We start from the raw sequence: 72,089 nt of genomic DNA, 5'->3' as shown, positions 1-72,089 counted from the left end.
CTCCACATGGTGCGTCACAGCACGCTTGCTCAGTTGCGGATACATGCGCTGGAGATGCCCCACTCTCAAACAGCTTTTACAAATATACTGTTTAAACTGACACTGATGATGCCGATGATTTCCCCCACAACACCAACACGGTGATATCGGATTAATCGCCGTTGGCAGACTGTGAGTAGCCACAGGTTTTGCGTATGCAGTCGGGTAGGCCCTGCCATACGCAGCTCTGCCAAACGATGATACAATCTTGCTAACAATACTTGCCGAGTTCCGACTTTTCAATTATATCTGCTTTAAGCTTTTATCCGTCGTCATGCATGATTGGGCAATCGTGATGGCCTTGCTCAAATCCAGTGTCTCCACCACTAGTAGCTTACGCAGGATCACCTCATGGTTGATGCTGATTACAAAGAGTTGGCATGTCTGCCAACGCAGTTTCGAACTTACACAGTCCAGCTGGACGTCTTAGGTCGGCAACGAATTCCGATACATCCTGGCCCTCAGAACGAATGTGCGTATAGAATCGATATCTTGAGATGATGATGCCTTCATCTGGTTTGAGATAGTCACGTACCAGAGCACACAATGTTTCATAGTCCTTGTCCATTGGACTTAAGGGCGAAAGGAGATTCTTTATGAGTCCATAGATTTTCATCCGCAAACTGTGAGGAGGACCGGCGCCGAACTGCGTCTGCCTCTTCCTCCATTTTGTTGGCCACGAAGTACTGGTTCAACTGGGCTATGAAGTCTGCCCAATCTTCTCCCTCCATGAATCACTCCAGAATTCCAATTGTGCTCATTTTTGCATGTGAAGGTTCTTGTTACCTTGTCGCCAAATATTGTGTATGCAATAACTCAATAGACTGAATACTGTAAATTCCGAACAGGTACAAACCTGGCTCTACTTTATTAGGGCCCAAAGTGAATACATTACATGATGGTTGGCCTTTTATACCTGGGCCACACACACGTGCACACAGCCCAATGACCTCCAACAGTGGCGCCACCTGGTGGCTAGTAAACCCAAGCATACATACAAAGGAGAACCAGTTGATGTGGTATATTTGGACTTTCAGAAGGCTTTCGACAAGGTCCCACACAAGAGATTAATGTGCAAAGTTAAAGCACATGGGATTGGGGGTAGTGTGCTGACGTGGATTGAGAACTGGTTGTCAGACAGGAAGCAAAGAGTAGGAGTAAACGGGTACTTTTCAGAATGGCAGGCAGTGACTAGTGGAGTGCCGCAAGGTTCTGTGCTGGGGCCCCAGCTGTTTACATTGTACATTAATGATTTAGACGAGGGGATTAAATGCAGTATCTCCAAATTTGCGGATGATACTAAGTTGGGTGGCAGTGTGAGCTGTGAGGAGGATGCTATTAGGCTGCAGAGTGACTTGGATAGGTTAGGTGAGTGGGCAAATGCATGGCAGATGAAGTATAATGTGGATAAATGTGAGGTTATCCACTTTGGTGGTAAAAACAGAGAGACAGACTATTATCTGAATGGTGACAGATTAGGAAAAGGGAAGGTGCAACGAGACCTGGGTGTCATGGTACATCAGTCATTGAAGGTTGGCATGCAGGTACAGCAGGCGGTTAAGAAAGCAAATGGCATGTTGGCCTTCATAGCGAGGGGATTTGAATACAGGGGCAGGGAGGTGTTGCTACAGTTGTACAGGGCCTTGGTGAGGCCACACCTGGAGTATTGTGTACAGTTTTGGTCTCCTAACTTGAGGAAGGACATTCTTGCTATTGAGGGAGTGCAGCGAAGGTTCACCAGACTGATTCCCGGGATGGCGGGACTGACCTATCAAGAAAGATTGGATCAACTGGGCTTGTATTCACTGGAGTTCAGAAGAATGAGAGGGGACCTCATAGAAACGTTTAAAATTCTGACGGGTTTAGACAGGTTAGATGCAGAAAGAATGTTCCCAATGTTGGGGAAGTCCAGAACCAGGGGTCACAGTCTGAGGATAAGGGGTAAGCCATTTAGGACCGAGATGAGGAGAAACTTCTTCACCCAGAGAGTGGTGAACCTGTGGAATTCTCTACCACAGAAAGTAGTTGAGGCCAATTCACTAAATATATTCAAAAGGGAGTTAGATGAAGTCCTTACTACTCGGGGGATCAAGGGTTATGGCGAGAAAGCAGGAAGGGGGTACTGAAGTTTCATGTTCAGCCATGAACTCATTGAATGGCGGTGCAGGCTAGAAGGGCTGAATGGCCTGCTCCTGCACCTATTTTCTATGTTTCTATGTTTCTATGTGACACAGTCTAGCCACATAACTGAAGTACCTCATCCCTGGAATCATTCTCGTAAATCTTTTCTGCACCCTCCCTAAGGCCTTCACATCCTTCCTTAAATCCATTGCCCAAAATTAGACTCTACACTTCAGTTGAGGACGAACCAATGTTTTATACAGGTTCATCATAATTTCCACCTCTATTCATGAAGCCCAGGATCCCATAAGCTTTTTAAACCACTTTCTCAACCTGCCCTGCCACCTTCAACGATATGTGCACATATACCCCCAGGTCTCTCTGTTCATGCACCCCCTTGAGAATTATACCCTTTAGTTTATATTGCCTCTCTTCATTCCTTCTACCAAAATGTATCACTTTGCACTTTTCTGCATTAAATTTAATCTGCCATGTGTCCGTCCATTCCACCAGCCTGTCTACATCTTCCTGACGTTTATTACTCTCCCCCTCCTGTTCACTATACTTCCAAGTTTTGTGTCATCTGTAAATTTTGAAATTGTGCCCTGTACAGTCAGATCCAGGTCATTAATATATATGCGGGAAAAGCAGTGGTCCTAGTATCGACCCCTGGGGACCACCACTGTATACCTTCCTCCAGTCCAAAAAACAACCGTTCACCACTACTCTCTGTTTCCTGTCACTGAGCTAATCCCGTATCCATGCTGCACTGTCCCTTTTATTCCATGGGCTTCAATTTTGCTACAAAAGCCTATTATGTGGCACTTTATCAAACGCCTTTTGGAAACCGCATTGCCCTCATCAACACTCTCTGTTACCTCATCAAAAAACTCGATCAAGTTGGTTAAACATGATTTGCCTTTACCAAATCCGTGCTAGCTTTCCATAATTAATCCACACTTGTCCAAGTGACTGTTTATTTTGTCCCAGATTATCATTTCTAAAAGCTTCTCCACTACTGAGATTAAACTGGCTGGCCTATTGTTGCTCGGTTTATCCTTACACACTTTTTGAACAGGGTTGTAACATTTGCAGTTCTCCAGTCCTCTGGCACCAACCCTGTATCTAAGGAGGATTGGAAGGTTATGGCCAGTACCTCCACGATTTCTTCCTTCATTTCCCTCAGCATCCAGGACGCACCCCATCGGAACCTGGTGACTTATCAACTTTAATTGCAGCCGTTCTAGTACCTCGTCTTTATCAATTCTCATCCTATCCAATATCTTCTCTACCTCCTCCTTTACCATGTTTTTGGCAGCATCTTCTTCCTTGGTGAAGACAGATGCAATGTATTTGTTCCTGAATTGGCCCCATCCATCCTCTTACTATCTGTTTAATATCTATCCATACTACTGTGGTCGTTTCTTCTTTGAACTTTCCTCTCTTGTCCTTTCATAAATACACAATCCGACACACTACTCCTCCTCTCAAATCCTCACTGAGTTAAATCAAGATTTGTTTCACTGCATTTCTTTTTCAGCTCATTCATTCCTAGTATTTCACTTCTGTGGTGCTCCTTCTCTCCCTCAGTCTCCTGCCACCCCTACAATCTACAAGCTTTAAAATATAAGCTTGGCAAAATATAACCACTATTTCCTTATTTGCTTCATCTTCTCTCCTATTCTTTACAGTCTTGTTGGTGTCCCGCACCGTGACGCTGTGATGTCCCGCACCGTGTCTGTGATGGCCCGCACCGTGTCTGTGATGGCCCGCACTGTGTCGGTGATGTCCCGCACCGTGTCTGTGATGTCCCGCACCGTGTCTGTGATGTCCCGCACCGTGTCTGTGATGTCCCGCACCGTGTCACTGTGATGTCCCGCACCGTGTCTGTGATGTCCCGCACCGTGTCTGTGATGTCCCGCACCGTGTCTGCGATTTCCCGCACCGTGTCCCTGTGATGTCCCGCACCGTGTCTGTGATGTCCCGCACCATGTCTGTGATGACCCGCACCGTGTCTGTGATGTCCCGCACCGTGTCCCTGTGATGTCCCGCACCGTGTCTGTGATGTCCCGCACCGTGTCTGTGATGTCCCGCACCGTGTCACTGTGATGTCCCACACCGTGTCTGTCATGTCCCGCACCGTGTCTGTGATGTCCCGCACCGTGTCCCTGTGATGTCCCGCACCGTGTCTGTGATGTCCCGCACCGTGTCCCTGTGATGTCCCGCACCGTGTCTGTGATGTCCCGCACCGTGTCTGTGATCTCCCGCACCGTGTCTGTGATGTCCCGCACCGTGTCCCTGTGATGTCCCGCACCGTGTCTGTGATGTCCCGCACCGTGTCTGTGAAGTCCCACACCGTGTCGCTGTGATGTCCCGCACCGTGTCTGTGATTTCCCACACCGTGTCCCTGTGATGTCCCGCACCGTGTCTGTGATGTCCTGCACCGTGTCTGTGATGTCCCGCACCATGTCCCTGTGATGTCCCGCACCGTGTCTGTGATGTCCCGCACCGTGTCTGTGATCTCCCGCACCGTGTCTGTGATGTCCCGCACCGTGTCCCTGTGATGTCCCGCACCGTGTCTGTGATGTCCCGCACCGTGTCTGTGATGTCCCGCACCGTGTCCCTGTGATGTCCCACACCGTGTCTGTGATGTCCCGCACCGTGTCTGTGATGTCCCACACCGTGTCCCTGTGATGTCCTGCACCGTGTCTGTGATTTCCCACACCGTGTCCCTGTGATGTCCCGCACCGTGTCTGTGATGTCCCGCACCGTGTCTGTGATGTCCCGCACCATGTCTGTGAGGTCCCGCACCGTATCCCTGTGATGTCCCGCACCATGTCTGTCATGTCCCGCACCATGTCCCTGTGATTTCCCGCACCGTGTCCCTGTAATGTCCCGCACCATGTCCCTGTAATATCCCACACCGTGTCCCTGTAATGTCCCGCAACATGTCCCTGTGATGTCCCGCACCGTGTCCCTGTGAATTCCCGCACTGTGTCTGTGATGTCCCGCATTGTGTCTGTGATGTCCCGCACAATGTCCCTGTGATGGCCCGCACCGTGTCTGTGATGTCCCGCACCGTGTCTGTGATGTCCCGCACCGTGACCCTGTGATGGCCCGCACCGTGTCTGTGATGGCCCGCACCGTGTCTGTGATGGCCCGCACTGTGTCTGTGATGTCCCGCACCGTGTCTGTGATGTCCCGCACCATGTCCCTGTGAAGTTCCGCACCGTGTCTGTGATGTCCCGCACTGTGACCCTGTGATGTCCCGCACCGTGTCTGTGATGTCCCGCACCGTGTCTGTGATGTCCCGCACCGTGACCCTGTGATGTCCCGCACCGTGTCCCTGTGATGTCCCGCACCATGTCTGTCATGTCCCGTACCATGTCCCTGTGATTTCCCGCACCGTGTCCCTGTAATGTCCCGCACCATGTCCCTGTAATATCCCACACCGTGTCCCTGTAATGTCCCGCAACATGTCCCTGTGATGTCCCGCACCGTGTCCCTGTGAATTCCCGCACTGTGTCTGTGATGTCCCGCATTGTGTCTGTGATGTCCCGCACAATGTCCCTGTGATGGCCCGCACCGTGTCTGTGATGTCCCGCACCGTGTCTGTGATGTCCCGCACCGTGACCCTGTGATGGCCCGCACCGTGTCTGTGATGGCCCGCACCGTGTCTGTGATGTCCCGCACCGTGTCTGTGATGTCCCGCACCATGTCCCTGTGAAGTTCCGCACCGTGTCTGTGATGTCCCGCACTGTGACCCTGTGATGTCCCGCACCGTGTCTGTGATGTCCCGCACCGTGTCTGTGATGTCCCGCACCGTGACCCTGTGATGTCCCGCACCGTGACCCTGTGATGTCCCGCACCGTGTCCCTGTGATGTCCCGCACCGTGACCCTGTGATGTCCCGCACCGTGTCTGTGCTGTCCCGCACCGTGTCTGTGATGGCCCGCACCGTGTATGTGATGTCCCGCACCGTGTCTGTGATGTCCCGCACCGTGTCTGTGATGTCCCGCACCCTGTCTGTGATGTCCCGCACCGTGTCACTGTGATGTCCCGCACCGTGTCTGTCATGTCCCGCACCGTGTCGGTGATGTCCCGCACCGTGTCCCTGTGATGTCCCGCACCGTGTCTGTGATGTCCCGCACCGTGTCTGTGATGTCCCGCACCGTGTCCCTGTGATGTCCCACACCGTGTCTGTGATGTCCCGCACCGTGTCTGTGATGTCCCGCACCGTGTCTGTGATGTCCCGCACCGTGTATGTGATGTCCCGCACCGTGTCTGTGATGTCCCGCACCGTGTCTGTGATGTCCCACACCGTGTCCCTGTGATGTCCTGCACCGTGTCTGTGATTTCCCACACCGTGTCCCTGTGATGTCCCGCACCGTGTCTGTGATGTCCCGCACCGTGTCTGTGATGTCCCGCACCGTGTCTGTGATGTCCCGCACCATGTCCCTGTGATGTCCCGCACCGTGTCTGTGCTGTCCCGCACCGTGTCTGTGATGTCCCACACCGTGTCCCTGTGATGTCCCGCACCGTGTCTGTGATGTCCCGCACCATGTCTGTCATGTCCCGCACCATGTCCCTGTGATTTCCCGCACCGTGTCCCGTAATGTCCCGCACCATGTCCCTGTAATATCCCACACCGTGTCCCTGTAATGTCCCGCAACATGTCCCTGTGATGTCCCGCACCGTGTCCCTGTGAATTCCCGCACTGTGTCTGTGATGTCCCGCATTGTGTCTGTGATGTCCCGCACAATGTCCCTGTGATGGCCCGCACCGTGTCTGTGATGACCCGCACCGTGTCTGTGATGTCCCGCACCGTGACCCTGTGATGGCCCGCACCGTGTCTGTGATGGCCCGCACCGTGTCTGTGATGGCCCGCACCGTGTCTGTGATGTCCCGCACCGTGTCTGTGATGTCCCGCACCGTGTCCCTGTGATGTCCCACACCGTGTCTGTGATGTCCCGCACCGTGTCTGTGATGTCCCGCACCGTGTCTGTGATGTCCCGCACCGTGTCCCTGTGATGTCCCGCACCGTGTCCCTGTGATGTCCCGCACCGTGTCTGTGATGTCCCGCACCGTGTCTGTGATGTCCCGCACCGTGTCCCTGTGATGTCCCGCACCGTGTCTGTGATGTCCCGCACCGTGTCTGTGATGTCCCGCACCGTGTCTGTGATGTCCCGCACCATGTCTGTGATGTCCCGCAATATGTCTGTGATGTCCCGCACCGTGTCACTGTGATGTCCCGCACCGTGTCTGTCATGTCCCGCACCGTGTCGGTGATGTCCCGCACCGTGTCCCTGTGATGTCCCGCACCGTGTCTGTGATGTCCCGCACCGTGTCTGTGATGTCCCGCACCGTGTCTGTGATGTCCCGCACCGTGTCCCTGTGATGTCCTGCACCGTGTCTGTGATGTCCCGCACCGTGTCTGTGATGTCCCGCACCGTGTCTGTGATGTCCCGCACCGTGTATGTGATGTCCCGCACCGTGTCTGTGATGTCCCGCACCGTGTCTGTGATGTCCCACACCGTGTCTGTGATTTCCCACACCGTGTCCCTGTGATGTCCCGCACCGTGTCTGTGATGTCCCGCACCGTGTCTGTGATGTCCCGCACCGTGTCTGTGATGTCCCGCATCGTGTCCCTGTGATGTCCCGCACCGTGTCTGTGCTGTCCCGCACCGTGTCTGTGATGTCCCACACCGTGTCCCTGTGATGTCCCGCACCGTATCTGTGATGTCCCGCACCATGTCTGTCATGTCCCGCACCATGTCCCTGTGATTTCCCGCACCGTGTCCCTGTAATGTCCCGCACCATGTCCCTGTAATATCCCACACCGTGTCCCTGTAATGTCCCGCAACATGTCCCTGTGATGTCCCGCACCGTGTCCCTGTGAATTCCCGCACTGTGTCTGTGATGTCCCGCATTGTGTCTGTGATGTCCCGCACAATGTCCCTGTGATGGCCCGCACCGTGTCTGTGATGTCCCGCAACGTGTCTGTGAGGTCCCGCACCGTGACCCTGTGATGGCCCGCACCGTGTCTGTGATGGCCCGCACCGTGTCTGTGATGGCCCGCACCGTGTCTGTGATGTCCCGCACCGTGTCTGTGATGTCCCGCACCGTGTCTGTGATGTCCCGCACCATGTCCCTGTGATGTTCCGCACCGTGTCTGTGATGTCCCGCACTGTGACCCTGTGATGTCCCGCACCGTGTCTGTGATGTCCCGCACCGTGTCTGTGATGTCCCGCACCGTGACCCTGTGATGTCCCGCACCGTGTCCCTGTGATGTCCCGCACCATGTCTGTCATGTCCCGTACCATGTCCCTGTGATTTCCCGCACCGTGTCCCTGTAATGTCCCGCACCATGTCCCTGTAATATCCCACACCGTGTCCCTGTAATGTCCCGCAACATGTCCCTGTGATGTCCCGCACCGTGTCCCTGTGAATTCCCGCACTGTGTCTGTGATGTCCCGCATTGTGTCTGTGATGTCCCGCACAATGTCCCTGTGATGGCCCGCACCGTGTCTGTGATGTCCCGCACCGTGTCTGTGATGTCCCGCACCGTGACCCTGTGATGGCCCGCACCGTGTCTGTGATGGCCCGCACCGTGTCTGTGATGGCCCGCACCGTGTCTGTGATGTCCCGCACCGTGTCTGTGATGTCCCGCACCATGTCCCTGTGAAGTTCCGCACCGTGTCTGTGATGTCCCGCACTGTGACCCTGTGATGTCCCGCACCGTGTCTGTGATGTCCCGCACCGTGTCTGTGATGTCCCGCACCGTGACCCTGTGATGTCCCGCACCGTGACCCTGTGATGTCCCGCACCGTGTCCCTGTGATGTCCCGCACCGTGACCCTGTGATGTCCCGCACCGTGTCTGTGCTGTCCCGCACCGTGTCTGTGATGGCCCGCACCGTGTTTGTGATGTCCCGCACCGTGTCTGTGATGTCCCGCACCGTGTCTGTGATGTCCCGCACCGTGTCTGTGATGTCCCGCACCGTGTCTGTGATGTCCCGCACCGTGTATGTGATGTCCCGCACCGTGTCTGTGATGTCCCGCACCGTGTCTGTGATGTCCCGCACCATGTCTGTGATGTCCCGCACCGTGTCACTGTGATGTCCCGCACCGTGTCTGTCATGTCCCGCACCGTGTCGGTGATGTCCCGCACCGTGTCCCTGTGATGTCCCGCACCGTGTCTGTGATGTCCCGCACCGTGTCTGTGATGTCCCGCACCGTGTCCCTGTGATGTCCCACACCGTGTCTGTGATGTCCCGCACCGTGTCTGTGATGTCCCGCACCGTGTCTGTGATGTCCCGCACCGTGTATGTGATGTCCCGCACCGTGTCTGTGATGTCCCGCACCGTGTCTGTGATGTCCCACACCGTGTCCCTGTGATGTCCTGCACCGTGTCTGTGATTTCCCACACCGTGTCCCTGTGATGTCCCGCACCGTGTCTGTGATGTCCCGCACCGTGTCTGTGATGTCCCGCACCGTGTCTGTGATGTCCCGCACCGTGTCCCTGTGATGTCCCGCACCGTGTCTGTGCTGTCCCGCACCGTGTCTGTGATGTCCCACACCGTGTCCCTGTGATGTCCCGCACCGTGTCTGTGATGTCCCGCACCATGTCTGTCATGTCCCGCACCATGTCCCTGTGATTTCCCGCACCGTGTCCCGTAATGTCCCGCACCATGTCCCTGTAATATCCCACACCGTGTCCCTGTAATGTCCCGCAACATGTCCCTGTGATGTCCCGCACCGTGTCCCTGTGAATTCCCGCACTGTGTCTGTGATGTCCCGCATTGTGTCTGTGATGTCCCGCACAATGTCCCTGTGATGGCCCGCACCGTGTCTGTGATGACCCGCACCGTGTCTGTGATGTCCCGCACCGTGACCCTGTGATGGCCCGCACCGTGTCTGTGATGGCCCGCACCGTGTCTGTGATGGCCCGCACCGTGTCTGTGATGTCCCGCACCGTGTCTGTGATGTCCCGCACCGTGTCTGTGATGTCCCGCACCATGTCCCTGTGATGTTCCGCACCGTGTCTGTGATGTCCCGCACTGTGACCCTGTGATGTCCCGCACCGTGTCTGTGATGTCCCGCACCGTGTCTGTGATGTCCCGCACCGTGACCCTGTGATGTCCCGCACCGTGACCCTGTGATGTCCCGCACCGTGTCCCTGTGATGTCCCGCACCGTGACCCTGTGATGTCCCGCACCGTGTCTGTGATGTCCCGCACCGTGTCTGTGATGGCCCGCAACGTGTCTGTGATGTCCCGCACCGTGACCCTGTGATGTCCCGCACCGTGTCTGTGATGTCCCGCACCGTGTGTGTGATGTCCCGCACCGTGTCCCTGTGATGTCTCGCACCGTATCTGTGATGGCCCGCACCGTGTTTGTGATGTCCCGCACCGTGTCTGTGATGTCCCGCACCGTGTCTGTGATGGCCCGCACCGTGTTTGTGATGTCCCGCACCGTGTCTGTGATGTCCCGCACCGTGTCTGTGATGTCCCGCACCGTGTCCCAGTGATGTCCCGCACCGTGTCTGTGATGTCCCGCACCGTGTCTGTGATGTCCCGCACCGTGTCTGTGATGGCCCGCACCGTGTCTGTGATGGCCCGCACCGTGTCTGTGATGTCCCGCACCGTTTCCCTGTGATGTCCCGCACCGTGTCCCTGTGATGTCCCGCACCGTGTCCCTGTGTTGTCCCGCACCGTGTCCCTGTAATGTCCCACACCATGTCCCTGTGATGTCCCACACCGTGTCCCTGTGATGTCCCGCACCGTGTCTGTGATGTCCCGCACCGTGTCTGTGATGTCCCGCACCGTGTCCCTGTGATGTCCCGCACCGTGTCTGTGATGTCCCGCACCGTGTCTGTGATGTCCCGCACCGTGTCTGTGATGTCCCGCACCATGTCTGTGATGTCCCGCAATATGTCTGTGATGTCCCGCACCGTGTCACTGTGATGTCCCGCACCGTGTCTGTCATGTCCCGCACCGTGTCGGTGATGTCCCGCACCGTGTCCCTGTGATGTCCCGCACCGTGTCTGTGATGTCCCGCACCGTGTCCCTGTGATGTCCCGCACCGTGTCTGTGATGTCCCGCACCGTGTCTGTGATGTCCCGCACCGTGTCTGTGATGTCCCGCACCGTGTCCCTGTGATGTCCTGCACCGTGTCTGTGATGTCCCGCACCGTGTCTGTGATGTCCCGCACCGTGTCTGTGATGTCCCGCACCGTGTATGTGATGTCCCGCACCGTGTCTGTGATGTCCCGCACCGTGTCTGTGATGTCCCACACCGTGTCTGTGATTTCCCACACCGTGTCCCTGTGATGTCCCGCACCGTGTCTGTGATGTCCCGCACCGTGTCTGTGATGTCCCGCACCGTGTCTGTGATGTCCCGCATCGTGTCCCTGTGATGTCCCGCACCGTGTCTGTGCTGTCCCGCACCGTGTCTGTGATGTCCCACACCGTGTCCCTGTGATGTCCCGCACCGTATCTGTGATGTCCCGCACCATGTCTGTCATGTCCCGCACCATGTCCCTGTGATTTCCCGCACCGTGTCCCTGTAATGTCCCGCACCATGTCCCTGTAATATCCCACACCGTGTCCCTGTAATGTCCCGCAACATGTCCCTGTGATGTCCCGCACCGTGTCCCTGTGAATTCCCGCACTGTGTCTGTGATGTCCCGCATTGTGTCTGTGATGTCCCGCACAATGTCCCTGTGATGGCCCGCACCGTGTCTGTGATGTCCCGCACCGTGTCTGTGATGTCCCGCACCGTGACCCTGTGATGGCCCGCACCGTGTCTGTGATGGCCCGCACCGTGTCTGTGATGGCCCGCACCGTGTCTGTGATGTCCCGCACCGTGTCTGTGATGTCCCGCACCGTGTCTGTGATGTCCCGCACCATGTCCCTGTGATGTTCCGCACCGTGTCTGTGATGTCCCGCACTGTGACCCTGTGATGTCCCGCACTGTGTCGGTGATGTCCCGCACCGTGTCTGTGATGTCCCGCACCGTGACCCTGTGATGTCCCGCACCGTGACCCTGTGATGTCCCGCACCGTGTCCCTGTGATGTCCCGCACCGTGACCCTGTGATGTCCCGCACCGTGTCTGTGATGTCCCGCACCGTGTCTGTGATGGCCCGCAACGTGTCTGTGATGTCCCGCACCGTGTCTGTGATGGCCCGCACCGTGTTTGTGATGGCCCGCAACGTGTCTGTGATGTCCCGCACCGTTTCCCTGTGATGTCCCGCACCGTGTCCCTGTGATGTCCCGCACCGTGTCCCTGTGATGTCCCGCACCGTGTCCCTGTAATGTCCCACACCATGTCCCTGTGATGTCCCACACCGTGTCCCTGTGATGTCCCACACCGTGTCTGTGATGTCCCGCACCGTGTCTGTGATGTCCCGCACCGTGTCTGTGATGTCCCGCACCGTGTCCCTGTGATGTCCCGCACCGTGTCTGTGATGTCCCACACCGTGTCTGTGATGTCCCGCACCGTGTCCCTGTGATGTCCCGCACCATGTCTGTCATGTCCCGTACCATGTCCCTGTGATTTCCCGCACCGTGTCCCTGTAATGTCCCGCACCATGTCCCTGTAATATCCCACACCGTGTCCCTGTAATGTCCCGCAACATGTCCCTGTGATGTCCCGCACCGTGTCCCTGTGAATTCCCGCACTGTGTCTGTGATGTCCCGCATTGTGTCTGTGATGTCCCGCACAATGTCCCTGTGATGGCCCGCACCGTGTCTGTGATGTCCCGCACCGTGTCTGTGATGTCCCGCACCGTGACCCTGTGATGGCCCGCACCGTGTCTGTGATGGCCCGCACCGTGTCTGTGATGGCCCGCACCGTGTCTGTGATGTCCCGCACCGTGTCTGTGATGTCCCGCACCATGTCCCTGTGAAGTTCCGCACCGTGTCTGTGATGTCTCGCACTGTGACCCTGTGATGTCCCGCACCGTGTCTGTGATGTCCCGCACCGTGTCTGTGATGTCCCGCACCGTGACCCTGTGATGTCCCGCACCGTGTCCCTGTGATGTCCCGCACCGTGACCCTGTGATGTCCCGCACCGTGTCTGTGATGTCCCGCACCGTGTCTGTGATGGCCCGCACCGTGTTTGTGATGTCCCGCACCGTGTCTGTGATGTCCCGCACCGTGTCTGTGATGTCCCGCACCGTGTCTGTGATGTCCCGCACCGTGTCCCTGTGATGTCCCGCACCGTGTCCCTGTGATGTCCCGCACCGTGTATGTGATGTCCCGCACCGTGTCCCTGTGATGTCCCGCACCGTGTCCCTGTGATGTCCCGCACCGTGTATGTGATGTCCCGCACCGTGTCTGTGATGTCCCGCACCATGTCTGTGATGTCCCGCACCATGTCTGTGATGTCCCGCACCGTGTCACTGTGATGTCCCGCACCGTGTCTGTCATGTCCCGCACCGTGTCGGTGATGTCCCGCACCGTGTCCCTGTGATGTCCCGCACCGTGTCTGTGATGTCCCGCACCGTGTCTGTGATGTCCCGCACCGTGTCCCTGTGATGTCCCACACCGTGTCTGTGATGTCCCGCACCGTGTCTGTGATGTCCCGCACCGTGTCTGTGATGTCCCGCACCATGTATGTGATGTCCCGCACCGTGTCTGTGATGTCCCGCACCGTGTCTGTGATGTCCCACACCGTGTCCCTGTGATGTCCTGCACCGTGTCTGTGATTTCCCACACCGTGTCCCTGTGATGTCCCGCACCGTGTCTGTGATGTCCCGCACCGTGTCTGTGATGTCCCGCACCGTGTCTGTGATGTCCCGCACCGTATCCCTGTGATGTCCCGCACCTTGTCTGTGATGTCCCGCACCGTGTCTGTGATGTCCCACACCGTGTCCCTGTGATGTCCCGCACCGTGTCTGTGATGTCCCGCACCATGTCTGTCATGTCCCGCACCATGTCCCTGTGATTTCCCGCACCGTGTCCCTGTAATGTCCCGCACCATGTCCCTGTAATATCCCACACCGTGTCCCTGTAATGTCCCGCAACATGTCCCTGTGATGTCCCGCACCGTGTCCCTGTGAATTCCCGCACTGTGTCTGTGATGTCCCGCATTGTGTCTGTGATGTCCCGCACAATGTCCCTGTGATGGCCCGCACCGTGTCTGTGATGTCCCGCACCGTGTCTGTGATGTCCCGCACCGTGACCCTGTGATGGCCCACACCGTGTCTGTGATGGCCCGCACCGTGTCTGTGATGGCCCGCACCGTGTCTGTGATGTCCCGCACCGTGTCTGTGATGTCCCGCACCATGTCCCTGTGATGTTCCGCACCGTGTCTGTGATGTCCCGCACTGTGACCCTGTGATGTCCCGCACCGTGTCTGTGATGTCCCACACCGTGTCTGTGATGTCCCGCACCGTGACCCTGTGATGTCCCGCACCGTGACCCTGTGATGTCCCGCACCGTGTCCCTGTGATGTCCCGCACCGTGACCCTGTGATGTCCCGCACCGTGTCTGTGATGTCCCGCACCGTGTCTGTGATGGCCCGCACCGTGTTTGTGATGTCCCGCACCGTGTCTGTGATGTCCCGCACCGTGTCTGTGATGTCCCGCACCGTGTCTGTGATGTCCCGCACCGTGACCCTGTGATGTCCCGCACCGTGTCTGTGATGTTCCGCACCGTGTGTGTGATGTCCCGCACCGTGTCCCTGTGATGTCCCGCACCGTGTCTGTGATGGCCCGCACCGTGTTTGTGATGTCCCGCACCGTGTCTGTGATGTCCCGCACCGTGTCTGTGATGGCCCGCACGGTGTTTGTGATGTCCCGCACCGTGTCTGTGATGTCCCGCACCGTGTCTGTGATGTCCCGCACCGTGTCCCAGTGATGTCCCGCACCGTGTCTGTGATGTCCCGCACCGTGTCTGTGATGTCCCGCACCGTGTCTGTGATGGCCCGCACCGTGTCTGTGATGGCCCGCACCGTGTCTGTGATGTCCCGCACCGTGTCTGTGATGTCCCGCACCGTTTCCCTGTGATGTCCCGCACCGTGTCCCTGTGATGTCCCGCACCGTGTCCCTGTGATGTCCCGCACCGTGTCCCTGTAATGTCCCACACCGTGTCCCTGTGATGTCCCACACCGTGTCCCTGTGATGTCCCACACCGTGTCCCTGTGATGTCCCACACCGTGTCTGTGATGTCCCGCACCGTGTCTGTGATGTCCCGCACCGTGTCTGTGATGTCCCGCACCGTGTCCCTGTGATGTCCCGCACCGTGTCTGTGATGTCCCGCACTGTGTCTGTGATGTCCCGCACCGTGTTTGTGATGTCCCACACCGTGTCCCTGTGATGTCCCGCACCGTGTCTGTGATGTCCCACACCGTGTCCCTGTGATGTCCCGCACCGTGTCTGTGATGTCCCGCACCATGTCTGTGATGTCCCGCACCATGTCCCTGTGATTTCCCGCACCGTGTCCCTGTAATGTCCCGCACCATGTCCCTGTGATGTCCCACACCGTGTCCCTGTGATGTCCCACACCGTGTCCCTGTGATGTCCCGCACCGTGTCTGTGATTTCCCGCACCGTATCCCTGTGATGTCCCGCACCGTGTCCCTGTGATGTCCCACACCGTGTCCCTGTGATGTCCCACACTGTGTCCCTGTAATGTCCTGCACCGTGTCCCTGTGATGTCCCACACCGTGTCTGTGATGTCCCGCACCGTGTCTGTGATGTCCCGCACCGTGTCTGTGATGTCCCGCACCGTGTCTGTGATGGCCCGCAACGTGTCTGTGATGTCCCGCACCGTGACCCTGTGATGTCCCGCACCGTGTCTGTGATGTCCCGCACCGTGTGTGTGATGTCCCGCACCGTGTCCCTGTGATGTCCCGCACCGTGTCTGTGATGGCCCGCACCGTGTTTGTGATGTCCCGCACCGTGTCTGTGATGTCCCGCACCGTGTCTGTGATGTCCCGCACCGTGTCCCAGTGATGACCCGCACCGTGTCTGTGATGTCCCGCACCGTGTCTGTGATGGCCCGCACCGTGTCTGTGATGGCCCGCACCGTGTCTGTGATGTCCCGCACCGTGTCTGTGATGTCCCGCACCGTGTCCCAGTGATGACCCGCACCGTGTCTGTGATGTCCCGCACCGTGTCCCAGTGATGTCCCGCACCGTGTCTGTGATGTCCCGCACCGTGTCTGTGATGGCCCGCACCGTGTCTGTGATGGCCCGCACCGTGTCTGTGATGTCCCGCACCGTTTCCCTGTGATGTCCCGCACCGTGTCCCTGTGATGTCCCGCACCGTGTCCCTGTGATGTCCCGCACCGTGTCCCTGTAATGTCCCACACCATGTCCCTGTGATGTCCCACACCGTGTCCCTGTGATGTCCCACACCGTGTCCCTGTGATGTCCCGCACCGTGTCTGTGATGTCCCGCACCGTGTCTGTGATGTCCCGCACCGTGTCCCTGTGATGTCCCGCACCGTGTCTGTGATGTCCCGCACCGTGTCTGTGATGTCCCGCACCGTGTCTGTGATGTCCCGCACCGTGTCCCTGTGATGTCCCGCACCATGTCTGTCATGTCCCGTACCATGTCCCTGTGATTTCCCGCACCGTGTCCCTGTAATGTCCCGCACCATGTCCCTGTAATATCCCACACCGTGTCCCTGTAATGTCCCGCAACATGTCCCTGTGATGTCCCGCACCGTGTCCCTGTGAATTCCCGCACTGTGTCTGTGATGTCCCGCATTGTGTCTGTGATGTCCCGCACAATGTCCCTGTGATGGCCCGCACCGTGTCTGTGATGTCCCGCACCGTGTCTGTGATGTCCCGCACCGTGACCCTGTGATGGCCCGCACCGTGTCTGTGATGGCCCGCACCGTGTCTGTGATGGCCCGCACCGTGTCTGTGATGTCCCGCACCGTGTCTGTGATGTCCCGCACCATGTCCCTGTGATGTCCCGCACCGTGTCTGTGATGTCCCGCACCGTGTCTGTGATGTCCCGCACCGTGACCCTGTGATGTCCCGCACCGTGACCCTGTGATGTCCCGCACCGTGTCCCTGTGATGTCCCGCACCGTGACCCTGTGATGTCCCGCACCGTGTCTGTGATGTCCCGCACCGTGTCTGTGATGGCCCGCACCGTGTTTGTGATGTCCCGCACCGTGTCTGTGATGTCCCGCACCGTGTCTGTGATGTCCCGCACCGTGTCTGTGATGTCCCGCACCGTGTCCCTGTGATGTCCCGCACCGTGTCCCTGTGATGTCCCGCACCGTGTCTGTGATGTCCCGCACCGTGTATGTGATGTCCCGCACCGTGTCTGTGATGTCCCGCACCATGTCTGTGATGTCCCGCACCATGTCTGTGATGTCCCGCACCGTGTCACTGTGATGTCCCGTACCGTGTCTGTCATGTCCCGCACCGTGTCGGTGATGTCCCGCACCGTGTCCCTGTGATGTCCCGCACCGTGTCTGTGATGTTCCGCACCGTGTCTGTGATGTCCCGCACCGTGTCCCTGTGATGTCCCACACCGTGTCTGTGATGTCCCGCACCGTGTCTGTGATGTCCCGCACCGTGTCTGTGATGTCCCGCACCGTGTATGTGAAGTCCCGCACCGTGTCTGTGATGTCCCGCACCGTGTCTGTGATGTCCCACACCGTGTCCCTGTGATGTCCTGCACCGTGTCTGTGATTTCCCACACCGTGTCCCTGTGATGTCCCGCACCGTGTCTGTGATGTCCCGCACCGTGCCTGTGATGTCCCGCACCGTGTCTGTGATGTCCCGCACCGTGTCCCTGTGATGTCCCACACCGTGTCCCTGTGATGTCCCACACTGTGTCCCTGTAATGTCCTGCACCGTGTCCCTGTGATGTCCCACACCGTGTCTGTGATGTCCCGCACCGTGTCTGTGATGTCCCGCACCGTGTCTGTGATGTCCCGCACCGTGTCTGTGATGGCCCGCAACGTGTCTGTGATGTCCCGCACCGTGACCCTGTGATGTCCCGCACCGTGTCTGTGATGTCCCGCACCGTGTGTGTGATGTCCCGCACCGTGTCCCTGTGATGTCCCGCACCGTGTCTGTGATGGCCCGCACCGTGTTTGTGATGTCCCGCACCGTGTCTGTGATGTCCCGCACCGTGTCTGTGATGTCCCGCACCGTGTCCCAGTGATGACCCGCACCGTGTCTGTGATGTCCCGCACCGTGTCTGTGATGGCCCGCACCGTGTCTGTGATGGCCCGCACCGTGTCTGTGATGTCCCGCACCGTGTCTGTGATGTCCCGCACCGTGTCCCAGTGATGACCCGCACCGTGTCTGTGATGTCCCGCACCGTGTCCCAGTGATGTCCCGCACCGTGTCTGTGATGTCCCGCACCGTGTCTGTGATGGCCCGCACCGTGTCTGTGATGGCCCGCACCGTGTCTGTGATGTCCCGCACCGTTTCCCTGTGATGTCCCGCACCGTGTCCCTGTGATGTCCCGCACCGTGTCCCTGTGATGTCCCGCACCGTGTCCCTGTAATGTCCCACACCATGTCCCTGTGATGTCCCACACCGTGTCCCTGTGATGTCCCACACCGTGTCCCTGTGATGTCCCGCACCGTGTCTGTGATGTCCCGCACCGTGTCTGTGATGTCCCGCACCGTGTCCCTGTGATGTCCCGCACCGTGTCTGTGATGTCCCGCACCGTGTCTGTGATGTCCCGCACCGTGTCTGTGATGTCCCGCACCGTGTCCCTGTGATGTCCCGCACCATGTCTGTCATGTCCCGTACCATGTCCCTGTGATTTCCCGCACCGTGTCCCTGTAATGTCCCGCACCATGTCCCTGTAATATCCCACACCGTGTCCCTGTAATGTCCCGCAACATGTCCCTGTGATGTCCCGCACCGTGTCCCTGTGAATTCCCGCACTGTGTCTGTGATGTCCCGCATTGTGTCTGTGATGTCCCGCACAATGTCCCTGTGATGGCCCGCACCGTGTCTGTGATGTCCCGCACCGTGTCTGTGATGTCCCGCACCGTGACCCTGTGATGGCCCGCACCGTGTCTGTGATGGCCCGCACCGTGTCTGTGATGGCCCGCACCGTGTCTGTGATGTCCCGCACCGTGTCTGTGATGTCCCGCACCATGTCCCTGTGATGTCCCGCACCGTGTCTGTGATGTCCCGCACCGTGTCTGTGATGTCCCGCACCGTGACCCTGTGATGTCCCGCACCGTGACCCTGTGATGTCCCGCACCGTGTCCCTGTGATGTCCCGCACCGTGACCCTGTGATGTCCCGCACCGTGTCTGTGATGTCCCGCACCGTGTCTGTGATGGCCCGCACCGTGTTTGTGATGTCCCGCACCGTGTCTGTGATGTCCCGCACCGTGTCTGTGATGTCCCGCACCGTGTCTGTGATGTCCCGCACCGTGTCCCTGTGATGTCCCGCACCGTGTCCCTGTGATGTCCCGCACCGTGTCTGTGATGTCCCGCACCGTGTATGTGATGTCCCGCACCGTGTCTGTGATGTCCCGCACCATGTCTGTGATGTCCCGCACCATGTCTGTGATGTCCCGCACCGTGTCACTGTGATGTCCCGTACCGTGTCTGTCATGTCCCGCACCGTGTCGGTGATGTCCCGCACCGTGTCCCTGTGATGTCCCGCACCGTGTCTGTGATGTTCCGCACCGTGTCTGTGATGTCCCGCACCGTGTCCCTGTGATGTCCCACACCGTGTCTGTGATGTCCCGCACCGTGTCTGTGATGTCCCGCACCGTGTCTGTGATGTCCCGCACCGTGTATGTGAAGTCCCGCACCGTGTCTGTGATGTCCCGCACCGTGTCTGTGATGTCCCACACCGTGTCCCTGTGATGTCCTGCACCGTGTCTGTGATTTCCCACACCGTGTCCCTGTGATGTCCCGCACCGTGTCTGTGATGTCCCGCACCGTGCCTGTGATGTCCCGCACCGTGTCTGTGATGTCCCGCACCGTATCCCTGTGATGTCCCGCACCTTGTCTGTGATGTCCCGCACCGTGTCTGTGATGTCCCACACCGTGTCCCTGTGATGTCCCGCACCGTGTCTGTGATGTCCCGCACCATGTCTGTCATGTCCCGCATCATGTCCCTGTGATTTCCCGCACCGTGTCCCTGTAATGTCCCGCACCATGTCCCTGTAATATCCCACTCCGTGTCCCTGTAATGTCCCGCAACATGTCCCTGTGATGTCCCGCACCGTGTCCCTGTGAATTCCCGCACTGTGTCTGTGATGTCCCGCATTGTGTCTGTGATGTCCCGCACAATGTCCCTGTGATGTCCCGCACCGTGTCTGTGATGGCCCGCACCGTGTTTGTGATGTCCCGCACCGTGTCTGTGATGTCCCGCACCGTGTCTGTGATGGCCCGCACGGTGTTTGTGATGTCCCGCACCGTGTCTGTGATGTCCCGCACCGTGTCTGTGATGTCCCGCACCGTGTCCCAGTGATGTCCCGCACCGTGTCTGTGATGTTCCGCACCGTGTCTGTGATGTCCCGCACCGTGTCTGTGATGGCCCGCACCGTGTCTGTGATGGCCCGCACCGTGTCTGTGATGTCCCGCACCGTGTCTGTGATGTCCCGCACCGTTTCCCTGTGATGTCCCGCACCGTGTCCCTGTGATGTCCCGCACCGTGTCCCTGTGATGTCCCGCACCGTGTCCCTGTGATGTCCCACACCGTGTCCCTGTGATGTCCCACACCGTGTCTGTGATGTCCCGCACCGTGTCTGTGATGTCCCGCACCGTGTCTGTGATGTCCCGCACCGTGTCTGTGATGTCCCGCACCGTGTCTGTGATGTCCCGCACCGTGTCCCTGTGATGTCCCGCATCGTGTCTGTGATGTCACGCACTGTGTCTGTGATGTCCCGCACCGTGTTTGTGATGTCCCACACCGTGTCCCTGTGATGTCCCGCACCGTGTCTGTGATGTCCCACACCGTGTCCCTGTGATGTCCCGCACCGTGTCTGTGATGTCCCGCACCATGTCTGTGATGTCCCGCACCATGTCCCTGTGATTTCCCGCACCGTGTCCCTGTAATGTCCCGCACCATGTCCCTGTGATGTCCCACACCGTGTCCCTGTGATGTCCCACACCGTGTCCCTGTGATGTCCCGCACCGTGTCTGTGATGGCCCGCACCGTGTCTGTGATGTCCCGCACCGTTTCCCTGTGATGTCCCGCACCGTGTCCCTGTGATGTCCCGCACCGTGTCCCTGTGATGTCCCGCACCGTGTCCCTGTAATGTCCCACACCATGTCCCTGTGATGTCCCACACCGTGTCCCTGTGATGTCCCACACCGTGTCCCTGTGATGTCCCGCACCGTGTCTGTGATGTCCCGCACCGTGTCTGTGATGTCCCGCACCGTGTCCCTGTGATGTCCCGCACCGTGTCTGTGATGTCCCGCACCGTGTCTGTGATGTCCCGCACCGTGTCTGTGATGTCCCGCACCGTGTCCCTGTGATGTCCCGCACCATGTCTGTCATGTCCCGTACCATGTCCCTGTGATTTCCCGCACCGTGTCCCTGTAATGTCCCGCACCATGTCCCTGTAATATCCCACACCGTGTCCCTGTAATGTCCCGCAACATGTCCCTGTGATGTCCCGCACCGTGTCCCTGTGAATTCCCGCACTGTGTCTGTGATGTCCCGCATTGTGTCTGTGATGTCCCGCACAATGTCCCTGTGATGGCCCGCACCGTGTCTGTGATGTCCCGCACCGTGTCTGTGATGTCCCGCACCGTGACCCTGTGATGGCCCGCACCGTGTCTGTGATGGCCCGCACCGTGTCTGTGATGGCCCGCACCGTGTCTGTGATGTCCCGCACCGTGTCTGTGATGTCCCGCACCATGTCCCTGTGAAGTTCCGCACCGTGTCTGTGATGTCCCGCACTGTGACCCTGTGATGTCCCGCACCGTGTCTGTGATGTCCCGCACCGTGTCTGTGATGTCCCGCACCGTGACCCTGTGATGTCCCGCACCGTGACCCTGTGATGTCCCGCACCGTGTCCCTGTGATGTCCCGCACCGTGACCCTGTGATGTCCCGCACCGTGTCTGTGATGTCCCGCACCGTGTCTGTGATGGCCCGCACCGTGTTTGTGATGTCCCGCACCGTGTCTGTGATGTCCCGCACCGTGTCTGTGATGTCCCGCACCGTGTCTGTGATGTCCCGCACCGTGTCCCTGTGATGTCCCGCACCGTGTCCCTGTGATGTCCCGCACCGTGTCTGTGATGTCCCGCACCGTGTATGTGATGTCCCGCACCGTGTCTGTGATGTCCCGCACCATGTCTGTGATGTCCGGCACCATGTCTGTGATGTCCCGCACCGTGTCACTGTGATGTCCCGCACCGTGTCTGTCATGTCCCGCACCGTGTCGGTGATGTCCCGCACCGTGTCCCTGTGATGTCCCGCACCGTGTCTGTGATGTCCCGCACCGTGTCTGTGATGTCCCGCACCGTGTCCCTGTGATGTCCCACACCGTGTCTGTGATGTCCCGCACCGTGTCTGTGATGTCCCGCACCGTGTCTGTGATGTCCCGCACCGTGTCTGTGATGTCCCGCACCGTGTATGTGAAGTCCCGCACCGTGTCTGTGATGTCCCGCACCGTGTCTGTGATGTCCCACACCGTGTCCCTGTGATGTCCTGCACCGTGTCTGTGATTTCCCACACCGTGTCCCTGTGATGTCCCGCACCGTGTCTGTGATGTCCCGCACCGTGCCTGTGATGTCCCGCACCGTGTCTGTGATGTCCCGCACCGTATCCCTGTGATGTCCCGCACCTTGTCTGTGATGTCCCGCACCGTGTCTGTGATGTCCCACACCGTGTCCCTGTGATGTCCCGCACCGTGTCTGTGATGTCCCGCACCATGTCTGTCATGTCCCGCACCATGTCCCTGTGATTTCCCGCACCGTGTCCCTGTAATGTCCCGCACCATGTCCCTGTAATATCCCACTCCGTGTCCCTGTAATGTCCCGCAACATGTCCCTGTGATGTCCCGCACCGTGTCCCTGTGAATTCCCGCACTGTGTCTGTGATGTCCCGCATTGTGTCTGTGATGTCCCGCACAATGTCCCTGTGATGGCCCGCACCGTGTCTGTGATGTCCCGCACCGTGTCTGTGATGTCCCGCACCGTGACCCTGTGATGTCCCGCACCGTGTCTGTGATGTCCCGCACCGTGTCTGTGATGGCCCGCACCGTGTTTGTGATGTCCCGCACCGTGTCTGTGATGTCCCGCACCGTGTCTGTGATGTCCCGCACTGTGTCTGTGATGTCCCGCACCGTGTCCCTGTGATGTCCCGCACCGTGTCCCTGTGATGTCCCGCACCGTGTCTGTGATGTCCCGCACCGTGTCTGTGATGTCCCGCACCATGTCTGTGATGTCCCGCACCGTGTCACTGTGATGTCCCGCACCGTGTCTGTCATGTCCCGCACCGTGTCGGTGATGTCCCGCACCGTGTCCCTGTGATGTCCCGCACCGTGTCTGTGATGTCCCGCACCGTGTCTGTGATGTCCCGCACCGTGTCCCTGTGATGTCCCACACCGTGTCTGTGATGTCCCGCACCGTGTCTGTGATGTCCCGCACCGTGTCTGTGATGTCCCCCACCGTGTATGTGAAGTCCCGCACCGTGTCTGTGATGTCCCGCACCGTGTCTGTGATGTCCCACACCGTGTCCCTGTGATGTCCTGCACCGTGTCTGTGATTTCCCACACCGTGTCCCTGTGATGTCCCGCACCGTGTCTGTGATGTCCCGCACCGTGCCTGTGATGTCCCGCACCGTGTCTGTGATGTCCCGCACCGTATCCCTGTGATGTCCCGCACCTTGTCTGTGATGTCCCGCACCGTGTCTGTGATGTCCCACACCGTGTCCCTGTGATGTCCCGCACCGTGTCTGTGATGTCCCGCACCATGTCTGTCATGTCCCGCACCATGTCCCTGTGATTTCCCGCACCGTGTCCCTGTAATGTCCCGCACCATGTCCCTGTAATATCCCACTCCGTGTCCCTGTAATGTCCCGCAACATGTCCCTGTGATGTCCCGCACCGTGTCCCTGTGAATTCCCGCACTGTGTCTGTGATGTCCCGCATTGTGTCTGTGATGTCCCGCACAATGTCCCTGTGATGTCCCGCACCGTGTCTGTGATGGCCCGCACCGTGTTTGTGATGTCCCGCACCGTGTCTGTGATGTCCCGCACCGTGTCTGTGATGGCCCGCACGGTGTTTGTGATGTCCCGCACCGTGTCTGTGATGTCCCGCACCGTGTCTGTGATGTCCCGCACCGTGTCCCAGTGATGTCCCGCACCGTGTCTGTGATGTCCCGCACCGTGTCTGTGATGTCCCGCACCGTGTCTGTGATGGCCCGCACCGTGTCTGTGATGGCCCGCACCGTGTCTGTGATGTCCCGCACCGTGTCTGTGATGTCCCGCACCGTTTCCCTGTGATGTCCCGCACCGTGTCCCTGTGATGTCCCGCACCGTGTCCCTGTGATGTCCCGCACCGTGTCCCTGTAATGTCCCACACCGTGTCCCTGTGATGTCCCACACCGTGTCCCTGTGATGTCCCACACCGTGTCCCTGTGATGTCCCACACCGTGTCTGTGATGTCCCGCACCGTGTCTGTGATGTCCCGCACCGTGTCTGTGATGTCCCGCACCGTGTCCCTGTGATGTCCCGCACCGTGTCTGTGATGTCCCGCACTGTGTCTGTGATGTCCCGCACCGTGTTTGTGATGTCCCACACCGTGTCCCTGTGATGTCCCGCACCGTGTCTGTGATGTCCCACACCGTGTCCCTGTGATGTCCCGCACCGTGTCTGTGATGTCCCGCACCATGTCTGTGATGTCCCGCACCATGTCCCTGTGATTTCCCGCACCGTGTCCCTGTAATGTCCCGCACCATGTCCCTGTGATGTCCCACACCGTGTCCCTGTGATGTCCCACACCGTGTCCCTGTGATGTCCCGCACCGTGTCTGTGATTTCCCGCACCGTATCCCTGTGATGTCCCGCACCGTGTCCCTGTGATGTCCCACACCGTGTCCCTGTGATGTCCCACACTGTGTCCCTGTAATGTCCTGCACCGTGTCCCTGTGATGTCCCACACCGTGTCTGTGATGTCCCGCACCGTGTCTGTGATGTCCCGCACCGTGTCTGTGATGTCCCGCACCGTGTCTGTGATGGCCCGCAACGTGTCTGTGATGTCCCGCACCGTGACCCTGTGATGTCCCGCACCGTGTCTGTGATGTCCCGCACCGTGTGTGTGATGTCCCGCACCGTGTCCCTGTGATGTCCCGCACCGTGTCTGTGATGGCCCGCACCGTGTTTGTGATGTCCCGCACCGTGTCTGTGATGTCCCGCACCGTGTCTGTGATGTCCCGCACCGTGTCCCAGTGATGACCCGCACCGTGTCTGTGATGTCCCGCACCGTGTCTGTGATGGCCCGCACCGTGTCTGTGATGGCCCGCACCGTGTCTGTGATGTCCCGCACCGTGTCTGTGATGTCCCGCACCGTGTCCCAGTGATGACCCGCACCGTGTCTGTGATGTCCCGCACCGTGTCCCAGTGATGTCCCGCACCGTGTCTGTGATGTCCCGCACCGTGTCTGTGATGGCCCGCACCGTGTCTGTGATGGCCCGCACCGTGTCTGTGATGTCCCGCACCGTTTCCCTGTGATGTCCCGCACCGTGTCCCTGTGATGTCCCGCACCGTGTCCCTGTGATGTCCCGCACCGTGTCCCTGTAATGTCCCACACCATGTCCCTGTGATGTCCCGCACCGTGTCCCTGTGATGTCCCGCACCGTGTCTGTGATGTCCCGCACCGTGTCTGTGATGTCCCGCACCGTGTCTGTGATGTCCCGCACCGTGTCCCTGTGATGTCCCGCACCATGTCTGTCATGTCCCGTACCATGTCCCTGTGATTTCCCGCACCGTGTCCCTGTAATGTCCCGCACCATGTCCCTGTAATATCCCACACCGTGTCCCTGTAATGTCCCGCAACATGTCCCTGTGATGTCCCGCACCGTGTCCCTGTGAATTCCCGCACTGTGTCTGTGATGTCCCGCATTGTGTCTGTGATGTCCCGCACAATGTCCCTGTGATGGCCCGCACCGTGTCTGTGATGTCCCGCACCGTGTCTGTGATGTCCCGCACCGTGACCCTGTGATGGCCCGCACCGTGTCTGTGATGGCCCGCACCGTGTCTGTGATGGCCCGCACCGTGTCTGTGATGTCCCGCACCGTGTCTGTGATGTCCCGCACCATGTCCCTGTGAAGTTCCGCACCGTGTCTGTGATGTCCCGCACTGTGACCCTGTGATGTCCCGCACCGTGTCTGTGATGTCCCGCACCGTGTCTGTGATGTCCCGCACCGTGACCCTGTGATGTCCCGCACCGTGACCCTGTGATGTCCCGCACCGTGTCCCTGTGATGTCCCGCACCGTGACCCTGTGATGTCCCGCACCGTGTCTGTGATGTCCCGCACCGTGTCTGTGATGGCCCGCACCGTGTTTGTGATGTCCCGCACCGTGTCTGTGATGTCCCGCACCGTGTCTGTGATGTCCCGCACCGTGTCTGTGATGTCCCGCACCGTGTCCCTGTGATGTCCCGCACCGTGTCCCTGTGATGTCCCGCACCGTGTCTGTGATGTCCCGCACCGTGTATGTGATGTCCCGCACCGTGTCTGTGATGTCCCGCACCATGTCTGTGATGTCCCGCACCATGTCTGTGATGTCCCGCACCGTGTCACTGTGATGTCCCGCACCGTGTCTGTCATGTCCCGCACCGTGTCGGTGATGTCCCGCACCGTGTCCCTGTGATGTCCCGCACCGTGTCTGTGATGTCCCGCACCGTGTCTGTGATGTCCCGCACCGTGTCCCTGTGATGTCCCACACCGTGTCTGTGATGTCCCGCACCGTGTCTGTGATGTCCCGCACCGTGTCTGTGATGTCCCGCACCGTGTATGTGAAGTCCCGCACCGTGTCTGTGATGTCACGCACCGTGTCTGTGATGTCCCACACCGTGTCCCTGTGATGTCCTGCACCGTGTCTGTGATTTCCCACACCGTGTCCCTGTGATGTCCCGCACCGTGTCTGTGATGTCCCGCACCGTGCCTGTGATGTCCCGCACCGTGTCTGTGATGTCCCGCACCGTATCCCTGTGATGTCCCGCACCTTGTCTGTGATGTCCCGCACCGTGTCTGTGATGTCCCGCACCGTGTCTGTGATGTCCCGCACCTTGTCTGTGATGTCCCGCACCGTGTCTGTGATGTCCCACACCGTGTCCCTGTGATGTCCCGCACCGTGTCTGTGATGTCCCGCACCATGTCTGTCATGTCCCGCACCATGTCCCTGTGATTTCCCGCACCGTGTCCCTGTAATGTCCCGCACCATGTCCCTGTAATATCCCACTCCGTGTCCCTGTAATGTCCCGCAACATGTCCCTGTGATGTCCCGCACCGTGTCCCTGTGAATTCCCGCACTGTGTCTGTGATGTCCCGCATTGTGTCTGTGATGTCCCGCACAATGTCCCTGTGATGGCCCGCACCGTGTCTGTGATGTCCCGCACCGTGTCTGTGATGTCCCGCACCGTGACCCTGTGATGTCCCGCACCGTGTCTGTGATGTCCCGCACCGTGTCTGTGATGGCCCGCACCGTGTCTGTGATGTCCCGCACCGTTTCCCTGTGATGTCCCGCACCGTGTCCCTGTGATGTCCCGCACCGTGTCCCTGTGATATCCCGCACCGTGTCCCTGTGATGTCCCGCACCGTGTCCCTGTGATGTCCCACACCGTGTCCCTGTGATGTCCCACACCGTGTCTGTGATGTCCCGCACCGTGTCTGTGATGTCCCGCACCGTGTCTGTGATGTCCCGCACCGTGTCTGTGATGTCCCGCACCGTGTCTGTGATGTCCCGCACCGTGTCCCTGTGATGTCCCGCACCGTGTCTGTGATGTCACGCACTGTGTCTGTGATGTCCCGCACCGTGTTTGTGATGTCCCACACCGTGTCCCTGTGATGTCCCGCACCGTGTCTGTGATGTCCCACACCGTGTCCCTGTGATGTCCCGCACCGTGTCTGTGATGTCCCGCACCATGTCTGTGATGTCCCGCACCATGTCCCTGTGATTTCCCGCACCGTGTCCCTGTAATGTCCCGCACCATGTCCCTGTGAAGTCCCACACCGTGTCCCTGTGATGTCCCACACCGTGTCCCTGTGATGTCCCGCACCGTGTCTGTGATGGCCCGCACCGTGTCTGTGATGTCCCGCACCGTTTCCCTGTGATGTCCCGCACCGTGTCCCTGTGATGTCCCGCACCGTGTCCCTGTGATGTCCCGCACCGTGTCCCTGTAATGTCCCACACCATGTCCCTGTGATGTCCCACACCGTGTCCCTGTGATGTCCCACACTGTGTCCCTGTGATGTCCCGCACCGTGTCTGTGATGTCCCGCACCGTGTCTGTGATGTCCCGCACCGTGTCCCTGTGATGTCCCGCACCGTGTCTGTGATGTCCCGCACCGTGTCTGTGATGTCCCGCACCGTGTCTGTGATGTCCCGCACCGTGTCCCTGTGATGTCCCGCACCATGTCTGTCATGTCCCGTACCATGTCCCTGTGATTTCCCGCACCGTGTCCCTGTAATGTCCCGCACCATGTCCCTGTAATATCCCACACCGTGTCCCTGTAATGTCCCGCAACATGTCCCTGTGATGTCCCGCACCGTGTCCCTGTGAATTCCCGCACTGTGTCTGTGATGTCCCGCATTGTGTCTGTGATGTCCCGCACAATGTCCCAGTGATGGCCCGCACCGTGTCTGTGATGTCCCGCACCGTGTCTGTGATGTCCCGCACCGTGACCCTGTGATGGCCCGCACCGTGTCTGTGATGGCCCGCACCGTGTCTGTGATGGCCCGCACCGTGTCTGTGATGTCCCGCACCGTGTCTGTGATGTCCCGCACCATGTCCCTGTGAAGTTCCGCACCGTGTCTGTGATGTCCCGCACTGTGACCCTGTGATGTCCCGCACCGTGTCTGTGATGTCCCGCACCGTGTCTGTGATGTCCCGCACCGTGACCCTGTGATGTCCCGCACCGTGACCCTGTGATGTCCCGCACCGTGTCCCTGTGATGTCCCGCACCGTGACCCTGTGATGTCCCGCACCGTGTCTGTGATGTCCCGCACCGTGTCTGTGATGGCCCGCACCGTGTTTGTGATGTCCCGCACCGTGTCTGTGATGTCCCGCACCGTGTCTGTGATGTCCCGCACCGTGTCTGTGATGTCCCGCACCGTGTCCCTGTGATGTCCCGCACCGTGTCCCTGTGATGTCCCGCACCGTGTCTGTGATGTCCCGCACCGTGTATGTGATGTCCCGCACCGTGTCTGTGATGTCCCGCACCATGTCTGTGATGTCCCGCACCATGTCTGTGATGTCCCGCACCGTGTCACTGTGATGTCCCGCACCGTGTCTGTCATGTCCCGCACCGTGTCGGTGATGTCCCGCACCGTGTCCCTGTGATGTCCCGCACCGTGTCTGTGATGTCCCGCACCGTGTCTGTGATGTCCCGCACCGTGTCCCTGTGATGTCCCACACCGTGTCTGTGATGTCCCGCACCGTGTCTGTGATGTCCCGCACCGTGTCTGTGATGTCCCGCACCGTGTCTGTGATGTCCCGCACCGTGTATGTGAAGTCCCGCACCGTGTCTGTGATGTCCCGCACCGTGTCTGTGATGTCCCACACCGTGTCCCTGTGATGTCCTGCACCGTGTCTGTGATTTCCCACACCGTGTCCCTGTGATGTCCCGCACCGTGTCTGTGATGTCCCGCACCGTGCCTGTGATGTCCCGCACCGTGTCTGTGATGTCCCGCACCGTATCCCTGTGATGTCCCGCACCTTGTCTGTGATGTCCCGCACCGTGTCTGTGATGTCCCACACCGTGTCCCTGTGATGTCCCGCACCGTGTCTGTGATGTCCCGCACCATGTCTGTCATGTCCCGCACCATGTCCTTGTGATTTCCCGCACCGTGTCCCTGTAATGTCCCGCACCATGTCCCTGTAATATCCCACTCCGTGTCCCTGTAATGTCCCGCAACATGTCCCTGTGATGTCCCGCACCGTGTCCCTGTGAATTCCCGCACTGTGTCTGTGATGTCCCGCATTGTGTCTGTGATGTCCCGCACAATGTCCCTGTGATGGCCCGCACCGTGTCTGTGATGTCCCGCACCGTGTCTGTGATGTCCCGCACCGTGACCCTGTGATGTCCCGCACCGTGTCTGTGATGTCCCGCACCGTGTCTGTGATGGCCCGCACCGTGTTTGTGATGTCCCGCACCGTGTCTGTGATGTCCCGCACCGTGTCTGTGATGTCCCGCACCGTGTCTGTGATGTCCCGCACCGTGTCCCTGTGATGTCCCGCACCGTGTCCCTGTGATGTCCCGCACCGTGTCTGTGATGTCCCGCACCGTGTATGTGATGTCCCGCACCGTGTCTGTGATGTCCCGCACCATGTCTGTGATGTCCCGCACCATGTCTGTGATGTCCCGCACCGTGTCACTGTGATGTCCCGCACCGTGTCTGTCATGTCCCGCACCGTGTCGGTGATGTCCCGCACCGTGTCCCTGTGATGTCCCGCACCGTGTCTGTGATGTCCCGCACCGTGTCTGTGATGTCCCGCACCGTGTCCCTGTGATGTCCCACACCGTGTCTGTGATGTCCCGCACCGTGTCTGTGATGTCCCGCACCGTGTCTGTGATGTCCCCCACCGTGTATGTGAAGTCCCGCACCGTGTCTGTGATGTCCCGCACCGTGTCTGTGATGTCCCACACCGTGTCCCTGTGATGTCCTGCACCGTGTCTGTGATTTCCCACACCGTGTCCCTGTGATGTCCCGCACCGTGTCTGTGATGTCCCGCACCGTGCCTGTGATGTCCCGCACCGTGTCTGTGATGTCCCGCACCGTATCCCTGTGATGTCCCGCACCTTGTCTGTGATGTCCCGCACCGTGTCTGTGATGTCCCACACCGTGTCCCTGTGATGTCCCGCACCGTGTCTGTGATGTCCCGCACCATGTCTGTCATGTCCCGCACCATGTCCCTGTGATTTCCCGCACCGTGTCCCTGTAATGTCCCGCACCATGTCCCTGTAATATCCCACTCCGTGTCCCTGTAATGTCCCGCAACATGTCCCTGTGATGTCCCGCACCGTGTCCCTGTGAATTCCCGCACTGTGTCTGTGATGTCCCGCATTGTGTCTGTGATGTCCCGCACAATGTCCCTGTGATGTCCCGCACCGTGTCTGTGATGGCCCGCACCGTGTTTGTGATGTCCCGCACCGTGTCTGTGATGTCCCGCACCGTGTCTGTGATGGCCCGCACGGTGTTTGTGATGTCCCGCACCGTGTCTGTGATGTCCCGCACCGTGTCTGTGATGTCCCGCACCGTGTCCCAGTGATGTCCCGCACCGTGTCTGTGATGTCCCGCACCGTGTCTGTGATGTCCCGCACCGTGTCTGTGATGGCCCGCACCGTGTCTGTGATGGCCCGCACCGTGTCTGTGATGTCCCGCACCGTGTCTGTGATGTCCCGCACCGTTTCCCTGTGATGTCCCGCACCGTGTCCCTGTGATGTCCCGCACCGTGTCCCTGTGATGTCCCGCACCGTGTCCCTGTAATGTCCCACACCGTGTCCCTGTGATGTCCCACACCGTGTCCCTGTGATGTCCCACACCGTGTCCCTGTGATGTCCCACACCGTGTCTGTGATGTCCCGCACCGTGTCTGTGATGTCCCGCACCGTGTCTGTGATGTCCCGCACCGTGTCCCTGTGATGTCCCGCACCGTGTCTGTGATGTCCCGCACTGTGTCTGTGATGTCCCGCACCGTGTTTGTGATGTCCCACACCGTGTCCCTGTGATGTCCCGCACCGTGTCTGTGATGTCCCACACCGTGTCCCTGTGATGTCCCGCACCGTGTCTGTGATGTCCCGCACCATGTCTGTGATGTCCCGCACCATGTCCCTGTGATTTCCCGCACCGTGTCCCTGTAATGTCCCGCACCATGTCCCTGTGATGTCCCACACCGTGTCCCTGTGATGTCCCACACCGTGTCCCTGTGATGTCCCGCACCGTGTCTGTGATTTCCCGCACCGTATCCCTGTGATGTCCCGCACCGTGTCCCTGTGATGTCCCACACCGTGTCCCTGTGATGTCCCACACTGTGTCCCTGTAATGTCCTGCACCGTGTCCCTGTGATGTCCCACACCGTGTCTGTGATGTCCCGCACCGTGTCTGTGATGTCCCGCACCGTGTCTGTGATGTCCCGCACCGTGTCTGTGATGGCCCGCAACGTGTCTGTGATGTCCCGCACCGTGACCCTGTGATGTCCCGCACCGTGTCTGTGATGTCCCGCACCGTGTGTGTGATGTCCCGCACCGTGTCCCTGTGATGTCCCGCACCGTGTCTGTGATGGCCCGCACCGTGTTTGTGATGTCCCGCACCGTGTCTGTGATGTCCCGCACCGTGTCTGTGATGTCCCGCACCGTGTCCCAGTGATGACCCGCACCGTGTCTGTGATGTCCCGCACCGTGTCTGTGATGGCCCGCACCGTGTCTGTGATGGCCCGCACCGTGTCTGTGATGTCCCGCACCGTGTCTGTGATGTCCCGCACCGTGTCCCAGTGATGACCCGCACCGTGTCTGTGATGTCCCGCACCGTGTCCCAGTGATGTCCCGCACCGTGTCTGTGATGTCCCGCACCGTGTCTGTGATGGCCCGCACCGTGTCTGTGATGGCCCGCACCGTGTCTGTGATGTCCCGCACCGTTTCCCTGTGATGTCCCGCACCGTGTCCCTGTGATGTCCCGCACCGTGTCCCTGTGATGTCCCGCACCGTGTCCCTGTAATGTCCCACACCATGTCCCTGTGATGTCCCGCACCGTGTCCCTGTGATGTCCCGCACCGTGTCTGTGATGTCCCGCACCGTGTCTGTGATGTCCCGCACCGTGTCTGTGATGTCCCGCACCGTGTCCCTGTGATGTCCCGCACCATGTCTGTCATGTCCCGTACCATGTCCCTGTGATTTCCCGCACCGTGTCCCTGTAATGTCCCGCACCATGTCCCTGTAATATCCCACACCGTGTCCCTGTAATGTCCCGCAACATGTCCCTGTGATGTCCCGCACCGTGTCCCTGTGAATTCCCGCACTGTGTCTGTGATGTCCCGCATTGTGTCTGTGATGTCCCGCACAATGTCCCTGTGATGGCCCGCACCGTGTCTGTGATGTCCCGCACCGTGTCTGTGATGTCCCGCACCGTGACCCTGTGATGGCCCGCACCGTGTCTGTGATGGCCCGCACCGTGTCTGTGATGGCCCGCACCGTGTCTGTGATGTCCCGCACCGTGTCTGTGATGTCCCGCACCATGTCCCTGTGAAGTTCCGCACCGTGTCTGTGATGTCCCGCACTGTGACCCTGTGATGTCCCGCACCGTGTCTGTGATGTCCCGCACCGTGTCTGTGATGTCCCGCACCGTGACCCTGTGATGTCCCGCACCGTGACCCTGTGATGTCCCGCACCGTGTCCCTGTGATGTCCCGCACCGTGACCCTGTGATGTCCCGCACCGTGTCTGTGATGTCCCGCACCGTGTCTGTGATGGCCCGCACCGTGTTTGTGATGTCCCGCACCGTGTCTGTGATGTCCCGCACCGTGTCTGTGATGTCCCGCACCGTGTCTGTGATGTCCCGCACCGTGTCCCTGTGATGTCCCGCACCGTGTCCCTGTGATGTCCCGCACCGTGTCTGTGATGTCCCGCACCGTGTATGTGATGTCCCGCACCGTGTCTGTGATGTCCCGCACCATGTCTGTGATGTCCCGCACCATGTCTGTGATGTCCCGCACCGTGTCACTGTGATGTCCCGCACCGTGTCTGTCATGTCCCGCACCGTGTCGGTGATGTCCCGCACCGTGTCCCTGTGATGTCCCGCACCGTGTCTGTGATGTCCCGCACCGTGTCTGTGATGTCCCGCACCGTGTCCCTGTGATGTCCCACACCGTGTCTGTGATGTCCCGCACCGTGTCTGTGATGTCCCGCACCGTGTCTGTGATGTCCCGCACCGTGTATGTGAAGTCCCGCACCGTGTCTGTGATGTCACGCACCGTGTCTGTGATGTCCCACACCGTGTCCCTGTGATGTCCTGCACCGTGTCTGTGATTTCCCACACCGTGTCCCTGTGATGTCCCGCACCGTGTCTGTGATGTCCCGCACCGTGCCTGTGATGTCCCGCACCGTGTCTGTGATGTCCCGCACCGTATCCCTGTGATGTCCCGCACCTTGTCTGTGATGTCCCGCACCGTGTCTGTGATGTCCCGCACCGTGTCTGTGATGTCCCGCACCTTGTCTGTGATGTCCCGCACCGTGTCTGTGATGTCCCACACCGTGTCCCTGTGATGTCCCGCACCGTGTCTGTGATGTCCCGCACCATGTCTGTCATGTCCCCACCATGTCCCTGTGATTTCCCGCACCGTGTCCCTGTAATGTCCCGCACCATGTCCCTGTAATATCCCACTCCGTGTCCCTGTAATGTCCCGCAACATGTCCCTGTGATGTCCCGCACCGTGTCCCTGTGAATTCCCGCACTGTGTCTGTGATGTCCCGCATTGTGTCTGTGATGTCCCGCACAATGTCCCTGTGATGGCCCGCACCGTGTCTGTGATGTCCCGCACCGTGTCTGTGATGTCCCGCACCGTGACCCTGTGATGTCCCGCACCGTGTCTGTGATGTCCCGCACCGTGTCTGTGATGGCCCGCACCGTGTCTGTGATGTCCCGCACCGTTTCCCTGTGATGTCCCGCACCGTGTCCCTGTGATGTCCCGCACCGTGTCCCTGTGATATCCCGCACCGTGTCCCTGTGATGTCCCGCACCGTGTCCCTGTGATGTCCCACACCGTGTCCCTGTGATGTCCCACACCGTGTCTGTGATGTCCCGCACCGTGTCTGTGATGTCCCGCACCGTGTCTGTGATGTCCCGCACCGTGTCTGTGATGTCCCGCACCGTGTCTGTGATGTCCCGCACCGTGTCCCTGTGATGTCCCGCACCGTGTCTGTGATGTCACGCACTGTGTCTGTGATGTCCCGCACCGTGTTTGTGATGTCCCACACCGTGTCCCTGTGATGTCCCGCACCGTGTCTGTGATGTCCCACACCGTGTCCCTGTGATGTCCCGCACCGTGTCTGTGATGTCCCGCACCATGTCTGTGATGTCCCGCACCATGTCCCTGTGATTTCCCGCACCGTGTCCCTGTAATGTCCCGCACCATGTCCCTGTGAAGTCCCACACCGTGTCCCTGTGATGTCCCACACCGTGTCCCTGTGATGTCCCGCACCGTGTCTGTGATGGCCCGCACCGTGTCTGTGATGTCCCGCACCGTTTCCCTGTGATGTCCCGCACCGTGTCCCTGTGATGTCCCGCACCGTGTCCCTGTGATGTCCCGCACCGTGTCCCTGTAATGTCCCACACCATGTCCCTGTGATGTCCCACACCGTGTCCCTGTGATGTCCCACACTGTGTCCCTGTGATGTCCCGCACCGTGTCTGTGATGTCCCGCACCGTGTCTGTGATGTCCCGCACCGTGTCCCTGTGATGTCCCGCACCGTGTCTGTGATGTCCCGCACCGTGTCTGTGATGTCCCGCACCGTGTCTGTGATGTCCCGCACCGTGTCCCTGTGATGTCCCGCACCATGTCTGTCATGTCCCGTACCATGTCCCTGTGATTTCCCGCACCGTGTCCCTGTAATGTCCCGCACCATGTCCCTGTAATATCCCACACCGTGTCCCTGTAATGTCCCGCAACATGTCCCTGTGATGTCCCGCACCGTGTCCCTGTGAATTCCCGCACTGTGTCTGTGATGTCCCGCATTGTGTCTGTGATGTCCCGCACAATGTCCCAGTGATGGCCCGCACCGTGTCTGTGATGTCCCGCACCGTGTCTGTGATGTCCCGCACCGTGACCCTGTGATGGCCCGCACCGTGTCTGTGATGGCCCGCACCGTGTCTGTGATGGCCCGCACCGTGTCTGTGATGTCCCGCACCGTGTCTGTGATGTCCCGCACCATGTCCCTGTGAAGTTCCGCACCGTGTCTGTGATGTCCCGCACTGTGACCCTGTGATGTCCCGCACCGTGTCTGTGATGTCCCGCACCGTGTCTGTGATGTCCCGCACCGTGACCCTGTGATGTCCCGCACCGTGACCCTGTGATGTCCCGCACCGTGTCCCTGTGATGTCCCGCACCGTGACCCTGTGATGTCCCGCACCGTGTCTGTGATGTCCCGCACCGTGTCTGTGATGGCCCGCACCGTGTTTGTGATGTCCCGCACCGTGTCTGTGATGTCCCGCACCGTGTCTGTGATGTCCCGCACCGTGTCTGTGATGTCCCGCACCGTGTCCCTGTGATGTCCCGCACCGTGTCCCTGTGATGTCCCGCACCGTGTCTGTGATGTCCCGCACCGTGTATGTGATGTCCCGCACCGTGTCTGTGATGTCCCGCACCATGTCTGTGATGTCCCGCACCATGTCTGTGATGTCCCGCACCGTGTCACTGTGATGTCCCGCACCGTGTCTGTCATGTCCCGCACCGTGTCGGTGATGTCCCGCACCGTGTCCCTGTGATGTCCCGCACCGTGTCTGTGATGTCCCGCACCGTGTCTGTGATGTCCCGCACCGTGTCCCTGTGATGTCCCACACCGTGTCTGTGATGTCCCGCACCGTGTCTGTGATGTCCCGCACCGTGTCTGTGATGTCCCGCACCGTGTCTGTGATGTCCCGCACCGTGTATGTGAAGTCCCGCACCGTGTCTGTGATGTCCCGCACCGTGTCTGTGATGTCCCACACCGTGTCCCTGTGATGTCCTGCACCGTGTCTGTGATTTCCCACACCGTGTCCCTGTGATGTCCCGCACCGTGTCTGTGATGTCCCGCACCGTGCCTGTGATGTCCCGCACCGTGTCTGTGATGTCCCGCACCGTATCCCTGTGATGTCCCGCACCTTGTCTGTGATGTCCCGCACCGTGTCTGTGATGTCCCACACCGTGTCCCTGTGATGTCCCGCACCGTGTCTGTGATGTCCCGCACCATGTCTGTCATGTCCCGCACCATGTCCTTGTGATTTCCCGCACCGTGTCCCTGTAATGTCCCGCACCATGTCCCTGTAATATCCCACTCCGTGTCCCTGTAATGTCCCGCAACATGTCCCTGTGATGTCCCGCACCGTGTCCCTGTGAATTCCCGCACTGTGTCTGTGATGTCCCGCATTGTGTCTGTGATGTCCCGCACAATGTCCCTGTGATGGCCCGCACCGTGTCTGTGATGTCCCGCACCGTGTCTGTGATGTCCCGCACCGTGACCCTGTGATGTCCCGCACCGTGTCTGTGATGTCCCGCACCGTGTCTGTGATGGCCCGCACCGTGTTTGTGATGTCCCGCACCGTGTCTGTGATGTCCCGCACCGTGTCTGTGATGTCCCGCACCGTGTCTGTGATGTCCCGCACCGTGTCCCTGTGATGTCCCGCACCGTGTCCCTGTGATGTCCCGCACCGTGTCTGTGATGTCCCGCACCGTGTATGTGATGTCCCGCACCGTGTCTGTGATGTCCCGCACCATGTCTGTGATGTCCCGCACCATGTCTGTGATGTCCCGCACCGTGTCACTGTGATGTCCCGCACCGTGTCTGTCATGTCCCGCACCGTGTCGGTGATGTCCCGCACCGTGTCCCTGTGATGTCCCGCACCGTGTCTGTGATGTCCCGCACCGTGTCTGTGATGTCCCGCACCGTGTCCCTGTGATGTCCCACACCGTGTCTGTGATGTCCCGCACCGTGTCTGTGATGTCCCGCACCGTGTCTGTGATGTCCCCCACCGTGTATGTGAAGTCCCGCACCGTGTCTGTGATGTCCCGCACCGTGTCTGTGATGTCCCACACCGTGTCCCTGTGATGTCCTGCACCGTGTCTGTGATTTCCCACACCGTGTCCCTGTGATGTCCCGCACCGTGTCTGTGATGTCCCGCACCGTGCCTGTGATGTCCCGCACCGTGTCTGTGATGTCCCGCACCGTATCCCTGTGATGTCCCGCACCTTGTCTGTGATGTCCCGCACCGTGTCTGTGATGTCCCACACCGTGTCCCTGTGATGTCCCGCACCGTGTCTGTGATGTCCCGCACCATGTCTGTCATGTCCCGCACCATGTCCCTGTGATTTCCCGCACCGTGTCCCTGTAATGTCCCGCACCATGTCCCTGTAATATCCCACTCCGTGTCCCTGTAATGTCCCGCAACATGTCCCTGTGATGTCCCGCACCGTGTCCCTGTGAATTCCCGCACTGTGTCTGTGATGTCCCGCATTGTGTCTGTGATGTCCCGCACAATGTCCCTGTGATGTCCCGCACCGTGTCTGTGATGGCCCGCACCGTGTTTGTGATGTCCCGCACCGTGTCTGTGATGTCCCGCACCGTGTCTGTGATGGCCCGCACGGTGTTTGTGATGTCCCGCACCGTGTCTGTGATGTCCCGCACCGTGTCTGTGATGTCCCGCACCGTGTCCCAGTGATGTCCCGCACCGTGTCTGTGATGTCCCGCACCGTGTCTGTGATGTCCCGCACCGTGTCTGTGATGGCCCGCACCGTGTCTGTGATGGCCCGCACCGTGTCTGTGATGTCCCGCACCGTGTCTGTGATGTCCCGCACCGTTTCCCTGTGATGTCCCGCACCGTGTCCCTGTGATGTCCCGCACCGTGTCCCTGTGATGTCCCGCACCGTGTCCCTGTAATGTCCCACACCGTGTCCCTGTGATGTCCCACACCGTGTCCCTGTGATGTCCCACACCGTGTCCCTGTGATGTCCCACACCGTGTCTGTGATGTCCCGCACCGTGTCTGTGATGTCCCGCACCGTGTCTGTGATGTCCCGCACCGTGTCCCTGTGATGTCCCGCACCGTGTCTGTGATGTCCCGCACTGTGTCTGTGATGTCCCGCACCGTGTTTGTGATGTCCCACACCGTGTCCCTGTGATGTCCCGCACCGTGTCTGTGATGTCCCACACCGTGTCCCTGTGATGTCCCGCACCGTGTCTGTGATGTCCCGCACCATGTCTGTGATGTCCCGCACCATGTCCCTGTGATTTCCCGCACCGTGTCCCTGTAATGTCCCGCACCATGTCCCTGTGATGTCCCACACCGTGTCCCTGTGATGTCCCACACCGTGTCCCTGTGATGTCCCGCACCGTGTCTGTGATTTCCCGCACCGTATCCCTGTGATGTCCCGCACCGTGTCCCTGTGATGTCCCACACCGTGTCCCTGTGATGTCCCACACTGTGTCCCTGTAATGTCCTGCACCGTGTCCCTGTGATGTCCCACACCGTGTCTGTGATGTCCCGCACCGTGTCTGTGATGTCCCGCACCGTGTCTGTGATGTCCCGCACCGTGTCTGTGATGGCCCGCAACGTGTCTGTGATGTCCCGCACCGTGACCCTGTGATGTCCCGCACCGTGTCTGTGATGTCCCGCACCGTGTGTGTGATGTCCCGCACCGTGTCCCTGTGATGTCCCGCACCGTGTCTGTGATGGCCCGCACCGTGTTTGTGATGTCCCGCACCGTGTCTGTGATGTCCCGCACCGTGTCTGTGATGTCCCGCACCGTGTCCCAGTGATGACCCGCACCGTGTCTGTGATGTCCCGCACCGTGTCTGTGATGGCCCGCACCGTGTCTGTGATGGCCCGCACCGTGTCTGTGATGTCCCGCACCGTGTCTGTGATGTCCCGCACCGTGTCCCAGTGATGACCCGCACCGTGTCTGTGATGTCCCGCACCGTGTCCCAGTGATGTCCCGCACCGTGTCTGTGATGTCCCGCACCGTGTCTGTGATGGCCCGCACCGTGTCTGTGATGGCCCGCACCGTGTCTGTGATGTCCCGCACCGTTTCCCTGTGATGTCCCGCACCGTGTCCCTGTGATGTCCCGCACCGTGTCCCTGTGATGTCCCGCACCGTGTCCCTGTAATGTCCCACACCATGTCCCTGTGATGTCCCGCACCGTGTCCCTGTGATGTCCCGCACCGTGTCTGTGATGTCCCGCACCGTGTCTGTGATGTCCCGCACCGTGTCTGTGATGTCCCGCACCGTGTCCCTGTGATGTCCCGCACCATGTCTGTCATGTCCCGTACCATGTCCCTGTGATTTCCCGCACCGTGTCCCTGTAATGTCCCGCACCATGTCCCTGTAATATCCCACACCGTGTCCCTGTAATGTCCCGCAACATGTCCCTGTGATGTCCCGCTCCGTGTCCCTGTGAATTCCCGCACTGTGTCTGTGATGTCCCGCATTGTGTCTGTGATGTCCCGCACAATGTCCCTGTGATGGCCCGCACCGTGTCTGTGATGTCCCGCACCGTGTCTGTGATGTCCCGCACCGTGACCCTGTGATGGCCCGCACCGTGTCTGTGATGGCCCGCACCGTGTCTGTGATGGCCCGCACCGTGTCTGTGATGTCCCGCACCGTGTCTGTGATGTCCCGCACCATGTCCCTGTGAAGTTCCGCACCGTGTCTGTGATGTCCCGCACTGTGACCCTGTGATGTCCCGCACCGTGTCTGTGATGTCCCGCACCGTGTCTGTGATGTCCCGCACCGTGACCCTGTGATGTCCCGCACCGTGACCCTGTGATGTCCCGCACCGTGTCCCTGTGATGTCCCGCACCGTGACCCTGTGATGTCCCGCACCGTGTCTGTGATGTCCCGCACCGTGTCTGTGATGGCCCGCACCGTGTTTGTGATGTCCCGCACCGTGTCTGTGATGTCCCGCACCGTGTCTGTGATGTCCCGCACCGTGTCTGTGATGTCCCGCACCGTGTCCCTGTGATGTCCCGCACCGTGTCCCTGTGATGTCCCGCACCGTGTCTGTGATGTCCCGCACCGTGTATGTGATGTCCCGCACCGTGTCTGTGATGTCCCGCACCATGTCTGTGATGTCCCGCACCATGTCTGTGATGTCCCGCACCGTGTCACTGTGATGTCCCGCACCGTGTCTGTCATGTCCCGCACCGTGTCGGTGATGTCCCGCACCGTGTCCCTGTGATGTCCCGCACCGTGTCTGTGATGTCCCGCACCGTGTCTGTGATGTCCCGCACCGTGTCCCTGTGATGTCCCACACCGTGTCTGTGATGTCCCGCACCGTGTCTGTGATGTCCCGCACCGTGTCTGTGATGTCCCGCACCGTGTATGTGAAGTCCCGCACCGTGTCTGTGATGTCACGCACCGTGTCTGTGATGTCCCACACCGTGTCCCTGTGATGTCCTGCACCGTGTCTGTGATTTCCCACACCGTGTCCCTGTGATGTCCCGCACCGTGTCTGTGATGTCCCGCACCGTGCCTGTGATGTCCCGCACCGTGTCTGTGATGTCCCGCACCGTATCCCTGTGATGTCCCGCACCTTGTCTGTGATGTCCCGCACCGTGTCTGTGATGTCCCGCACCGTGTCTGTGATGTCCCGCACCTTGTCTGTGATGTCCCGCACCGTGTCTGTGATGTCCCACACCGTGTCCCTGTGATGTCCCGCACCGTGTCTGTGATGTCCCGCACCATGTCTGTCATGTCCCGCACCATGTCCCTGTGATTTCCCGCACCGTGTCCCTGTAATGTCCCGCACCATGTCCCTGTAATATCCCACTCCGTGTCCCTGTAATGTCCCGCAACATGTCCCTGTGATGTCCCGCACCGTGTCCCTGTGAATTCCCGCACTGTGTCTGTGATGTCCCGCATTGTGTCTGTGATGTCCCGCACAATGTCCCTGTGATGGCCCGCACCGTGTCTGTGATGTCCCGCACCGTGTCTGTGATGTCCCGCACCGTGACCCTGTGATGTCCCGCACCGTGTCTGTGATGTCCCGCACCGTGTCTGTGATGGCCCGCACCGTGTTTGTGATGTCCCGCACCGTGTCTGTGATGTCCCGCACCGTGTCTGTGATGTCCCGCACCGTGTCTGTGATGTCCCGCACCGTGTCCCTGTGATGTCCCGCACCGTGTCCCTGTGATGTCCCGCACCGTGTCTGTGATGTCCCGCACCGTGTATGTGATGTCCCGCACCGTGTCTGTGATGTCCCGCACCATGTCTGTGATGTCCCGCACCATGTCTGTGATGTCCCGCACCGTGTCACTGTGATGTCCCGCACCGTGTCTGTCATGTCCCGCACCGTGTCGGTGATGTCCCGCACCGTGTCCCTGTGATGTCCCGCACCGTGTCTGTGATGTCCCGCACCGTGTCTGTGATGTCCCGCACCGTGTCCCTGTGATGTCCCACACCGTGTCTGTGATGTCCCGCACCGTGTCTGTGATGTCCCGCACCGTGTCTGTGATGTCCCACACCGTGTATGTGAAGTCCCGCACCGTGTCTGTGATGTCCCGCACCGTGTCTGTGATGTCCCACACCGTGTCCCTGTGATGTCCTGCACCGTGTCTGTGATTTCCCACACCGTGTCCCTGTGATGTCCCGCACCGTGTCTGTGATGTCCCGCACCGTGCCTGTGATGTCCCGCACCGTGTCTGTGATGTCCCGCACCGTATCCCTGTGATGTCCCGCACCTTGTCTGTGATGTCCCGCACCGTGTCCCTGTGATGTCCAGCACCGTGTCTGTGATGTCCCACACCGTGTCTGTGATGTCCCGCACCGTGTATGTGAAGTCCCGCACCGTGTCTGTGATGTCCCGCACCGTGTCTGTGATGTCCCACACCGTGTCCCTGTGATGTCCAGCACCGTGTCTGTGATGTCCCACACCGTGTCTGTGATGTCCCACACCGTGTCCCTGTGATGTCCCGCACCGTGTCTGTGATGTCCCGCACCATGTCTGTCATGTCCCGCACCATGTCCCTGTGATTTCCCGCACCGTGTCCCTGTAATGTCCCGCAACATGTCCCTGTGATGTCCCGCACCGTGTCCCTGTGAATTCCCGCACTGTGTCTGTGATGTCCCGCATTGTGTCTGTGATGTCCCGCACAATGTCCCTGTGATGGCCCGCACCGTGTCTGTGATGGCCCGCACCGTGTCTGTGATGGCCCGCACCGTGTCTGTGATGTCCCGCACCGTGTCTGTGATGTCCCGCACCATGTCCCTGTGAAGTTCCGCACCGTGTCTGTGATGTCCCGCACTGTGACCCTGTGATGTCCCGCACCGTGTCTGTGATGTCCCGCACCGTGTCTGTGATGTCCCGCACCGTGACCCTGTGATGTCCCGCACCGTGACCCTGTGATGTCCCGCACCGTGTCCCTGTGATGTCCCGCACCGTGACCCTGTGATGTCCCGCACCGTGTCTGTGATGTCCCGCACCGTGTCTGTGATGGCCCGCACCGTGTTTGTGATGTCCCGCACCGTGTCTGTGATGTCCCGCACCGTGTCTGTGATGTCCCGCACCGTGTCTGTGATGTCCCGCACCGTGTCCCTGTGATGTCCCGCACCGTGTCCCTGTGATGTCCCGCACCGTGTCTGTGATGTCCCGCACCGTGTATGTGATGTCCCGCACCGTGTCTGTGATGTCCCGCACCATGTCTGTGATGTCCCGCACCATGTCTGTGATGTCCCGCACCGTGTCACTGTGATGTCCCGCACCGTGTCTGTCATGTCCCGCACCGTGTCGGTGATGTCCCGCACCGTGTCCCTGTGATGTCCCGCACCGTGTCTGTGATGTCCCGCACCGTGTCTGTGATGTCCCGCACCGTGTCCCTGTGATGTCCCACACCGTGTCTGTGATGTCCCGCACCGTGTCTGTGATGTCCCGCACCGTGTCTGTGATGTCCCGCACCGTGTCTGTGATGTCCCGCACCGTGTATGTGAAGTCCCGCACCGTGTCTGTGATGTCCCGCACCGTGTCTGTGATGTCCCACACCGTGTCCCTGTGATGTCCTGCACCGTGTCTGTGATTTCCCACACCGTGTCCCTGTGATGTCCCGCACCGTGTCTGTGATGTCCCGCACCGTGCCTGTGATGTCCCGCACCGTGTCTGTGATGTCCCGCACCGTATCCCTGTGATGTCCCGCACCTTGTCTGTGATGTCCCGCACCGTGTCTGTGATGTCCCACACCGTGTCCCTGTGATGTCCCGCACCGTGTCTGTGATGTCCCGCACCATGTCTGTCATGTCCCGCACCATGTCCTTGTGATTTCCCGCACCGTGTCCCTGTAATGTCCCGCACCATGTCCCTGTAATATCCCACTCCGTGTCCCTGTAATGTCCCGCAACATGTCCCTGTGATGTCCCGCACCGTGTCCCTGTGAATTCCCGCACTGTGTCTGTGATGTCCCGCATTGTGTCTGTGATGTCCCGCACAATGTCCCTGTGATGGCCCGCACCGTGTCTGTGATGTCCCGCACCGTGTCTGTGATGTCCCGCACCGTGACCCTGTGATGTCCCGCACCGTGTCTGTGATGTCCCGCACCGTGTCTGTGATGGCCCGCACCGTGTTTGTGATGTCCCGCACCGTGTCTGTGATGTCCCGCACCGTGTCTGTGATGTCCCGCACCGTGTCTGTGATGTCCCGCACCGTGTCCCTGTGATGTCCCGCACCGTGTCCCTGTGATGTCCCGCACCGTGTCTGTGATGTCCCGCACCGTGTATGTGATGTCCCGCACCGTGTCTGTGATGTCCCGCACCATGTCTGTGATGTCCCGCACCATGTCTGTGATGTCCCGCACCGTGTCACTGTGATGTCCCGCACCGTGTCTGTCATGTCCCGCACCGTGTCGGTGATGTCCCGCACCGTGTCCCTGTGATGTCCCGCACCGTGTCTGTGATGTCCCGCACCGTGTCTGTGATGTCCCGCACCGTGTCCCTGTGATGTCCCACACCGTGTCTGTGATGTCCCGCACCGTGTCTGTGATGTCCCGCACCGTGTCTGTGATGTCCCCCACCGTGTATGTGAAGTCCCGCACCGTGTCTGTGATGTCCCGCACCGTGTCTGTGATGTCCCACACCGTGTCCCTGTGATGTCCTGCACCGTGTCTGTGATTTCCCACACCGTGTCCCTGTGATGTCCCGCACCGTGTCTGTGATGTCCCGCACCGTGCCTGTGATGTCCCGCACCGTGTCTGTGATGTCCCGCACCGTATCCCTGTGATGTCCCGCACCTTGTCTGTGATGTCCCGCACCGTGTCTGTGATGTCCCACACCGTGTCCCTGTGATGTCCCGCACCGTGTCTGTGATGTCCCGCACCATGTCTGTCATGTCCCGCACCATGTCCCTGTGATTTCCCGCACCGTGTCCCTGTAATGTCCCGCACCATGTCCCTGTAATATCCCACTCCGTGTCCCTGTAATGTCCCGCAACATGTCCCTGTGATGTCCCGCACCGTGTCCCTGTGAATTCCCGCACTGTGTCTGTGATGTCCCGCATTGTGTCTGTGATGTCCCGCACAATGTCCCTGTGATGTCCCGCACCGTGTCTGTGATGGCCCGCACCGTGTTTGTGATGTCCCGCACCGTGTCTGTGATGTCCCGCACCGTGTCTGTGATGGCCCGCACGGTGTTTGTGATGTCCCGCACCGTGTCTGTGATGTCCCGCACCGTGTCTGTGATGTCCCGCACCGTGTCCCAGTGATGTCCCGCACCGTGTCTGTGATGTCCCGCACCGTGTCTGTGATGTCCCGCACCGTGTCTGTGATGGCCCGCACCGTGTCTGTGATGGCCCGCACCGTGTCTGTGATGTCCCGCACCGTGTCTGTGATGTCCCGCACCGTTTCCCTGTGATGTCCCGCACCGTGTCCCTGTGATGTCCCGCACCGTGTCCCTGTGATGTCCCGCACCGTGTCCCTGTAATGTCCCACACCGTGTCCCTGTGATGTCCCACACCGTGTCCCTGTGATGTCCCACACCGTGTCCCTGTGATGTCCCACACCGTGTCTGTGATGTCCCGCACCGTGTCTGTGATGTCCCGCACCGTGTCTGTGATGTCCCGCACCGTGTCCCTGTGATGTCCCGCACCGTGTCTGTGATGTCCCGCACTGTGTCTGTGATGTCCCGCACCGTGTTTGTGATGTCCCACACCGTGTCCCTGTGATGTCCCGCACCGTGTCTGTGATGTCCCACACCGTGTCCCTGTGATGTCCCGCACCGTGTCTGTGATGTCCCGCACCATGTCTGTGATGTCCCGCACCATGTCCCTGTGATTTCCCGCACCGTGTCCCTGTAATGTCCCGCACCATGTCCCTGTGATGTCCCACACCGTGTCCCTGTGATGTCCCACACCGTGTCCCTGTGATGTCCCGCACCGTGTCTGTGATTTCCCGCACCGTATCCCTGTGATGTCCCGCACCGTGTCCCTGTGATGTCCCACACCGTGTCCCTGTGATGTCCCACACTGTGTCCCTGTAATGTCCTGCACCGTGTCCCTGTGATGTCCCACACCGTGTCTGTGATGTCCCGCACCGTGTCTGTGATGTCCCGCACCGTGTCTGTGATGTCCCGCACCGTGTCTGTGATGGCCCGCAACGTGTCTGTGATGTCCCGCACCGTGACCCTGTGATGTCCCGCACCGTGTCTGTGATGTCCCGCACCGTGTGTGTGATGTCCCGCACCGTGTCCCTGTGATGTCCCGCACCGTGTCTGTGATGGCCCGCACCGTGTTTGTGATGTCCCGCACCGTGTCTGTGATGTCCCGCACCGTGTCTGTGATGTCCCGCACCGTGTCCCAGTGATGACCCGCACCGTGTCTGTGATGTCCCGCACCGTGTCTGTGATGGCCCGCACCGTGTCTGTGATGGCCCGCACCATGTCTGTGATGTCCCGCACCGTGTCTGTGATGTCCCGCACCGTGTCCCAGTGATGACCCGCACCGTGTCTGTGATGTCCCGCACCGTGTCCCAGTGATGTCCCGCACCGTGTCTGTGATGTCCCGCACCGTGTCTGTGATGGCCCGCACCGTGTCTGTGATGGCCCGCACCGTGTCTGTGATGTCCCGCACCGTTTCCCTGTGATGTCCCGCACCGTGTCCCTGTGATGTCCCGCACCGTGTCCCTGTGATGTCCCGCACCGTGTCCCTGTAATGTCCCACACCATGTCCCTGTGATGTCCCGCACCGTGTCCCTGTGATGTCCCGCACCGTGTCTGTGATGTCCCGCACCGTGTCTGTGATGTCCCGCACCGTGTCTGTGATGTCCCGCACCGTGTCCCTGTGATGTCCCGCACCATGTCTGTCATGTCCCGTACCATGTCCCTGTGATTTCCCGCACCGTGTCCCTGTAATGTCCCGCACCATGTCCCTGTAATATCCCACACCGTGTCCCTGTAATGTCCCGCAACATGTCCCTGTGATGTCCCGCTCCGTGTCCCTGTGAATTCCCGCACTGTGTCTGTGATGTCCCGCATTGTGTCTGTGATGTCCCGCACAATGTCCCTGTGATGGCCCGCACCGTGTCTGTGATGTCCCGCACCGTGTCTGTGATGTCCCGCACCGTGACCCTGTGATGGCCCGCACCGTGTCTGTGATGGCCCGCACCGTGTCTGTGATGGCCCGCACCGTGTCTGTGATGTCCCGCACCGTGTCTGTGATGTCCCGCACCATGTCCCTGTGAAGTTCCGCACCGTGTCTGTGATGTCCCGCACTGTGACCCTGTGATGTCCCGCACCGTGTCTGTGATGTCCCGCACCGTGTCTGTGATGTCCCGCACCGTGACCCTGTGATGTCCCGCACCGTGACCCTGTGATGTCCCGCACCGTGTCCCTGTGATGTCCCGCACCGTGACCCTGTGATGTCCCGCACCGTGTCTGTGATGTCCCGCACCGTGTCTGTGATGGCCCGCACCGTGTTTGTGATGTCCCGCACCGTGTCTGTGATGTCCCGCACCGTGTCTGTGATGTCCCGCACCGTGTCTGTGATGTCCCGCACCGTGTCCCTGTGATGTCCCGCACCGTGTCCCTGTGATGTCCCGCACCGTGTCTGTGATGTCCCGCACCGTGTATGTGATGTCCCGCACCGTGTCTGTGATGTCCCGCACCATGTCTGTGATGTCCCGCACCATGTCTGTGATGTCCCGCACCGTGTCACTGTGATGTCCCGCACCGTGTCTGTCATGTCCCGCACCGTGTCGGTGATGTCCCGCACCGTGTCCCTGTGATGTCCCGCACCGTGTCTGTGATGTCCCGCACCGTGTCTGTGATGTCCCGCACCGTGTCCCTGTGATGTCCCACACCGTGTCTGTGATGTCCCGCACCGTGTCTGTGATGTCCCGCACCGTGTCTGTGATGTCCCGCACCGTGTATGTGAAGTCCCGCACCGTGTCTGTGATGTCACGCACCGTGTCTGTGATGTCCCACACCGTGTCCCTGTGATGTCCTGCACCGTGTCTGTGATTTCCCACACCGTGTCCCTGTGATGTCCCGCACCGTGTCTGTGATGTCCCGCACCGTGCCTGTGATGTCCCGCACCGTGTCTGTGATGTCCCGCACCGTATCCCTGTGATGTCCCGCACCTTGTCTGTGATGTCCCGCACCGTGTCTGTGATGTCCCGCACCGTGTCTGTGATGTCCCGCACCTTGTCTGTGATGTCCCGCACCGTGTCTGTGATGTCCCACACCGTGTCCCTGTGATGTCCCGCACCGTGTCTGTGATGTCCCGCACCATGTCTGTCATGTCCCGCACCATGTCCCTGTGATTTCCCGCACCGTGTCCCTGTAATGTCCCGCACCATGTCCCTGTAATATCCCACTCCGTGTCCCTGTAATGTCCCGCAACATGTCCCTGTGATGTCCCGCACCGTGTCCCTGTGAATTCCCGCACTGTGTCTGTGATGTCCCGCATTGTGTCTGTGATGTCCCGCACAATGTCCCTGTGATGGCCCGCACCGTGTCTGTGATGTCCCGCACCGTGTCTGTGATGTCCCGCACCGTGACCCTGTGATGTCCCGCACCGTGTCTGTGATGTCCCGCACCGTGTCTGTGATGGCCCGCACCGTGTTTGTGATGTCCCGCACCGTGTCTGTGATGTCCCGCACCGTGTCTGTGATGTCCCGCACCGTGTCTGTGATGTCCCGCACCGTGTCCCTGTGATGTCCCGCACCGTGTCCCTGTGATGTCCCGCACCGTGTCTGTGATGTCCCGCACCGTGTATGTGATGTCCCGCACCGTGTCTGTGATGTCCCGCACCATGTCTGTGATGTCCCGCACCATGTCTGTGATGTCCCGCACCGTGTCACTGTGATGTCCCGCACCGTGTCTGTCATGTCCCGCACCGTGTCGGTGATGTCCCGCACCGTGTCCCTGTGATGTCCCGCACCGTGTCTGTGATGTCCCGCACCGTGTCTGTGATGTCCCGCACCGTGTCCCTGTGATGTCCCACACCGTGTCTGTGATGTCCCGCACCGTGTCTGTGATGTCCCGCACCGTGTCTGTGATGTCCCACACCGTGTATGTGAAGTCCCGCACCGTGTCTGTGATGTCCCGCACCGTGTCTGTGATGTCCCACACCGTGTCCCTGTGATGTCCTGCACCGTGTCTGTGATTTCCCACACCGTGTCCCTGTGATGTCCCGCACCGTGTCTGTGATGTCCCGCACCGTGCCTGTGATGTCCCGCACCGTGTCTGTGATGTCCCGCACCGTATCCCTGTGATGTCCCGCACCTTGTCTGTGATGTCCCGCACCGTGTCCCTGTGATGTCCAGCACCGTGTCTGTGATGTCCCACACCGTGTCTGTGATGTCCCGCACCGTGTATGTGAAGTCCCGCACCGTGTCTGTGATGTCCCGCACCGTGTCTGTGATGTCCCACACCGTGTCCCTGTGATGTCCAGCACCGTGTCTGTGATGTCCCACACCGTGTCTGTGATGTCCCACACCGTGTCCCTGTGATGTCCCGCACCGTGTCTGTGATGTCCCGCACCATGTCTGTCATGTCCCGCACCATGTCCCTGTGATTTCCCGCACCGTGTCCCTGTAATGTCCCGCAACATGTCCCTGTGATGTCCCGCACCGTGTCCCTGTGAATTCCCGCACTGTGTCTGTGATGTCCCGCATTGTGTCTGTGATGTCCCGCACAATGTCCCTGTGATGGCCCGCACCGTGTCTGTGATGTCCCGCACCGTGTCTGTGATGTCCCGCACCGTGACCCTGTGATGGCCCACACCGTGTCTGTGATGGCCCGCACCGTGTCTGTGATGGCCCGCACCGTGTCTGTGATGTCCCGCACCGTGTCTGTGATGTCCCGCACCGTGTCTGTGATGTCCCGCACCATGTCCCTGTGATGTTCCGCACCGTGTCTGTGATGTCCCGCACTGTGACCCTGTGATGTCCCGCACCGTGTCTGTGATGTCCCGCACCGTGTCTGTGATGTCCCGCACCGTGACCCTGTGATGTCCCGCACCGTGACCCTGTGATGTCCCGCACCGTGTCCCTGTGATGTCCCGCACCGTGACCCTGTGATGTCCCGCACCGTGTCTGTGATGTCCCGCACCGTGTCTGTGATGGCCCGCACCGTGTTTGTGATGTCCCGCACCGTGTCTGTGATGTCCCGCACCGTGTCCCTGTTATGTCCCGCACCGTGTCTGTGATGTCCCGCACCGTGACCCTGTGATGTCCCGCACCGTGTCTGTGATGTCCCGCACCGTGTGTGTGATGTCCCGCACCGTGTCCCTGTGATGTCCCGCACCGTGTCTGTGATGGCCCGCACCGTGTTTGTGATGTCCCGCACCGTGTCTGTGATGTCCCGCACCGTGTCTGTGATGGCCCGCACGGTGTTTATGATGTCCCGCACCGTGTCTGTGATGTCCCGCACCGTGTCTGTGATGTCCCGCACCGTGTCCCAGTGATGTCCCGCACCGTGTCTGTGATGTCCCGCACCGTGTCTGTGATGTCCCGCACCGTGTCTGTGATGGCCCGCACCGTGTCTGTGATGGCCCGCACCGTGTCTGTGATGTCCCGCACCGTGTCTGTGATGTCCCGCACCGTTTCCCTGTGATGTCCCGCACCGTGTCCCTGTGATGTCCCGCACCGTGTCCCTGTGATGTCCCGCACCGTGTCCCTGCAATGTCCCGCACCGTGTCCCTGTGATGTCCCACACCGTGTCCCTGTGATGTCCCACACCGTGTCCCTGTGATGTCCCGCACCGTGTCTGTGATGTCCCGCACCGTGTCTGTGATGTCCCGCACCGTGTCCCTGTGATGTCCCGCACCGTGTCTGTGATGTCCCGCACTGTGTCTGTGATGTCCCGCACCGTGTTTGTGATGTCCCACACCGTGTCCCTGTGATGTCCCGCACCGTGTCTGTGATGTCCCACACCGTGTCCCTGTGATGTCCCGCATCGTGTCTGTGATGTCCCGCACCATGTCTGTGATGTCCCGCACCATGTCCCTGTGATTTCCCGCACCGTGTCCCTGTAATGTCCCGCACCATGTCCCTGTGATGTCCCACACCGTGTCCCTGTGATGTCCCACACCGTGTCCCTGTGATGTCCCGCACCGTGTCTGTGATTTCCCGCACCGTATCCCTGTGATGTCCCGCACCGTGTCCCTGTGATGTCCCACACCGTGTCCCTGTGATGTCCCACACTGTGTCCCTGTAATGTCCTGCACCGTGTCCCTGTGATGTCCCACACCGTGTCTGTGATGTCCCGCACCGTGTCTGTGATGTCCCGCACCATGTCTGTGATGTCCCGCACCATGTCCCTGTGATTTCCCGCACCTTGTCCCTGTAATGTCCTGCACCATGTCCCTGTGATGTCCCACACCGTGTCCCTGTAATGTCCCGCACCATGTCCCTGGGATGTCCCACACCGTGTCCCTGTGATGTCCCGCTCCGTGTCCCTGTGAATTCCCGCACTGTGTCTGTGATGTCCCGCACTGTGTCTGTGATGTCCCGCATCATGTCCCTGTGATGTCCCACACCGTGTCCCTGTGATGTCCCGCACCGTGTCCCTGTAATGTCCCACACCATGTCCCTGTGATGTCCCACACCGTGTCCCTGTGATGTCCCGCACCGTGTCTGTGATGTCCCGCACCGTGTCTGTGATGTCCCGCACCGTGTCCCTGTGATGTCCCGCACCGTGTCTGTGATGTCCCGCACCGTGTCTGTGATGTCCCGCACCGTGTCTGTGATGTCCCGCACCATGTCTGTGATGTCCCGCAATATGTCTGTGATGTCCCGCACCGTGTCACTGTGATGTCCCGCACCGTGTCTGTCATGTCCCGCACCGTGTCGGTGATGTCCCGCACCGTGTCCCTGTGATGTCCCGCACCGTGTCTGTGATGTCCCGCACCGTGTCTGTGATGTCCCGCACCGTGTCTGTGATGTCCCGCACCGTGTCCCTGTGATGTCCTGCACCGTGTCTGTGATGTCCCGCACCGTGTCTGTGATGTCCCGCACCGTGTCTGTGATGTCCCGCACCGTGTATGTGAAGTCCCGCACCGTGTCTGTGATGTCCCGCACCGTGTCTGTGATGTCCCACACCGTGTCTGTGATTTCCCACACCGTGTCCCTGTGATGTCCCGCACCGTGTCTGTGATGTCCCGCACCGTGTCTGTGATGTCCCGCACCGTGTCTGTGATGTCCCGCACCGTGTCCCTGTGATGTCCCGCACCGTGTCTGTGCTGTCCCGCACCGTGTCTGTGATGTCCCACACCGTGTCCCTGTGATGTCCCGCACCGTATCTGTGATGTCCCGCACCATGTCTGTCATGTCCCGCACCATGTCCCTGTGATTTCCCGCACCGTGTCCCTGTAATGTCCCGCACCATGTCCCTGTAATATCCCACACCGTGTCCCTGTAATGTCCCGCAACATGTCCCTGTGATGTCCCGCACCGTGTCCCTGTGAATTCCCGCACTGTGTCTGTGATGTCCCGCATTGTGTCTGTGATGTCCCGCACAATGTCCCTGTGATGGCCCGCACCGTGTCTGTGATGTCCCGCACCGTGTCTGTGATGTCCCGCACCGTGACCCTGTGATGTCCCGCACCGTGACCCTGTGATGGCCCGCACCGTGTCTGTGATGGCCCGCACCGTGTCTGTGATGGCCCGCACCGTGTCTGTGATGTCCCGCACCGTGTCTGTGATGTCCCGCACCGTGTCTGTGATGTCCCGCACCATGTCCCTGTGATGTTCCGCACCGTGTCTGTGATGTCCCGCACTGTGACCCTGTGATGTCCCGCACCGTGTCTGTGATGTCCCGCACCGTGACCCTGTGATGTCCCGCACCGTGACCCTGTGATGTCCCGCACCGTGTCCCTGTGATGTCCCGCACCGTGACCCTGTGATGTCCCGCACCGTGTCTGTGATGTCCCGCACCGTGTCTGTGATGGCCCGCAACGTGTCTGTGATGTCCCGCACCGTGACCCTGTGATGTCCCGCACCGTGTCTGTGATGTCCCGCACCGTGTGTGTGATGTCCCGCACCGTGTCCCTGTGATGTCCCGCACCGTGTCTGTGATGGCCCGCACCGTGTTTGTGATGTCCCGCACCGTGTCTGTGATGTCCCACACCGTGTCTGTGATGTCCCGCACCGTGTCCCAGTGATGTCCCGCACCGTGTCTGTGATGTCCCGCACCGTGTCTGTGATGTCCCGCACCGTGTCTGTGATGGCCCGCACCGTGTTTGTGATGGCCCGCACCGTGTCTGTGATGTCCCGCACCGTTTCCCTGTGATGTCCCGCACCGTGTCCCTGTGATGTCCCGCACCGTGTCCCTGTGATGTCCCGCACCGTGTCCCTGTGATGTCCCACACCGTGTCCCTGTGATGTCCCGCACCGTGTCTGTGATGTCCCGCACCGTGTCTGTGATGTCCCGCACCGTGTCCCTGTGATGTCCCGCACCGTGTCTGTGATGTCCCGCACCGTGTCTGTGATGTCCCGCACCGTGTCTGTGATGTCCCGCACCGTGTCCCTGTGATGTCCCGCACCATGTCTGTCATGTCCCGTACCATGTCCCTGTGATTTCCCGCACCGTGTCCCTGTAATGTCCCGCACCATGTCCCTGTAATATCCCACACCGTGTCCCTGTAATGTCCCGCAACATGTCCCTGTGATGTCCCGCACCGTGTCCCTGTGAATTCCCGCACTGTGTCTGTGATGTCCCGCATTGTGTCTGTGATGTCCCGCACCGTGTCTGTGATGTCCCGCACCGTGACCCTGTGATGGCCCGCACCGTGTCTGTGATGGCCCGCACCGTGTCTGTGATGTCCCGCACCGTGTGTGTGATGTCCCGCACCGTGTCCCTGTGATGTCCCGCACCGTGTCTGTGATGGCCCGCACCGTGTTTGTGATGTCCCGCACCGTGTCCCTGTAATATCCCACACCGTGTCCCTGTAATGTCCCGCACCGTGTCCCTGTGAATTCCCGCACTGTGTCTGTGATGTCCCGCATTGTGTCTGTGATGTCCCGCACCGTGTCTGTGATGTCCCGCACCGTGTCTGTGATGGCCCGCACCGTGTTTGTGATGGCCCGCACCGTGTCTGTGATGTCCCGCACCGTTTCCCTGTGATGTCCCGCACCGTGTCCCTGTGATGTCCCGCACCGTGTCCCTGTGATGTCCCGCACCGTGTCCCTGTAATGTCCCACACCGTGTCCCTGTGATGTCCCACACCGTGTCCCTGTGATGTCCCACACCGTGTCCCTGTGATGTCCCGCACCGTGTCTGTGATGTCCCGCACCGTGTCTGTGATGTCCCGCACCGTGTCTGTGATGTCCCGCACCGTGTCCCTGTGATGTCCCGCACCATGTCTGTCATGTCCCGTACCATGTCCCTGTGATTTCCCGCACCGTGTCCCTGTAATGTCCCGCACCATGTCCCTGTAATATCCCACACCGTGTCCCTGTAATGTCCCGCAACATGTCCCTGTGATGTCCCGCACCGTGTCCCTGTGAATTCCCGCACTGTGTCTGTGATGTCCCGCATTGTGTCTGTGATGTCCCGCACAATGTCCCTGTGATGGCCCGCACCGTGTCTGTGATGTCCCGCACCGTGTCTGTGATGTCCCGCACCGTGACCCTGTGATGGCCCGCACCGTGTCTGTGATGGCCCGCACCGTGTCTGTGATGGCCCGCACCGTGTCTGTGATGTCCCGCACCGTGTCTGTGATGTCCCGCACCATGTCCCTGTGAAGTTCCGCACCGTGTCTGTGATGTCTCGCACTGTGACCCTGTGATGTCCCGCACCGTGTCTGTGATGTCCCGCACCGTGTCTGTGATGTCCCGCACCGTGACCCTGTGATGTCCCGCACCGTGACCCTGTGATGTCCCGCACCGTGTCCCTGTGATGTCCCGCACCGTGACCCTGTGATGTCCCGCACCGTGTCTGTGATGTCCCGCACCGTGTCTGTGATGGCCCGCACCGTGTTTGTGATGTCCCGCACCGTGTCTGTGATGTCCCGCACCGTGTCTGTGATGTCCCGCACCGTGTCTGTGATGTCCCGCACCGTGTCCCTGTGATGTCCCGCACCGTGTCCCTGTGATGTCCCGCACCGTGTCTGTGATGTCCCGCACCGTGTATGTGATGTCCCGCACCGTGTCTGTGATGTCCCGCACCATGTCTGTGATGTCCCGCACCATGTCTGTGATGTCCCGCACCGTGTCACTGTGATGTCCCGCACCGTGTCTGTCATGTCCCGCACCGTGTCGGTGATGTCCCGCACCGTGTCCCTGTGATGTCCCGCACCGTGTCTGTGATGTCCCGCACCGTGTCTGTGATGTCCCGCACCGTGTCCCTGTGATGTCCCACACCGTGTCTGTGATGTCCCGCACCGTGTCTGTGATGTCCCGCACCGTGTCTGTGATGTCCCGCACCGTGTATGTGATGTCCCGCACCGTGTCTGTGATGTCCCGCACCGTGTCTGTGATGTCCCACACCGTGTCCCTGTGATGTCCCGCACCGTGTCTGTGATGTCCCGCACCGTGTCTGTGATGTCCCACACCGTATCCCTGTGATGTCCCGCACCTTGTCTGTGATGTCCCACACCGTGTCCCTGTGATGTCCCGCACCTTGTCTGTGATGTCCCGCACCGTGTCTGTGATGTCCCACACCGTGTCCCTGTGATGTCCCGCACCGTGTCTGTGATGTCCCGCACCATGTCTGTCATGTCCCGCACCATGTCCCTGTGATTTCCCGCACCGTGTCCCTGTAATGTCCCGCACCATGTCCCTGTAATATCCCACACCGTGTCCCTGTAATGTCCCGCACCATGTCCCTGTGATGTCCCGCACCGTGTCCCTGTGAATTCCCGCACTGTGTCTGTGATGTCCCGCATTGTGTCTGTGATGTCCCGCACAATGTCCCTGTGATGGCCCGCACCGTGTCTGTGATGTCCCGCACCGTGTTGTGATGTCCCGCACCGTGACCCTGTGATGGCCCACACCGTGTCTGTGATGGCCCGCACCGTGTCTGTGATGGCCCGCACCGTGTCTGTGATGTCCCGCACCGTGTCTGTGATGTCCCGCACCGTGTCTGTGATGTCCCGCACCATGTCCCTGTGATGTTCCGCACCGTGTCTGTGATGTCCCGCACTGTGACCCTGTGATGTCCCGCACCGTGTCTGTGATGTCCCGCACCGTGTCTGTGATGTCCCGCACCGTGACCCTGTGATGTCCCGCACCGTGACCCTGTGATGTCCCGCACCGTGTCCCTGTGATGTCCCGCACCGTGACCCTGTGATGTCCCGCACCGTGTCTGTGATGTCCCGCACCGTGTCTGTGATGTCCCGCACCGTGTCTGTGATGTCCCGCACCGTGTCTGTGATGTCCCGCACCGTGACCCTGTGATGTCCCGCACCGTGTCTGTGATGTCCCGCACCGTGTGTGTGATGTCCCGCACCGTGTCCCTGTGATGTCCCGCACCGTGTCTGTGATGGCCCGCACCGTGTTTGTGATGTCCCGCACCGTGTCTGTGATGTCCCGCACCGTGTCTGTGATGGCCCGCACGGTGTTTGTGATGTCCCGCACCGTGTCTGTGATGTCCCGCACCGTGTCTGTGATGTCCCGCACCGTGTCCCAGTGATGTCCCGCACCGTGTCTGTGATGTCCCGCACCGTGTCTGTGATGTCCCGCACCGTGTCTGTGATGGCCCGCACCGTGTCTGTGATGGCCCGCACCGTGTCTGTGATGTCCCGCACCGTGTCTGTGATGTCCCGCACCGTTTCCCTGTGATGTCCCGCACCGTGTCCCTGTGATGTCCCGCACCGTGTCCCAGTGATGTCCCGCACCGTGTCTGTGATGTCCCGCACCGTGTCTGTGATGTCCCGCACCGTGTCTGTGATGGCCCGCACCGTGTCTGTGATGGCCCGCACCGTGTCTGTGATGTCCCGCACCGTGTCTGTGATGTCCCGCACCGTGTCCCTGTGATGTCCCACACCGTGTCTGTGATGTCCCGCACCGTGTCTGTGATGTCCCGCACCGTGTCTGTGATGTCCCGCACCGTGTATGTGATGTCCCGCACCGTGTCTGTGATGTCCCACACCGTGTCCCTGTGATGTCCCGCACCGTGTCTGTGATGTCCCGCACCGTGTCTGTGATGTCCCACACCGTATCCCTGTGATGTCCCGCACCTTGTCTGTGATGTCCCGCACCGTGTCTGTGATGTCCCACACCGTGTCCCTGTGATGTCCCGCACCGTGTCTGTGATGTCCCGCACCATGTCTGTCATGTCCCGCACCATGTCCCTGTGATTTCCCGCACCGTGTCCCTGTAATGTCCCGCACCATGTCCCTGTAATATCCCACACCGTGTCCCTGTAATGTCCCGCAACATGTCCCTGTGATGTCCCGCACCGTGTCCCTGTGAATTCCCGCACTGTGTCTGTGATGTCCCGCATTGTGTATGTGATGTCCCGCACAATGTCCCTGTGATGGCCCGCACCGTGTCTGTGATGTCCCGCACCGTGTTGTGATGTCCCGCACCGTGACCCTGTGATGGCCCACACCGTGTCTGTGATGGCCCGCACCGTGTCTGTGATGGCCCGCACCGTGTCTGTGATGTCCCGCACCGTGTCTGTGATGTCCCGCACCGTGTCTGTGATGTCCCGCACCATGTCCCTGTGATGTTCCGCACCGTGTCTGTGATGTCCCGCACTGTGACCCTGTGATGTCCCGCACCGTGTCTGTGATGTCCCGCACCGTGTCTGTGATGTCCCGCACCGTGACCCTGTGATGTCCCGCACCGTGACCCTGTGATGTCCCGCACCGTGTCCCTGTGATGTCCCGCACCGTGACCCTGTGATGTCCCGCACCGTGTCTGTGATGTCCCGCACCGTGTCTGTGATGTCCCGCACCGTGTCTGTGATGTCCCGCACCGTGTCTGTGATGTCCCGCACCGTGACCCTGTGATGTCCCGCACCGTGTCTGTGATGTCCCGCACCGTGTGTGTGATGTCCCGCACCGTGTCCCTGTGATGTCCCGCACCGTGTCTGTGATGGCCCGCACCGTGTTTGTGATGTCCCGCACCGTGTCTGTGATGTCCCGCACCGTGTCTGTGATGGCCCGCACGGTGTTTGTGATGTCCCGCACCGTGTCTGTGATGTCCCGCACCGTGTCTGTGATGTCCCGCACCGTGTCCCAGTGATGTCCCGCACCGTGTCTGTGATGTCCCGCACCGTGTCTGTGATGTCCCGCACCGTGTCTGTGATGGCCCGCACCGTGTCTGTGATGTCCCGCACCGTGTCTGTGATGTCCCGCACCGTTTCCCTGTGATGTCCCGCACCGTGTCCCTGTGATGTCCCGCACCGTGTCCCTGTGATGTCCCGCACCGTGTCCCTGTAATGTCCCACACCGTGTCCCTGTGATGTCCCACACCGTGTCCCTGTGATGTCCCACACCGTGTCCCTGTGATGTCCCACACCGTGTCTGGATGTCCCGCACCGTGTCTGTGATGTCCCGCACCGTGTCTGTGATGTCCCGCACCGTGTCCCTGTGATGTCCCGCACCGTGTCTGTGATGTCCCGCACTGTGTCTGTGATGTCCCGCACCGTGTTTGTGATGTCCCACACCGTGTCCCTGTGATGTCCCGCACCGTGTCTGTGATGTCCCACACCGTGTCCCTGTGATGTCCCGCACCGTGTCTGTGATGTCCCGCACCATGTCTGTGATGTCCCGCACCATGTCCCTGTGATTTCCCGCACCGTGTCCCTGTAATGTCCCGCACCGTGTCTGTGATTTCCCGCACCGTATCCCTGTGATGTCCCACACCGTGTCCCTGTGATTTCCCGCACCGTGTCCCTGTAATGTCCCGCACCGTGTCTGTGATTTCCCGCACCGTATCCCTGTGATGTCCCACACCGTGTCCCTGTGATGTCCCACACCGTATCCCTGTGATGTCCCGCACCGTGTCCCTGTGATGTCCCACACCGTGTCCCTGTGATGTCCCACACTGTGTCCCTGTAATGTCCTGCACCGTGTCCCTGTGATGTCCCACACCGTGTCTGTGATATCCCGCACCGTGTCTGTGATGTCCCGCACCGTGTCTGTGATGTCCCGCACCGTGTCTGTGATGGCCCGCAACGTGTCTGTGATGTCCCGCACAGTGACCCTGTGATGTCCCGCACCGTGTCTGTGATGTCCCGCACCGTGTGTGTGATGTCCCGCACCGTGTCCCTGTGATGTCCCGCACCGTGTCTGTGATGGCCCGCACCGTGTTTGTGATGTCCCGCACCGTCTGTGATGTCCCGCACCGTGTCTGTGATGGCCCGCACCGTGTTTGTGATGTCCCGCACCGTGTCTGTGATGTCCCGCACCGTGTCTGTGATGTCCCGCACCGTGTCCCAGTGATGTCCCGCACCGTGTCTGTGATGTCCCGCACCGTGTCTGTGATGTCCCGCACCGTGTCTGTGATGGCCCGCACCGTGTCCCTGTGATGTCCCGCACCGTGTCTGTGATGGCCCGCACCGTGTCTGTGATGTCCCGCACCGTTTCCCTGTGATGTCCCGCACCGTGTCCCTGTGATGTCCCGCACCGTGTCCCTGTGATGTCCCGCACCGTGTCCCTGTGATGTCCCGCACCGTGTCTGTGATGTCCCGCACCGTGTCTGTGATGTCCCGCACCGTGTCCCTGTGATGTCCCGCTCCGTGTCCCTGTGATGTCCCGCACCATGTCTGTCATGTCCCGTACCATGTCCCTGTGATTTCCCGCACCGTGTCCCTGTAATGTCCCGCACCATGTCCCTGTAATATCCCACACCGTGTCCCTGTAATGTCCCGCAACATGTCCCTGTGATGTCCCGCACCGTGTCCCTGTGAATTCCCGCACTGTGTCTGTGATGTCCCGCATTGTGTCTGTGATGTCCCGCACAATGTCCCTGTGATGGCCCGCACCGTGTCTGTGATGTCCCGCACCGTGTCTGTGATGTCCCGCACCGTGACCCTGTGATGGCCCGCACCGTGTCTGTGATGGCCCGCACCGTGTCTGTGATGGCCTGCACCGTGTCTGTGATGTCCCGCACCGTGTCTGTGATGTCCCGCACCATGTCCCTGTGAAGTTCCGCACCGTGTCTGTGATGTCCCGCACTGTGACCCTGTGATGTCCCGCACCGTGTCTGTGATGTCCCGCACCGTGTCCGTGATGTCCCGCACCGTGACCCTGTGATGTCCCGCACCGTGACCCTGTGATGTCCCGCACCGTGTCCCTGTGATGTCCCGCACCGTGACCCTGTGATGTCCCGCACCGTGTCTGTGATGTCCCGCACCGTGTCTGTGATGGCCCGCACCGTGTTTGTGATGTCCCGCACCGTGTCTGTGATGTCCCGCACCGTGTCTGTGATGTCCCGCACCGTGTCCCTGTGATGTCCCGCACCGTGTCCCTGTGATGTCCCGCACCGTGTCTGTGATGTCCCGCACCGTGTATGTGATGTCCCGCACCGTGTCTGTGATGTCCCGCACCATGTCTGTGATGTCCCGCACCATGTCTGTGATGTCCCGCACCGTGTCACTGTGATGTCCCGCACCGTGTCTGTCATGTCCCGCACCGTGTCGGTGATGTCCCGCACCGTGTCCCTGTGATGTCCCGCACCGTGTCTGTGATGTCCCGCACCGTGTCTGTGATGTCCCGCACCGTGTCCCTGTGATGTCCCACACCGTGTCTGTGATGTCCCGCACCGTGTCTGTGATGTCCCGCACCGTGTCTGTGATGTCCCGCACCGTGTATGTGATGTCCCGCACCGTGTCTGTGATGTCCCGCACCGTGTCTGTGATGTCCCACACCGTGTCCCTGTGATGTCCTGCACCGTGTCTGTGATTTCCCACACCGTGTCCCTGTGATGTCCCGCACCGTGTCTGTGATGTCCCGCACCGTGCCTGTGATGTCCCGCACCATGTCTGTGATGTCCCGCACCGTATCCCTGTGATGTCCCGCACCTTGTATGTGATGTCCCGCACCGTGTCTGTGATGTCCCACACCGTGTCCCTGTGATGTCCCGCACCGTGTCTGTGATGTCCCGCACCATGTCTGTCATGTCCCGCACCATGTCCCTGTGATTTCCCGCACCGTGTCCCTGTAATGTCCCGCACCATGTCCCTGTAATATCCCACTCCGTGTCACTGTAATGTCCCGCAACATGTCCCTGTGATGTCCCGCACCGTGTCCCTGTGACTTCCCGCACTGTGTCTGTGATGTCCCGCATTGTGTCTGTGATGTCCCGCACAATGTCCCTGTGATGGCCCGCACCGTGTCTGTGATGTCCCGCACCGTGTCTGTGATGTCCCGCACCGTGACCCTGTGATGGCCCACACCGTGTCTGTGATGGCCCGCACCGTGTCTGTGATGGCCCGCACCGTGTCTGTGATGTCCCGCACCGTGTCTGTGATGTCCCGCACCGTGTCTGTGATGTCCCGCACCATGTCCCTGTGATGTTCCGCACCGTGTCTGTGATGTCCCGCACTGTGACCCTGTGATGTCCCGCACCGTGTCTGTGATGTCCCGCACCGTGTCTGTGATGTCCCGCACCGTGACCCTGTGATGTCCCGCACCGTGACCCTGTGATGTCCCGCACCGTGTCCCTGTGATGTCCCGCACCGTGACCCTGTGATGTCCCGCACCGTGTCTGTGATGTCCCGCACCGTGTCTGTGATGGCCCGCACCGTGTTTGTGATGTCCCGCACCGTGTCTGTGATGTCCCGCACCGTGTCTGTGATGTCCCGCACCGTGTCCCTGTTATGTCCCGCACCGTGTCTGTGATGTCCCGCACCGTGACCCTGTGATGTCCCGCACCGTGTCTGTGATGTCCCGCACCGTGTGTGTGATGTCCCGCACCGTGTCCCTGTGATGTCCCGCACCGTGTCTGTGATGGCCCGCACCGTGTTTGTGATGTCCCGCACCGTGTCTGTGATGTCCCGCACCGTGTCTGTGATGTCCCGCACCGTGTCCCTGTGATGTCCCGCACCGTGTCTGTGATGTCCCGCACCGTGTCTGTGATGTCCCGCACCGTGTCTGTGATGGCCCGCACCGTGTCTGTGATGGCCCGCACCGTGTCTGTGATGTCCCGCACCGTGTCTGTGATGTCCCGAACCGTTTCCCTGTGATGTCCCGCACCGTGTCCCTGTGATGTCCCGCACCGTGTCCCTGTGATGTCCCGCACCGTGTCCCTGTAATGTCCCGCACCGTGTCCCTGTGATGTCCCACACCGTGTCCCTGTGATGTCCCACACCGTGTCCCTGTGATGTCCCACACCGTGTCTGTGATGTCCCGCACCGTGTCTGTGATGTCCCGCACCGTGTCTGTGATGTCCCGCACCGTGTCCCTGTGATGTCCCGCACAGTGTCTGTGATGTCCCGCACTGTGTCTGTGATGTCCCGCACCGTGTTTGTGATGTCCCACACCGTGTCCCTGTGATGTCCCGCACCGTGTCTGTGATGTCCCACACCGTGTCCCTGTGATGTCCCGCATCGTGTCTGTGATGTCCCGCACCATGTCTGTGATGTCCCGCACCATGTCCCTGTGATTTCCCGCACCCTGTCCCTGTAATGTCCCGCACCATGTCCCTGTGATGTCCCACACCGTGTCCCTGTGATGTCCCACACCGTGTCCCTGTGATGTCCCGCACCGTGTCTGTGATTTCCCGCACCGTATCCCTGTGATGTCCCGCACCGTGTCCCTGTGATGTCCCACACCGTGTCCCTGTGATGTCCCACACTGTGTCCCTGTAATGTCCTGCACCGTGTCCCTGTGATGTCCCACACCGTGTCTGTGATGTCCCGCACCGTGTCTGTGATGTCCCGCACCATGTCTGTGATGTCCCGCACCATGTCCCTGTGATTTCCCGCACCTTGTCCCTGTAATGTCCTGCACCATGTCCCTGTGATGTCCCACACCGTGTCCCTGTAATGTCCCGCACCATGTCCCTGGGATGTCCCACACCGTGTCCCTGTGATGTCCCGCTCCGTGTCCCTGTGAATTCCCGCACTGTGTCTGTGATGTCCCGCACTGTGCCTGTGATGTCCCGCATCATGTCCCTGTGATGTCCCACACCGTGTCCCTGTAATGTCCCGCTCTGTGTCCCTGTGAATTCCCGCACTGTGTCTGTGATGGACCGCACCGTGTCTGTGATGTCCCGCACCATGACCCTGTGATGGCCCGCACCATGTCCCTGTGATGGACCGCACCGTGTCTGTGATGTCCCGCACCATGACCCTGTGATGGCCCGCACCGTGTCTGTGATGGCCCGCACCGTGTCTGTGATGGCCCGCACCGTGTCTGTGATGGCCCGCACCGTGTCTGTGATGGCCCGCACCGTGTCTGTGATGTCCCGCACTGTGACATTGTGATGTCCCGCACCGTGTCTGTGATGTCCCGCACCGTGTCTGTGATGTCCCGCACCGTGACCCTGTGATGTCCCGCACCGTGACCCTGTGATGTCCCGCACCGTGTCCCTGTGATGTCCCGCACCGTGACCCTGTGATGTCCCGCACCGTGTCTGTGATGTCCCGCACCGTGTCTGTGATGGCCCGCACCGTGTTTGTGATGTCCCGCACCGTGTCTGTGATGTCCCGCACCGTGTCTGTGATGTCCCGCACCGTGTCCCTGTGATGTCCCGCACCGTGTCTGTGATGTCCCGCACCGTGTCTGTGATGGCCCGCACCGTGTCTGTGATGCCCCGCACCGTGTCTGTGATGTCCCGCACCGTGTCTGTGATGTCCCGCACCGTGTCCCTGTGATGTCCCGCACCGTGTCCCTGTGATGTCCCGCACCGTGTCCCTGGAATGTCCCACACCGTGTCCCTGTGATGTCCCACACCGTGTCCCTGTGATGTCCCACACCGTGTCCCTGTGATGTCCCACACCGTGTCTGTGATGTCCCGCACCGTGTCTGTGATCGTGTCTGTGATGTCCCGCACCGTGTCTGTGATGTCCCGCACCGTGTCCCTGTGATGTCCCGCACCGTGTCTGTGATGTCCCGCACCGTGTCCCTGTGATGTCCCGCACCGTGTCTGTGATCTCCCGCACTGTGTCTGTGATGTCCCGCACTGTGTCTGTGATGTCCCGCACCGTGTTTGTGATGTCCCACACCGTGTCCCTGTGATGTCCCGCACCGTGTCTGTGATGTCCCGCACCGTGTCTGTGATGTCCCGCACCGTGTCTGTGATGTCCCGCACCGTGTCTGTGATGTCCCGCACTGTGTCCCTGTGATGTCCCGCACTGTATCCCTGTGATGTCCCGCACCGTGTCCCTGTGATGTCCCACACCGTGTCCCTGTGATGTCCCGCACTGTGTCCCTGTAATGTCCTGCACCATGTCCCTGTGATGTCCCACACCGTGTCTGTGATGTCCCGCACCATGTCACTGTGATGTCCCACACCGTGTCCCTGTGATGTCCCGCACTGTGTCCCTGTAATGTCCTGCACCATGTCCCTGTGATGTCCCACACCGTGTCTGTGATGTCCCGCACCGTGTCACTGTGATGTCCCACACCGTGTCTGTCATGTCCCGCACCGTGTCTGTGATGTCCCGCACCGTGTCCCTGTGATGTCCCGCACCGTGTCTGTGATGTCCCGCACCGTGTCTGTGATGTCCCGCACCGTGTCCCTGTGATGTCCCGCACCGTGTCTGTGATGTCCCGCACCGTGTCTGTGATGTCCCGCACCGTGTCTGTGATGTCCCGCACCGTGTCCCTGTGATGTCCCGCACCGTGTCTGTGATGTCCCGCACCGTGTCTGTGAAGTCCCACACCTTGTCGCTGTGATGTCCCGCACCGTGTCTGTGATTTCCCACACCGTGTCCCTGTGATGTCCCGCACCGTGTCTGTGATGTCCCGCACCGTGTCTGTGATGTCCCGCACCGTGTCTGTGATGTCCCGCACCGTGTCTGTGATGTCCCGCACCGTGTCCCTGTGATGTCCCGCACCGTGTCTGTGATGTCCCGCACCGTGTCTGTGATGTCCCGCACCGTGTCTGTGATGTCCCGCACCGTTTCCCTGTGATGTCCCGCACCGTGTCTGTGATGTCCCGCACCATGTCTGTGATGTCCCGCACCATGTCCCTGTGATTTCCCGCACCGTGTCCCTGTAATGTCCCGCACCATGTCCCTGTGATGTCCCACACTGTGTCCCTGTGATGTCCCAGACCGTGTCCCTGTGATGTCCCGCACCGTGTCTGTGATTTCCCGCACCGTATCCCTGTGGTGTCCCGCACCGTGTCCCTGTGATGTCCCACACCGTGTCCCTGTGATGTCCCACACTGTGTCCCTGTAATGTCCTGCACCGTGTCCCTGTGATGTCCCACACCGTGTCTGTGATGTCCCGCACCGTGTCTGTGATGTCCCGCACCATGTCTGTGATGTCCCGCACCATGTCCCTGTGATTTCCCGCACCTTGTCCCTGTAATGTCCCGCACCATGTCCCTGTGATGTCCCACACCGTGTCCCTGTGATGTCCCGCTCCGTGTCCCTGTGAATTCCCGCACTGTGTCTGTGATGTCCCGCACTGTGTCTGTGATGTCCCGCATCATGTCCCTGTGATGTCCCACACCGTGTCCCTGTAATGTCCCGCTCTGTGTCCCTGTGAATTCCCGCACTGTGTCTGTGATGGACCGCACCGTGTCTGTGATGTCCCGCACCATGACCCTGTGATGGCCCGCACCATGTCCCTGTGATGGACCGCACCGTGTCTGTGATGTCCCGCACCATGACCCTGTGATGGCCCGCACCGTGTCTGTGATGGCCCGCACCGTGTCTGTGATGGCCCGCACCGTGTCTGTGATGGCCCGCACCGTGTCTGTGATGTCCCGCACTGTGACCCTGTGATGTCCCGCACCGTGTCTGTGATGTCCCGCACCGTGTCTGTGATGTCCCGCACCGTGACCCTGTGATGTCCCGCACCGTGACCCTGTGATGTCCCGCACCGTGTCCCTGTGATGTCCCGCACCGTGACCCTGTGATGTCCCGCACCGTGTCTGTGATGTCCCGCACCGTGTCTGTGATGGCCCGCACCGTGTTTGTGATGTCCCGCACCGTGTCTGTGATGTCCCGCACCGTGTCTGTGATGTCCCGCACCGTGTCCCTGTGATGTCCCGCACCGCGTCTGTGATGTCCCGCACCGTGTCTGTGATGTCCCGCACCGTGTCCCTGTGATGTCCCGCACCGTGTCTGTGATGTCCCGCACCGTGACCCTGTGATGTCCCGCACCGTGTCTGTGATGTCCCGCACCGTGTGTGTGATGTCCCGCACCGTGTCCCTGTGATGTCCCGCACCGTGTCTGTGATGGCCCGCACCGTGTTTGTGATGTCCCGCACCGTGTCTGTGATGTCCCGCACCGTGTCTGTGATGTCCCGCACCGTGTCCCTGTGATGTCCCGCACCGTGTCTGTGATGTCCCGCACCGTGTCTGTGATGTCCCGCACCGTGTCCCTGTGATGTCCCGCACCGTGTCTGTGATGTCCCGCACCGTGTCTGTGATGTCCCGCACCGTGTCCCTGTGATGTCCCGCACCGTGTCTGTGATGTCCCGCACCGTGTCTGTGATGGCCCGCACCGTGTCTGTGATGGCCCGCACCGTGTCTGTGATGTCCCGCACCGTGTCTGTGATGTCCCGCACCGTGTCCCTGTGATGTCCCGCACCGTGTCCCTGTGATGTCCCGCACCGTGTCTCTGTGATGTCCCACACCGTGTCCCTGTGATGTCCCACACCGTGTCTGTGATGTCCCGCACCGTGTCTGTGATGTCCCGCACCGTGTCTGTGATGTCCCGCACCGTGTCCCTGTGATGTCCCGCACCGTGTCTGTGATGTCCCGCACCGTGTCCCTGTGATGTCCCGCACCGTGTCTGTGATCTCCCGCACCGTGTCTGTGATGTCCCGCACTGTGTCTGTGATGTCCCGCACCGTGTTTGTGATGTCCCACACCGTGTCTGTGATGTCCCGCACCGTGTCTGTGATGTCCCGCACCGTGTCTGTGATGTCCCACACTGTGTCCCTGTGATGTCCCGCACTGTATCCCTGTGATGTCCCGCACCGTGTCCCTGTGATGTCCCACACCGTGTCCCTGTGATGTCCCGCACTGTGTCCCTGTAATGTCCTGCACTGTGTCCCTGTGATGTCCCACACCGTGTCTGTGATGTCCCGCACCATGTCTGTGATGTCCCGCACCGTGTCACTGTGATGTCCCACACCGTGTCTGTCATGTCCCGCACCGTGTCTGTGATGTCCCGCACCGTGTCCCTGTGATGTCCCGCACCGTGTCTGTGATGTCCCGCACCGTGTCTGTGATGTCCCGCACCGTGTCTGTGATGTCCCGCACCGTGTCCCTGTGATGTCCCGCATCGTGTCTGTGATGTCCCGCACCGTGTCTGTGATGTCCCGCACCGTGTCCCTGTGATGTCCCGCACCGTGTCTGTGATGTCCCGCACCGTGTCTGTGAAGTCCCACACCTTGTCGCTGTGATGTCCCGCACCGTGTCTGTGATTTCCCACACCGTGTCCCTGTGATGTCCCGCACCGTGTCTGTGATGTCCCGCACCGTGTCTGTGATGTCCCGCACCATGTCTGTGATGTCCCGCACCATGTCCCTGTGATTTCCCGCACCTTGTCCCTGTAATGTCCTGCACCATGTCCCTGTGATGTCCCACACCGTGTCCCTGTAATGTCCCGCACCATGTCCCTGTGATGTCCCACACCGTGTCCCTGTGATGTCCCGCTCCGTGTCCCTGTGAATTCCCGCACTGTGTCTGTGATGTCCCGCACTGTGTCTGTGATGTCCCGCATCATGTCCCTGTGATGTCCCACACCGTGTCCCTGTAATGTCCCGCTCTGTGTCCCTGTGAATTCCCGCACTGTGTCTGTGATGGACCGCACCGTGTCTGTGATGTCCCGCACCATGACCCTGTGATGGCCCGCACCATGTCCCTGTGATGGACCGCACCGTGTCTGTGATGTCCCGCACCATGACCCTGTGATGGCCCGCACCGTGTCTGTGATGGCCCGCACCGTGTCTGTGATGGCCCGCACCGTGTTTGTGATGTCCCGCACCGTGTCTGTGATGTCCCGCACCGTGTGTGTGATGTCCCGCACCGTGTCTGTGATGTCCCGCACCGTGTCCCTGTGATGTCCCGCACCGTGTCTGTGATGTCCCGCACCGTGTCTGTGATGTCCCGCACCGTGTCCCTGTGATGTCCCGCACCGTGTCTGTGATGTCCCGCACCGTGTCTGTGATGTCCCGCACCGTGTCTGTGATGTCCCGCACCGTGTCCCTGTGATGTCCCGCACCGTGTCTGTGATGTCCCGCACCGTGTCTGTGATGTCCCGCACCGTGTCTGTGATGTCCCGCACCGTGTCCCTGTGATGTCCCGCACCGTGTCCCTGTGATGTCCCGCACCGTGTCCCTGTGATGTCCCACACCGTGTCCCTGTGATGTCCCACACCGTGTCTGTGATGTCCCGCACCGTGTCTGTGATGTCCCGCACCGTGTCTGTGATGTCCCGCACCGTGTCCCTGTGATGTCCCGCACCGTGTCCCTGTGATGTCCCGCACCGTGTCTGTGATGTCCCGCACCGTGTCCCTGTGATGTCCCGCATCGTGTCTGTGATGTCCCGCACCGTGTCTGTGATGTCCCGCACCGTGTCTGTGATGTCCCGCACCGTGTCCCTGTGATGTCCCGCACCGTGTCTGTGATGTCCCGCACCGTGTCTGTGATGTCCCGCACCGTGTCTGTGATGTCCCGCACCGTGTCCCTGTGATGTCCCGCATCGTGTCTGTGATGTCCCGCACCGTGTCTGTGATGTCCCGCACCGTTTCTGTGATGTCCCGCACCGTGTCTGTGATGTCCCGCACCGTGTCTGTGAAGTCCCGCACCGTGTCTGTGATTTCCCACACCGTGTCCCTGTGATGTCCCGCACCGTGTCTGTGATGTCCCGCACCGTGTCTGTGATGTCCCGCACCGTGTCTGTGATGTCCCGCACCGTGTCTGTGATGTCCCGCACCGTGTCTGTGATGTCCCACACTGTGTCCCTGTGATGTCCCGCACTATATCCCTGTGATGTCCCGCACCGTGTCCCTGTGATGTCCCACACCGTGTCCCTGTGATGTCCCGCACTGTGTCCCTGTAATGTCCTGCACCGTGTCCCTGTGATGTCCCACACCGTGTCTGTGATGTCCCGCACCATGTCTGTGATGTCCCGCACCGTGTCACTGTGATGTCCCACACCGTGTCTGTCATGTCCCGCACCGTGTCTGTGATGTCCCGCACCGTGTCCCTGTGATGTCCCGCACCGTGTCTGTGATGTCCCGCACCGTGTCTGTGATGTCCCTCACCGTGTCTGTGATGTCCCGCACCGTGTCTGTGATGTCCCGCACCGTGTCTGTGATGTCCCGCACCGTGTCTGTGATGTCCCGCACCGTGTCTGTGATGTCCCACACTGTGTCCCTGTGATGTCCCGCACTGTATCCCTGTGATGTCCCGCACCGTGTCCCTGTGATGTCCCACACCGTGTCCCTGTGATGTCCCGCACTGTGTCCCTTTAATGTCCTGCACCGTGTCCCTGTGATGTCCCACACCGTGTCTGTGATGTCCCGCACCATGTCTGTGATGTCCCGCACCGTGTCACTGTGATGTCCCACACCGTGTCTGTCATGTCCCGCAACGTGTCTGTGATGTCCCGCACCGTGTCCCTGTGATGTCCCGCACCGTGTCTGTGATGTCCCGCACCGTGTCTGTGATGTCCCGCACCGTGTCTGTGATGTCCCGCACCGTGTCCCTGTGATGTCCCGCATCGTGTCTGTGATGTCCCGCACCGTGTCTGTGATGTCCCGCACCGTTTCTGTGATGTCCCGCACCGTGTCCCTGTGATGTCCCGCACCGTGTCTGTGATGTCCCGCACCGTGTCTGTGAAGTCCCACACCTTGTCGCTGTGATGTCCCGCACCGTGTCTGTGATTTCCCACACCGTGTCCCTGTGATGTCCCGCACCGTGTCTGTGATGTCCCGCACCGTGTCTGTGATGTCCCGCACCGTGTCTGTGATGTCCCACACTGTGTCCCTGTGATGTCCCGCACTGTATCCCTGTGATGTCCCGCACCGTGTCCCTGTGATGTCCCACACCGTGTCCCTGTGATGTCCCGCACTGTGTCCCTGTAATGTCCTGCACCGTGTCCCTGTGATGTCCCACACCGTGTCTGTGATGTCCCGCACCATGTCTGTGATGTCCCGCACCGTGTCACTGTGATGTCCCACACCGTGTCTGTCATGTCCCGCACCGTGTCTGTGATGTCCCGCACCGTGTCCCTGTGATGTCCCGCACCGTGTCTGTGATGTCCCGCACCATGTCTGTGATGTCCCTCACCGTGTCTGTGATGTCCCGCACCGTGTCCCTGTGATGTCCCGCACCGTGTCTGTGATGTCCCGCACCGTGTCTGTGATGTCCCGCACCGTGTCTGTGATGTCCCGCACCGTGTCCCTGTGATGTCCCGCACCGTGTCTGTGATGTCCCGCACCGTGTCTGTGATTTCCCACACCGTGTCCCTGTGATGTCCCGCACCGTGTCTGTGATGTCCCGCACCGTGTCTGTGATGTCCCGCACCGTGTCTGTGATGTCCCGCACCGTGTCTGTGATGTCCCGCACCGTGTCCCTGTGATGTCCCGCACCGTGTCTGTGATGTCCCGCACCGTGTCTGTGATGTCCCGCACCGTGTCTGTGATGTCCCACACCGTGTCCCTGTGATGTCCCGCACCGTGTCTGTGATGTCCCGCACCATGTCTGTGATGTCCCGCACCATGTCCCTGTGATTTCCCGCACCGTGTCCCTGTAATGTCCCGCACCATGTCCCTGTGATGTCCCACACCGTGTCCCTGTGATGTCCCACACCGTGTCCCTGTGATGTCCCGCACCGTGTCTGTGATTTCCCGCACCGTATCCCTGTGATGTCCCGCACCGTGTCCCTGTGATGTCCCACACCGTGTCCCTGTGATGTCCCACACTGTGTCCCTGTAATGTCCTGCACCGTGTCCCTGTGATGTCCCACACCGTGTCTGTGATGTCCCGCACCGTGTCTGTGATGTCCCGCACCATGTCTGTGATGTCCCGCACCATGTCCCTGTGATTTCCCGCACCTTGTCCCTGTAATGTCCTGCACCATGTCCCTGTGATGTCCCACACCGTGTCCCTGTAATGTCCCGCACCATGTCCCTGTGATGTCCCACACCGTGTCCCTGTGATGTCCCGCTCCGTGTCCCTGTGAATTCCCGCACTGTGTCTGTGATGTCCCGCACTGTGTCTGTGATGTCCCGCAACATGTCCCTGTGATGTCCCACACCGTGTCCCTGTAATGTCCCGCTCTGTGTCCCTGTGAATTCCCGCACTGTGTCTGTGATGGACCGTACCGTGTCTGTGATGTCCCGCACCATGACCCTGTGATGGCCCGCACCATGTCCCTGTGATGGACCGCACCGTGTCTGTGATGTCCCGCACCATGACCCTGTGATGGCCCGCACCGTGTCTGTGATGGCCCGCACCGTGTCTGTGATGGCCCGCACCGTGTCTGTGATGGCCCGCACCGTGTCTGTGATGGCCCGCACCGTGTCTGTGATGTCCCGCACTGTGACCCTGTGATGTCCCGCACC

Source organism: Pristiophorus japonicus, chromosome 12, assembly GCF_044704955.1.
Source record: "Pristiophorus japonicus isolate sPriJap1 chromosome 12, sPriJap1.hap1, whole genome shotgun sequence".
NCBI lineage: Eukaryota > Metazoa > Chordata > Chondrichthyes > Pristiophoridae > Pristiophorus > Pristiophorus japonicus.
The sequence above is the reverse complement of the archived record's forward strand: the minus strand, read 5'-3'. Positions refer to the sequence as shown.